The sequence below is a fragment of the Coffea arabica genome, chromosome 4c (assembly GCF_036785885.1).
Source record: "Coffea arabica cultivar ET-39 chromosome 4c, Coffea Arabica ET-39 HiFi, whole genome shotgun sequence".
Lineage (NCBI taxonomy): Eukaryota > Viridiplantae > Streptophyta > Magnoliopsida > Gentianales > Rubiaceae > Coffea > Coffea arabica.
The window spans coordinates 39,799,091-39,870,514 of NC_092316.1; the positions used below are offsets into that span (position 1 = coordinate 39,799,091).

General features: G+C 39.5%; 3 protein-coding genes across 5 annotated transcripts; 2 read left to right on the forward strand and 1 right to left on the reverse strand.

Annotated features, from left to right (window-relative positions):
- Positions 1–9,037: 9,037 nt before the first annotated feature.
- LOC113692230 (putative B3 domain-containing protein Os03g0621600) lies at positions 9,038–13,894 on the forward strand. The gene is made up of 5 exons (XM_072046216.1): positions 9,038–9,171; positions 12,054–12,168; positions 12,795–12,981; positions 13,068–13,231; positions 13,586–13,894. Exons 2-5 carry the CDS (start codon positions 12,082–12,084, stop codon positions 13,844–13,846), a joined length of 699 nt encoding a protein of 232 aa, XP_071902317.1. The 5' UTR covers positions 9,038–9,171; positions 12,054–12,081; the 3' UTR covers positions 13,847–13,894.
- Positions 13,895–17,559: 3,665 nt separating this feature from the next.
- LOC113691788 (DNAJ protein JJJ1 homolog) lies at positions 17,560–20,491 on the forward strand. The gene is made up of 4 exons (XM_027210084.2): positions 17,560–18,156; positions 18,377–19,600; positions 20,033–20,091; positions 20,190–20,491. The coding sequence occupies exons 1-4, from the start codon at positions 17,665–17,667 to the stop codon at positions 20,245–20,247; spliced, it is 1,833 nt and encodes a 610-aa protein (XP_027065885.1). The 5' UTR covers positions 17,560–17,664; the 3' UTR covers positions 20,248–20,491.
- An 11,056-nt stretch (positions 20,492–31,547) lies between these two features.
- LOC113693845 (histone deacetylase 5-like) lies at positions 31,548–40,826 on the reverse strand. Of its 3 annotated transcripts, XM_027212582.2 has the most exons (14): positions 40,509–40,825; positions 39,563–39,764; positions 38,920–39,066; positions 38,680–38,792; positions 37,799–38,010; positions 37,139–37,203; positions 36,835–37,005; positions 36,612–36,698; positions 34,839–35,067; positions 34,638–34,759; positions 33,648–33,841; positions 33,343–33,469; positions 32,051–32,115; positions 31,548–31,927 (listed from the first exon to the last, which is right to left on the reverse strand). In XM_027212582.2, the coding sequence occupies exons 1-14, from the start codon at positions 40,679–40,681 to the stop codon at positions 31,762–31,764; spliced, it is 2,073 nt and encodes a 690-aa protein (XP_027068383.1). In that variant the 5' UTR covers positions 40,682–40,825; the 3' UTR covers positions 31,548–31,761. The 3 variants fall into 3 exon arrangements, with proteins under 3 accessions (XP_027068383.1, XP_071902319.1, XP_071902318.1); XM_072046218.1 differs by lacking the exon at positions 32,051–32,115 and having other exon boundaries at positions 31,688–31,927; XM_072046217.1 differs by lacking the exons at positions 31,548–31,927; positions 32,051–32,115 and adding an exon at positions 32,975–33,254 and having other exon boundaries at positions 40,509–40,826.
- Between the last annotated feature and the right edge of the window lie 30,598 nt (positions 40,827–71,424).

Sequence of the window (71,424 nt, forward strand, 5' to 3'; positions counted from 1 at the left end):
TCCCGAACCTTTTTCTTTGGTTTACGTGGACTAGGAGTCGTTTAAAAGGGGTTTTTTACTACTTTTTCCTATTTTTTCTTTAAAAATTCATTTTAGGTGACTTGGTACACCTTAACTCATTACCAAGTGGCGACTCCGATTTTTTTTATTTTAAAAAAACCCTTTTTAAACTATAAATTTTGGGTCAAATCGTCGCATTCTCAAACCTCCATTTAGACCCATTTTTTCTTTTAAATCACAATTCATTTTCCAATCACAAATTGAATCAAAAATACATTTTTTAAACCATTTATTTATTTATCAAAAAATGGGGCGCGACACCAACCTCATAGGTGAGTCGGTTGTGTCGAGCCAGCAAGGGCTTGGTCGAGAAGGCCGATAAACCTTGAGGACTGTTTATTGTTCACTGGAAATTGAATCTTGCTTGGAGGTTCCTGGTGAAGCATAGCCGTTGTGCTTGTTTGTTGTGTTGTCCAGCACCACCAGTGATAAAATCCTCGGCTTGATACTGTTTCATTGGAATCCTTGAGCATTGGAACTCGGATTTCTGGTATACTCGAGTATTACCAAACTACTGTTTATGGAGTGCGGGCCCGGTGGGGGGTAGATTGGTGGACGGAAACTGGTGAAAGTGGTGTTCTACGGACCCTTTTATACTGTGCATACAAATGTTGACGGAGTGTCAACAGGAGGCAATTATGATCAAGCTCAAGTGGATCTTTGGCTTTTGAAAGCCACCCGTGTCCTTTAATTGAACTGTGATTAAACTGTTATCCTACTGTGTGATATTTATTATTTCTGTGCTCTTATTTGGTTATGTGCTTACTTGTTTTACTTGGAACCTCATTGAGCTTTAGCTCATCCCATTCCCTTTGTTTTCCTTAACAGATCTGGGATGGATTTGATCAAGAGCTTTCTTAGCTTTACATTGTTTTGGACTGGTATTTGATATTATAACATTTTGCTTAAGTAGACCTTACTTTTGACTCCTGTAAGCTTAAACCTATAAGTTCGACTCATGTTATGTAAGTTTATGTGTGGAGTGGTAAGTTGACATTTGGTTATATGTATACTAAGCTTTTCGATTGTTAGTGAAGTGATTATGTTTTATTTAGGGTTACGCTCCAAAGCATGGAAGATATTTCCTCTGCTTCATTTGAGTTATTAGTACTTTGATCGACTGAGCCCCGGCGAGAGTTGGGCAGGCAGTCCGCTGATACCCTAGGGTTCGCCCTAGGGAGAGGTGGAGCTGTCACACCTTCTCTAATATCTCTTTTTTTTTCCATCTATGTGTAATTAAGATTGTTTATTATTTTGAAATTTTTAGCTCACAATTTTTATTAAAACTTTATTTGTTATATTAAAACTTTAGAATATGAAATTTTAGTTTTTTGGATATTTTTTTTACTAACATAAGATTTTTTTTTTTGGATTTCTACGAAAAAATAATGTTCAAAAACTAAAAAGTTTATTAAACATATGTTTATGATTCAAAAAATCTTTTCATACAAATATCTTTGGTATCAATTTAACAATTTTATCAATTATGTACGAATTGTGGTCTGACAATACCTAACAATTAGTTTAGTTGATCAAATAACCAAAATAGTTTTTTAATACATGCATGAAACACTAAATGTATTTGGTACAAGTACCGATTCATAGGCCATAACTAATTTGACTATTGTAATTAATAATAAACTCTAGTCATGCAATTGTAAGGATTTTACTTAATTTCGTATTAAATTTTACTATTCTTTGCCATCATTTTCATACTATGCTAATCACCAATTTTCCATGTGTTGTTAAGAGAACTAGATAGGAAATCCATAATATTTTTGCCTTCATAACAAGTTATTAACTAATTTTGGAACAATTATAAAATATGTATACATTTTTTATTACAATACCTTCCTCATTTTACTAATGAAAAACATAGGCTAAATTATAAAGTATAGGGTGCCATAATATAATTAATGAAATTGATTTATCATATATGAGGCTAAATTGCAAACGATAAGGTTATGGTAGAGTTAATGAAATTAGTTTATCACATACAGGGCTAAAATGTAAAAGTTTGAGTGCCATAATAGAATTAATAAAATTTATTTACAATATTTGGGGCCATATTGAAAAAATAAGGGTGGCATAGTAGAATTAATGAAAGTGAGTTAGGAACAAGTACTTAGACAGTGACGACTAATTGTTGTCACTAATTCTGAACCGGTAATCACATTGTGACAATATAATAAGTAATCACTGTAGGACCCATTTTAGTGACAATGTTTTTGCAAGTCGTCACAATGGTGATTTCCCACCACACCAATCAGTTGCGTGCCACTCATATTGTGACGACTAATCCTGTGTTGTCACTGATGATGAGTCTACCCTCGATCAACTATGACGACATCAAAAGTCGTCACTGAATTTGCTCAATTGTGACAAGTTTTTCTGTTGTCGTTGAGAATGTTGTCACAAAAGGCCAAATTTCTTGTAGTGACATCAATCTTCATTTGATTCCACACCTATTTCAATAAGCAAACTCCGCCTCCTTTGATGTTTCTTCACCCTCCAAAATATATTTATTGTGTAAATGTGAGCAATAGTACTCTCGATCAGTTTCATCTCCATTGTCATGACAAGTATTTTATCCATTGTTTTGTGGATTGCTCTAGACTATATGCATTACATGTGTGAAAATGCTATCTCATATGTTCTTACATAATCATACAACCTCATTTTGAATTTCAAAAAATCCTTCAGATATGCATTCATACTTTTACACATTTGCGTACTCTTCATCCCTGCAAAAAATTCTTCCTTAAAATAAGCCTCTACCTATATACTTCACTGCCTAAACATCTTGTTTACCCATGCATTCCTCTCCATCCCATGCTCCTCAACCAAACTTCTCTATCTGAATTTAAACGCATTAGTACTACATTTCATACCCATCAGACGGATAAATCTGCTGTGAACGTGATCGTCTTGACATTGCTGCTACAATTTTTATCTAGATGCCATAAGCATAGTCTATGATAGTTCTCGGGAATAAATTTCTTTATTGCTCTCTATATTGACCTGTACTTATCCATCCATTGTCTAAAGAAATGTTTTTAACACCCACACATAATTTCTTACGTCTTCATGTGCCATCAGTGCACACCCAAATACGGTGTTGCAATAGTGTTTATGTGAGGCCCCAGTCCGTTCGCAAATCGATATTAGGGTTATTTGATATTCGGTATAGAAAAAAATCAGGGTTTTATGACTAGGAAGGAAACCCTAATTCGGTTGAGCTTGAAAATCCTAGTTTACGTATTATGATTATAAGGTTCAAGCTATAATTTATACTCGGTATTCCAGTGTGTGCCTTGACATAGGTAAATATAGGATTTGTTTTAATTGCAAAGGTTTAGTAAGTTTGAATGATTAGCAAACCTCTAGTGTTACAATATTAGAAAGTTTAAGTGGAAGATTATTTATCGTCCGCCTTTTCTACATTTTCTTTATTAGAAAAGTTCCCCAGATAATTTTTATGAGTAAATATGGGTTTTAGATGATTTTTTTAGTATCGGTTAGTTTTTGAGAAATTAAGAACGTATATCGGACGTGGGACCCACTAGTGCGATAAGTTCGGAAAAATTCGGCCAAATAGGTTAAATTCCGGATACTGTGTGAAATTTATCAGGTGTTAAGAGATAAGTAGAGGATGTGAAGTGGTTGATGTGAGAGGAAAAGAAAGGATAGAAATGCATTTAATGGAGTGACAAGTGTCACATTTCCATTGGTTGAAACCTAAGACAACTATTCACCTTTTTGACTTTTCTTACCCATGAAATAAATATCTCAAAAATTGACCAAAATTCACCATTTCTTCTCCTTCTTGTGGCCGACCAACATCAAGCAAAAGGAAAGGAAAAGCTCTCCAAATTTCATGCTCCAATCTTACACAAATCAACAAACTAACCGATTAAACTTGAAACCTCTCCATAAAATCCCTTAAGTGAGTGGTAGTGAGTGGTGTGGTGAAGTTTTTGGAAGAGCTAAGGTGGTCTACAACTCCTCTTCTCTTGTATACTAGGTAAGTGATGATTGAACATACTCCTACATCTAATGATGCTTAAGTTATGCTTAGTAGTGGCTAAAGTGATGATATTTGTGATTTATTTCTTGATTTGAAGTGATTTGGTGAAGTTTTTATATTTTTGAGGAATTTTTTGGTTTAATATGAATGTGATGTTGTGGTCATCTATGATGGTTGATGATGAGGGGGAAAGACTCTAGTAGGTGTGAATTAGTGATAATTGCAACCAATTTTGGACTTGGATTGAATTGTGGAAAGTTAGGGTTTTATCACCCCTTATTCTGTCCGGTTTTGGATCATAGGGTTAGAGGCCGAATTGGACTTTGCTTAAAACATGAAAGTTGTAGGTATTGATGTGGTGGAGGTACCTGTAAGATTTCAGATCATTTGGATTAGTGTAGAGTGAGATATGTCGATTTTACTGTGGCTGTTCTGGGTTGATCAGGATGGCAGAACTGCGTTTGTATTTGGCTATTTTGACTGGAATTGCTTTGGTTTTAGATGTTGGTGTCTTCTGATGAAATATAGAGGAATGTCTTAGCTACCATATGCCTTTGGAATCAATGCATTTGGACTTGTATAGACTGAGTTGGACTCATTACAGTATTATGTGATTTGCAAACCTGTTTTGGTAATTCTGGTTTCGTATTTTGCATATTTGACCTAGTTGTGCTAGGATTTGGACTGAGTGGCCTTCTACATTATTGTAGCCCTGTTTCTTAGCTTCGAAACGGTGGGTCTTACACCCCCATCTGATAACTGTAGTGAATTTGGTGCCATTACCGCATATTGAGGTCAAATACGGTTTGTGATCCTGTTTTGCGATTCTGGTATAGTGTCTTGCATTTTTGACCTTGTTACATTCAAAATTGGACAAAGTTTCCTTCTTCAACATTGTAGCCCCTTAAGTCATGGATTTTCCTGTAAATTTTCAGGTTAAACGGATTAGTATATCCTGAGCTATAAACGAAATACTCAGACCTGTTTTGACCGTCAAATTCTGTTACGTTTTTGGAAAGTTTACGACTGGAACTTTGGCTTCACATTTGACTGGGTTACAAGCTGTTTGGGCTTGCGACCAAAACACCAAACTTATAGCCTTATATCAGAGCTTTCTAACGCCCTTGGAATTTCATGAATCGGATTTATAAAAACTGAGATATAGCCGAGCAAATAAGGCCTGGCCGTGAAGATGACCATTTTCTGGTCAGATCTGTTTTGGTCCTGATGACCAATTTCCGTTCCGAATTTGGATTGCCGACCTTCATGAAAGTTGTTCCATTTGGAATAAACTATCTAACTGCCAATTTTCAGCTCTTTTGACCATGTGTAGCATAGAAAACAGTTTGCACTCAAAACTGACCATTTGTGCATTGGCCAGATTTCGTAAGTGATTGTGTTTGGTTCATTTGGGACTGAAACCTCCTATTTCAGTTCTGAATGTCTTCATAACAGTTTTTGTTCATCCTTTAAGCTTCGATATGGCATCCCATACGCCTTAATCCGATATTCGTAGCTCAACTTATGAGTAAACTAGAAATGAGTGTCAAATCTGCCGTTTCCGCTAACGGCCGTTTCCGTTTCCGTTCGTCATATTTACGTGCGCGCGTGTCGTTTTGCCGTTTTGCTTGTTTTAGGCACGATAGTAGCCGTTTGCGATATTATGTGACACAATCTTCTATTTCAGACGGTGGTGAGTTGGGCGGAACTGGTGGGGCCCACTACTAGCTGTTCATTTCGATCCGACTTCGTACTTTTGCTATTTCAGTTTCTGGGTAAGTATTCAGGCCAGTTTGGTGTGTTTTCTTTGCTATGTGTTTGAGATATGTGAAAAGGGTACTTAGGCGAGGGTGTACTTTATCGCACTCGACCTAATCCCTAATTTGAATGTATAATTGTACTTGGCATATGTATATGAACCTTTTGGAACCAAAACCCTTAGCTTGTGGCTCGGGGCGACTTTCGAGTAAAGTTTGTGAAGTTTGCAAAGTTTGTGAGTTCGTGGGCCCGATCTAAGACCTGTTTGGACTATTCGAGCCGGTTAGGGCTTGGTCGAAGTCAGTCCAACTTAGTCTGAGGTCACCAAGTTTGTAGGTTCATGTTATGAACCAATTTTGTGAACCCGGTTCACCGAGAAGGTGATCAAGTTTGTGACCCGAGCTTGTGACTCAAGCTCAAGTTTGTGATTTCGTTCGCCCGGGCAAGTTTGTGAGGTGACTGGCCAGTGAGGGTGATAAGGTGTCGGTGGGTGTACAAGTGAAGTTCTACGGACCATTGAGTGTGGTCGACGGAGTGTCGGCAGGAGATCACGCGTGGCATATGAATTGGCTTTGAAGCCACCTGTATCCTTATTATGTGATGTTACTTTTCTGCTTTTGCTTTACTCTTATTGTGTGATGGTTGCTACGTGAAATTTATGCTTTCGCCCCTGTTTACTTACTAAGCATATAACTTACCCCTTTCCTTTTGTTTTCCTTAGCAGGGGCCGACGCGGGGACTTTTGGCTCGTATACTAGTATAGTTAGCTTGGTTTGTAATAGTTGATCAGTTAGAATATTTGTTTTTGTTTTGGTGGTTTGTATAAGAACCCTTCTTAGGGTCTATCTTCTGTTGGTTGTGGTTATAGTGTATTAGAGTGGTTTGACTCGAGACTTTTGAAGATGTAAATATAACTTTTGGGATTGTACGTATTGTATATAGTGCTCTTTCGATTTATCTAGTTTTATTGCTTTAAGTTTTGAGTCCTGGCGCGAGCTAGGCAGGCGGCCCGCCGATACCCTTGGGTTCGCCCTTGGGAGAAGTGGGGTCGTCACAGTTTATTCATCTTGGCAAATACAACCAACAAGCTCCCTTAACCATTCATTTGGTATGTGCTATCGAAAACTAGAACATCTCCAAAATGATTGTAATCTATTTTTGATCTTGAGTCTACCCAAAAGTGAGCTTAACCTACCTTTATCATCTTGCAGATATTTGAAATAAAACATCTTGTCTTTATCTTGTAAGCATGACATATAGCCTAGTGTTCTTTCTGCATAGCCCAAGTCAATCACCTTCTTCTTTTCCTCATTAATTTTATTATATAGGTCTTTAGCCATGAATCCAACATTATTACAACCACCAGATTGCATAGCAAGATACTTCACTATTTGGGACATTTTAATTCTACTATTTTCATTATCTTCACTTATGCATAATCTACTCTATCCACCTTCCAGTGTGACCTCAAGGACTTAATACTGGTTTCAAGTGTCAGATCATGATTGTGCTCTGTTACAAATTTTGTCACGACATACTCACTTCTACCTCCATCATACTTCACCCCAAAGCATACTTTATAGCCACATCTAGTTTCACCTTCGAGTTCCCTCATCCTATTATACATATTATTCTATTTTTCTTCTTTGTACCCCTATTAGGGGCATATCCACAATTTATAAAGAATTGTGCTCTTTTTTCATATGTACAATTATATTTTCTGATGTTGAACAACATGCCTTCAATACCCATTGTAGAATTCTTCTACACCCTCTAGACTCTGAAACACCATGCTTATGACTTGTGTCCTTAGTTTCGCATCTCCATTGCCATACTTCCCACTATTATAGCTTTTTTGCTTAGGATGTTCTTCTTTCCTTTCATTGTCGTTCCAGTCTTTATATCTCGAAAATTCTTCTTCATCCCCTATATACTCATCATTAAGGTCAATGTGAATACCCTTTCTTTGTTTCACCATCATTCTCCTGCCAAAGACCCACAAATGTACAACAAATTTTAAAACCTAAAGGCGAAAATCCTTACTCAACAAGTTACATTCCTATATTTCTTGCCTTCTTCATTTCCTCTTTTAGCATTGTTCACTAAAACACAACACATCTGCTAGTTAATTGAACACATATTCTATAGCGTATTATGACCATTTTATTTCTATTTTCATTACCAGAAAATAAACATGTTTCATTACTAGAAAATGACACTAACCTCTTCCAATTAGAATTGCATTTCAACTTCACTAGTGTGTTTCTTTCCATTTGACTGCCCTTTCTTTTATGTTGCTATTTCCCCAACTCTTGTGCCTTTCCATGTTTACAATTTCCTTGTCCTAATGCCTTTTACCTTTCACTACATTTATTTCAGTATTAGGTTAACCATCTGTCATATTCATGTATTCGCCAATCATCTCATCTACCAAATCATTACTAGGTTATGTAGTCACAATCAAGTCTCCACCAGTAACCAGGCCTATCAACTTTTATGGCATCAACTACTCGTCCCAAAGGTTCATATGCCTGTAGTTGATTAACTTTGCATTTTATTTACACATGTGGTGGCCCTTATAATAGCACTCCTACTATCATGTATGCACAATTTTTTTTTTTATGCATCATTGGTTGATATATTAAACACTTAAAACAATTGTTACATTTATCTTACATAATTTTTTGACCAAAATATTGTATTTACACTTTTTACTGTTTGTAAAATTTTATGTATTCTTTATCTTTTCCTCGATCTTTTGTGTCGATCATGTTTATTTGCAATGCTACTATTACGTTGTAACAGTTACTTAACAAATTTTTCTAATATGTTTTACATTTCCATTTCAATTCGCACATCTTCTTTAAATTCTTTATACTGCATTAATTCATGCATCACGTCCTACTCAAATTGCAATCTTTATTTGCCAGAAATTCCAAGCCCAATACCTGTTTTAAATTACTAAGTCTATTTATTGGACTAATACCACTTAAACTTCTATTAAAATGGGTCCCACTAATTTGAAAACCATTATAAACTGGTGGGCACGTGCTCCCATTCTATCCCTTCCACGTTACTGATGCATACACGCGTCAACCACTGTACCAATGTTTAGCCTATATTTTCAAAATCAATACACCTGCGTTGATTTTCATTAACGCACTATAGAATATCTGTCTTTTCATAGTCAGAATTTTCTTTTCTCCACTCCTCCACTCTTCGTACAATCTCTCAGTTGAAACAAAGAAAGAAGGAGAAATTACAGAGAAGATCACCAATTTATCTCCATCATCTGTGGTACCTCCAAAATATAGTCACAAACTCAGGTATTCTCTTCCCCATCTTTCATGTTCCATTTCTTTTCTGGTCATTTTTATCTATGATTTTTTTTGTCTCTACAACTAGTAACTTCATATATATATATATATATATATATATACACACACACACACATATATATAACACCAAGGGAAGAGGGTCTTTTACAAAAAAGACTAGAGAAACTTGTATGTGGAGTTTTTATCTAATTTAAAGGTTTCATTCTTTCCTTTTTATATTGATTTTTTTGTTATTTTAATTTTGAAATTGTTAGTTAATTTTGCTAATTTATTAGATTGCTTCAACTTGATCTATGGGTGAATTTTAGTTAGTCCCTACAAAGTAGACCAAAGTGTTAATTCAAGCCCTAAAAGTGAATTAGTCCTAATTAAACCCTCTAAATGGGAAACTTTGTTCTGGATGAGCCCTTTCATCAACTCAGATATGGTCAATAGCTTTATACAATTTTTAATGGTAATCTGAAAGACTAATAATTATTTATGGGCTTTCGAAGCAATTAATTTTTTACCTCAATGAGATTTTAATTTTGAGGGCTTAATTAGCACTTTTTTTTTCAAGCGCTATATTTCCATTTTAATCTATTTTGAATAGCCTAATTGAAATTATTAATAATTTGAAATATTGTTGTTTCTATGGGTGAATTGGGACTTAAATTATTAGTTTATGTTGGTCAAATGATGTAATTTATGTTTTTTTATTGTTGTGGATATAATTATTTTAGCTTTAAAAGTCTATAGCTATTTATAATTACATAACTGCTTTTATTGGAAGAGTTGATATTGTAGGACATGTTTGGAACTAAATAAAATAGAAAAAGAAATAAAACTAACCAATGTACAAAATTATACCCAATCCAAACATTATTTTGGCATGCTGAATTAATTGCATTTATTAGGAGTTGGATATGGGGTGACACGTTTGGAACAAAGTAAATCAAGGAACTAATTAAACTAATAATTCTATAAATATTATGCCCAAACCAGAAAAAGGACATGAATCAATTTTTGGGAAAAATTAATTTAAAAATATAAGAAAAAATGATGGAGAGTTGGGAGCTCTCTAAAGGGGTTTACACTAAAAATCCCCTCTGCAATGTATGTGTGTGTATATATATATTTTATCCAAATTACGTATAAAAGCTGTTTAGCTACGGCTCACAAGTCAGAAGCATGCCACAGGCTTCAACCACTAGTTTTATTCATAAAAAGAACAATCCAGTTTTGTCCAAACTTATGGAACATAACCCCAGAGTGCAAATCAGCCACTAGAACTAGATGTAGTCAAGTCCAGTTGCTGTGGACTTTTCTTTCACATGTTATATCCCTAAATTATTGAGATGGATTTCAACAAAATCCTCAGTTCTTCCCTCTGTAGTACGTAACATATATTTTCTCTTGTCCTCTCACCTTTTTTCTTTTACTCTTTATTTTTAGATTAATCTTTTCTACACTGATAGTATATATTGGATGAATGACAATCATGCTAAATTTAAAATTGAAATTCAATTTTTGTACATGTATTATAGATCCAACTGTAATAATATATACTCCGTCAGAACATATAAGATTTATTCTATTTTTTCCTACTTCTCTTCTTATCACATATACACTTAATTTCGCTTACCCTACTAGTCTAGTTGACACTTTTCCAAGAAAATAGTTGATTTTCTTAGAAACAAATAAGATAAACAAGCATATGACTGCTACAATTGTCAATCACAATTATATCCTACCACGAATATATAAACACAAAATATTCATTAGAAAAATCAATTTATGAATTGAAACAATAAGTGTGAAATAACAATCAAATTTAGCATATAAAAATATATGAGAAACTGTTATTGTGCAATGCAGGTTGAAGTTCATACAACTTTTTCTTTTTTTGTATTATTGTGTTCATTTAAAGGGTTGGTGCATATATGTTGGATTACAATTTTCATTTTCCGGAAACGTCAGATATTTGTATTAACAAAAGTGTATTACACTGTACAGTGAGCAAAGGGCCAAATGTGAACTTTACAAAAGTGTACTATAACACTTGAGGATTCCTCATCTTGGATTATGCTAAGAGCATGCTTGCTGATCATCATACTAATATTTCTACTTTCATTATCTGCTAAACAAAAAGAGCATTTCAAAAACAGTAGCCTTAGGCTCTGAATGTCCTCAAGTTGTCCAAAAATCCTAGTATCTTTTGCTTTCTTGCGTCTCAAAAGTTAGAGAAGTTCTTCGGATGTCACTTCCACTGATATTCTTCTCCACTGTTGCAAGCTAGCTTTGCTAAGCGCAAGTTTCAGAGCTTCTGTTTGATCCAACATGCTCTCTCCAGAGCGCCTTTCCTTAAGTGCCCAGCCTGTAATTGGATTACACTTGTTACTGACCATTGTTACGGCGCGAGAAGGATCAGAGTCATCAGACAAGGAATCCTATGCAGCATCTATTAGTGGCCCTCCTTCTGTGACGAATCAAGTACTAGACATGACTCGTTAATCCAATGCTTCAATCTGTTGGCCACTGGGTAAAGACCACTGGATAAAGACCAAGCATTAAATCTTCATCAAAATCTAAAAATGAACCTGATAGATACATGCTGGTACATACATAAAAAGAAGGAATTCTCCTTTATGTAATTAAGCAGGTCTCATTCTGTCAGTGTCGATGTTCTTCGCCTCTTCGGTCAAGAACTTCTGTAATTGAATCTGGAGAAGAAAACTCCTTTTGATTGTATGCTTGAATTCTTGCTTCTGATGGTGGTTCTAGTAACTTTTGCTACTGTGCTTTGCACCTGATTTTGTTGCCGCTACTAAAGTTCATAGCTATTCGATCGTTGTTGTACTGTCTATAGCTAATTACCCCTCTGTTTCCAGGTATAAAGTTGCAGGAAACACTAAATACATGAAGCAAAATAGCAAAGTTCTTTACTCTGATGAGTCCCCTATGTTCTTCAAAGTGTATACGGACCAACTATGCTCTTCACAATTGGTAAGATCCCTCCTTGAACATACGAAGTTAAAGTTTCCCTTCTTTTCCTCACTTGCATTTTGTTATATAACCTCAAATATTGATTTATATAACTAGACCTAACAGTTAATAACCATATAAATCAGTGATATGTCCTCTTTGACTACTACCAGATTTACTTTGTGGTTTTCTTAGTCAAGGTGAGATCAGTTGTATGCTTGTAATATTACGTTGTTGATTGTTTGTGAAAATACTCACTTGTTTATAGGTTTATGTCTAGTAATAAAGACAAGTTGTGTTTGTACTACTTTAGAAAAATACCCACTTTGGGGTTGACCCGGATATAGGGTACAAGTGCTCAAATCAACATAATATCCCCGTTTCGCAAGTTAATAACAAAGCAGATTTTAGGTATTGTATATTCAAGCATCCAAGAAGAAAGTAGGTTGCTTTTTGGTTGTATGTGCCCTACAGTTCTCTGGCAATTTGTTGATTGACAATTGGAGTTCTTGTTGTTTTAGAAAATTCCACCAGAATTTGTCAAGAAATTCAATGGAGATGTACCTCAGACATTCACACTTGAGGGTCCTCAGGGAAGATCTTGGCAGATTGTAGCTGGCAAAGTTGACGAATACTTCTATTTCCAGGAAGGTTGGCAAAATTTTGTGGAAGATAACTCCTTGGAGAATGACGATTTTCTCACTTTCAGCTATGGTGGTTGCTCAAGATTTTACGTTGAAATATTTGGCAAACACGGGTGTATAAAAGAAGGTGCTTTCACTATTTGGAATGATGCAATGCATAGGAATGAAAGCACATTGGAACAGCTCCATGGTGATGATTGAACAGTCTGAAATCATATAATCCTATTTTGAGAAAAATGTTATCACATCTTAATTCATGTGTTGAATATTATGCAGGCAAGTTGAACAATACTACTCAGCCAATGGGAAGATCGTTACGTTCCCGGACAAGGGGTTCATGTTCAGAGATTGGTCTAGCTGGTAAAGTGCAGGACAACATGAGACACCGTTCTGGTCCATTTAGAGTTCAACTGACAAAAACTTATACTAACAGATATGTGGTAAGTATATTGAACCTATGTTCTCAACGTAATTATAGCACATTGAAAACTATTGGTGGTGAAGGTGCTTAAGTTCCTTTCGTTGACTAGTTTTAAGAAAAAGCCAGTTGTATAATCAGATGACTTTTCTCGGAAATTTCAGCAACAACAGAGATGTCAGTCGACAATCACCTGATTACTTGACGCTTCACTTTCTTAACTTTTTAGTAAATGAAATTTGTCAATCTTGTTTGCTTTGGGAGCATAGTTGATATTAAAGCCCAAAAATCTCTGTTACTTTTCAATAGGGTTACTGGTGACTATAATTGAACAATGTTCAGATATGTCATGGTTATTTGTCTGATCATGTTGCAGAAGTTTCCTCGAGATTTTGGAAATGTTAAAAAGCATTGGAAGAATGGAAAAGGTGCCCTTTTGCGGGTTCAGGCAAGAGAATGGAAGGTGAGCATAGCGAAAAGCGGGAGATATTTTCATCTTTGTACAGGCTGGTCCTCTTTTGTGAAAGAGAATTCTCTGAAAATAGGAGATGAGTGCAATTTTGAGGTGATAGACAACAACGATGACGGCATTGTGCTCGAAGTTACTATGTCGAGATGCCCAGATAAGATAGAATGAGCTTCTGTGCCCTTTCCTAAGACTAGTAGCAAGTTCTCCAGAAGGAAATGGTTTTCTTTTTTTTCTCTTTTCTTTATCTGTTTTTGGGTAATGGAGGATTAAAGAAAGGCAAAGCTTCAGATAACTATTGGAATTATTTTGATTGCATTTGTTAGTATTGTGTATTGACTAACTTTTCTCTTCATTAATGAACCTGTGGCATCCTTAGTTACAGGGTCAGGAGACTGTACTGTGGTTATCAGAATTGGTATGGAATGGTGTTTCATATTTGCATTTGTAGCTACCTGTAGAGCTTCTCCCAGTATCCTCATTAGTGTTGCCTTTTACCCTTGCATGGTGGAGAGTGCAGACCTGTTTCTTTTTCTTTCCTTCAACTTCAATCGAACCATTTTAACTTGTTTTTAACTAGCTTTTTAAAATTTCAAGATAGTCTATGAAATTTTTTATCTTACAGTTTTTAAGAACATTTTTTATCAAGTTTAAGCAGCTGAGCCACAAGACAGCATCATAGAAAATGCATCTGGTTAACACAAATTTCTAGCCTCTTTGAACTTAGATTTGATATCCCTTTAGTCCTTGATTTCAAAGTTCAAATGAGTTTCTTCTATTGATGGGTTGTATGCATAGAACATGGTGGATTATATTTATAACTTTCCATCATTTTCAAACTTCTCTAGTCCTTTGATGATTATCGGTTTTGGGGAGTATCCTTTTCCCAAAAAAAAAAAAAAATGAATTTTGTGATATACACTGGCCGAGTAGATGTCACAACAACAATCCTCTTGGCCTTCCAGATGTTTTTGTTGAGCGAGAGCAACACCAACATTAACTATGGAAAAAAAAAATTTTTTTTTGGGATTCTAAAATACACTGTCTTCTATTATGTTTTTGTCCTTTTATCCTTTTTTATAAATTTCCGTGTTGCTAAATAATGCGAGAAAAAATTGCTAGATTCTTTTATGGTAAATTTGAGATGTGAAATTTATCAAGGGGAATAAAGAAAAGGCCGCTCTATTAATTACTTTTTTATTTTATATATATCATATAAAAAAAAATTGGCACAGTAATAAGACTTTTCCTTTTCCGAATAGTCTTCAATCCAAAAGGACAAGCATTTTCACTTTCTTGGCTGGTGTAACTTGCAACATGTGGAGAGCTACAGCAAAACGAAATCCATTAAATAAAGTGATAAATTCGCTAATAATTAATATTATCTATAATCGTTCTATCATTTATCCTATCAAAATGTAAAAATCAATTAAGTTGACAATAATTCATCTTGCTATGTTCAATTATACTAGACATTCAATAGAATCAATACCCCTGAAATCGGTAAAGTGTTCTTGTAAAGTGGTCCTTAAAAAAAAGATCATTATACAAAAGCTCTTTACCAATTTTCCATTTCTCTAATTAAAAGAAAGGCAAATACTTGGGTGGACCTTGTCCACGGGCCAGCTGTGAACCGCATGGTGTTCATTTGGTCACGTCACTTTCTTGACTTGTTAATGAGAAAAAATAATTTTTTGTTTGTGAGCTCCCCAACCATGGTTACCTTTCATTGCTGCACTCAAGAAGCATCACGATGGAAGATTCATTGATTCATTCTATTCTCCAAAACAAAAGTTTCGTTCTTCCTGCTAGTATCCAGGAAGACCACATAATTTTTTTTGCAAAAAATAGTTCAATATCGATGATGAACTAAATCAATATCTCAACACAAAATTGTACACATCTAGTTTATTAACTCCCAAATACAAAACCAAATATACAGATAAAATTACATTGATCTCTAATAAAAAAATCTTTAGAATCTTCTTTTTTTTTTTTTTTTGTCACACAATGATTCCGGAAACCTTTTACTTATACTAAAAAAAAAAACTCTAGAATCTCCAACTCCATTGAACCAAAATTCTCCAAAGCCTTTTACAACTGATTCTTCAGAGTGATTTCTGTCCACTGTCTGTCTTCATTCAAACCCGATTTCCTATTTCTTCATTTTCTTCATCTTCACTAACATCAGTTGAAAAAAAAAAAACACAAGTGTGCCAACTATTTATGGATTTAATGGAGCTAGCATAAGTATTTTCTTTAGATTTCACAGAAAAACCAAAACCAAAAAATTAATTACTTGATGCGATGCACCATTACTAGATTTGTTCAAATGACCTTTCAATTTCTAATTTAAAAATGATGCTGCAAGTGTGTTTGGATAGAATATTATTTAAAATATTATTTAGAATAATTACTGTAGTTTGGAAAAAAATTTTGCAAGACTTACTTGGAAAGATCTCTTGAATGTGGGAATTGAAGTTTCCAGCTATCTTGTTAGGTAAATTTTGATTTTTTTTTATCATGATTCAATCTTCTCCCTCTGTTCATCTCTTTGTCATATTTTCCGAAAATTCAGTAGAATAGAAATGGATCAAATTTGTGTAGTTCTACTTGCCCAAAACTCTCTCTCTTCAACTTCTTCAGAGAGAGAGAGAGAGAGAGAGAGAGAGAGAGAGAGAGAGAGAGAGAGAGAGAGAGAGAGAGAGAGAGCTTGGGGAGAGACATTAGATTCGAAGAATATCGAGATTCCTTCTTCCAAAAGCTATGTGTGTTTCTTGTCTCTCCCATTTTAGTTAATGTTTGTCTGCCAGGAAAAGGGAAGGAAAGTGAAGGAAAATAACTTTCTTATAAGTTTTAAATGTTTGTTTGTCAAGAAACTTATGGCACCCACCACATAAATTTTTCTACTTAAATTGATAGGAAAGTGAATTACAGGAAAGTTTCAACTAATTGAATTTCTTTTACAACTCCTTTCTTTCTAAACTATTTCCTCCATTCTCAACTTCTATATAAATTAGGATACATTAGGATTTATCATTCAAATAACCGAGTTGCATGGGGAGGGATTGATTGAGTTGTATAAGGGAAGAAAGTGTAAATAAGAGATACTCGAGACCTCTCATCTATACTAAAAAATATAGGTTTGCTGTTAGACATTTTATTCTTATTTTAACAATTAATGAATTAGTAATTTATTGAATTTATATGACATTAGTATTTTTTTCTTTTACATTTTGTGCTCTTTTTTATGTCTATATATTTTTTAAATAACTTTCACACACATAATATATATATAGTTAAAGAATGTGATTAATTTTCAAGTAAACAACTCTTCCAATATGCAAAATGTTATACCAAAAATGAAGAAATTCAATATTAAATATTTTTTATTGACAAACACACTACCCAATTTTTCACTAACTTTTCAACTAAACAAACACAAGAATTTGAATCTTCTTGCATCATTTTCTTGTTAACCAAATACATTGAAAAAGTTAATTTCCTTTTTCTTTACTGCACTTCACTTTTCTCAAAACACACTCTCGCACACGACTTTCCCGTCAAACAATCAGAGCATTATAATTTTCAACCAAAAGTGAATTACGGCAAACAAAAAAAAGTGTTAAACCCGGTTGAATAGGGTGGCATGGCTTGTTGAGAACCATAGGGTTTAAAAGTGGGGTCGCAGACCGAGTTCAGCCAAGTTTTTGCAAGATTGAAAAACAAAAATGGGTCTACAGCGCTTTACTGATCCCGTCCGTACGACATCGTTTCGCCTTCTTTTTTTGAATTCTACCAAATTCCACGGGTCGGTTCTTCCCGAAACGGTCTTTTTACTATAAACCCCTCAAGTTTTTAAATCACCTTAATCAAACCCACGAAAACTATCTCTCTTTCAGTTTAACCCCTAACTGCAAGCCAATTTATACCCCGCCTTTCCCAATCCAAACCCTAGTTTCCAACCGATCGTCCGAACTGAAACTAAAATGGCGTCGTCGGAGGAACCAAAACGATGCCTATACGAAGTCCTCGGCTTAAGCCGCGCTTGCTCCGTCGACGAAATTCGGTCAGCTTACAAGAAGCTTGCTCTTCAGCGCCATCCGGACAAGCTCGTAAAATCCGGCTTATCAGAAGCCGAAGCCACAGCTCAATTCCAAGAGCTCGTAAACGCCTACGAAGTCCTCTCCGACCCGCGGGAGCGCGCGTGGTACGACTCGCACCGCTCTCAAATTCTGTTTTCCAGTTCCTCCCCGGCCACTGGCAATTCGTCTAATTCCGTCTATGTTCCGAACTTGTTTTCGTATTTCTCCAATTCCGTTTATTCTGGATATTCGGATTCCGGCAAGGGTTTTTATAAGGTTTATGGAGATGTTTTTGATAAAATTTATCAAAATGAGTTAAATTTTGCCAAGAGGTTGGGCTTGGGATTCCCGAAGGAAGCTCCAGTCATGGGAAATTTGGATTCCTATTATACTCAGGCATGATTCCTTTTTCAATTATTCCGAAACTTTATGCTTGTATTCTTCATTTTAAGATGATGTTTCTATAGTTGCTCGTTGGACATATGTTTGATTCCGTTTTTTAATCCAATTTACTAAAATGTTGGAAATTTTGTTAAGTTTTTTTTTAATTAGAGGTTAGAAATTGTAGTTTGGCAAGATTGAGGTTTTGTTGATTTAGTGATTGATTCTTATGCAGGTTACGGCGTTTTATAATTATTGGTTAGGGTTTGTGACATTGATGGACTTTTGTTGGGTAGATCAGTATGATGTAATGGCAGGGCCGAATAGGAAGTCAAGAAGGGTAATGGAGGAGGAAAACAAAAAGTTGAGGAAAAAAGCACGGAGGGAGTATAATGACACAGTTAGGGGATTGGCTGAGTTTGTGAAAAAAAGGGATAAGAGGGTCATAGATATGCAGATGAAAAGGGCCGAGGAGGTGGAGAGGAGGAAGGAGGAAGAGAGGGAGAGGAAAAAGGAGTTGGAGAGACAAAAGGCTGAGAGAGCGAAGAAGTACGAGGAGCCTGAGTGGGCTAAAGTTGAAGACATTGAGGATGAAGATACTGAGGAGATAGTTGATGACGATAAGAAGAAGAAAGGGGATGGGAAGGAGTTGTATTGTGTTGCATGTGGAAAGAAATTCAAGAGTGATAAACAATGGAAAAATCACGAGCAGTCGAAAAAACACAAGGAAAAGGTGGCAGAATTGCGGAATACATTTATTGAGGAAGATGAAGAATATGAAGAGGGGAAGACGGAGGAAGTGGGTGAGGAATATGACGAGGAAGATGAGGTTGGCGCAGAAGAGAGTGGCTTTTTATCAGCAGATGATGAGGTGGATGAACTAATGGATCATTTTAATAGCACCATGGAAATTCGAGAAGAAGGCAATGATGAAGCGCAATCTAGTGAACAAGATGGTTTGGTTGATAGGGATAGTGGGATTTGCTTGAAGGAACTACAATCTGACATGCGATCAGATGATGACGAAGCTAGTAATCTTGAAGCTATGGTTTCTGGGCAGAAGAATCGGAAAAATGGAAGCTTGGATCAGAAGCCTAAGCGTGCTTCAAATAAAATCCCAGTCAAGGTTGATAGTAATGAGATGGACTTCATGGCGTATAACAATATGAAGGGTTCAAGAAGGAATAGGGGAGGTAGGAAACAAAGGGGACGAACTCTAGAGGAAGCAGCGCAAACTGAGATAGCTGAAGCGCATGTTGAAGCTGAGAATAATGGGTATCATGACACCATGAAGGAGGCGTCATCAGATTCTTTCCTTGAAACTCAATCTAGAGGCAAAGAAGATGATGAATCAGAAACGAGTCATAAGCTTTCAAGACAAGCTGTTAACAAGAAAGGGACAGCAAAGTCAGACAGCAATTTCAAGTCAAAAGAGGCACCCAAAGGAAGGAAAAAGAAGGTACTATGACGTTTTCATTTGTTTCTAGTCTAATTTTGTACTGCTTATTTTCTAGTTTGTGTTAGACATTGTTAGGTGAACAACCGTTCAGTGTGAGGAAAGTCATACTCATACTCAATCCTTCTTGAATGGTGAATGAAGTGCATTTGGGGTTACCCTCCTTCACCAATAGTCCAAGTCGCAGTGACTAAAGTAATCTCTTGGCAGGATTTCCCACAGGATCCTTAGCTAGAGTGGAGACATTAGTGTGAATGCTTGTGTGGCTAATAGTTCAATCTATTGTAGTTACAGATGAAATTATTTGATTTTTTTTCAGTATCCCAGGAAGTAACATTAGTCAGAAGATGCATTTTGTGTAATATTGATTGTGATTATTTTCAAAAACCTTTTTTTTGACTGATTATGTATTGTTTTTCTTATGCTTTTTCTCAGGCTAATACCAAAGTTATTAGCAACCGGTGTGAGAAATGTGGAGAAGAATTTGAATCAAGGTGACTATACATGTTGCCAAATTTTATTCTTCATTCAAAAGCTTTCTTACTTGATTGGACTATGTTTGAGTTAACCTAATTTCAAATTTTCTTGACAGAAATAAACTACATAGGCATTTAGGGGATACGGGTCATGCTACATTAAAGTCCAGATGAAAGTTCTGGAGCATCTTCTGTGTTGAGTGTGTCAAGCTACCGGCTTGGCGTCATTTTTGGCTTCATATTTGTCATTATTTTGGTAATTATAAAATAATTACCGTTGTTATATCCTAGATGATTGTATCCGAGTAATATAAGATACCACTGGAAATTACAGAGTCGGCAGAAAGACCTTGATAGCTAGAAATGTAGCAATTCTTGTTTGTTCTTCATGATGGAATGATGCTCGTCACTTTGGAAATTGATTGCGAAGCTATTCAGCTTATTCTTTCATTAAATGTTATTCAATGTCACTTGGGGTCAATTTTCAACAGATGGATGCCTGTAATGTGAGCAAATGGATAAGTTAAGCTCGTCATTGTTCATCATGATGGTATGATACTTTGGAAATTGATTGCCTTGTTAATTCGCCTTGTCTTCCAGGATGTCTATTTAACCTCAATGATTTGCGGTTAATCAGGACTGATGCTTATCAGTGTATTAGCAAATGAATAAAACTGAAAGCATTACACTCATCACTAGAATTTGGACAGTGAAGAAGCGCTGAGCTTCCCTGGACCGAGCTGACCTGATGAGCTCGGCGTGCTGATGAAAGGAACGTATCCCAGCCCTGCAAAACAAACAAGAAATAGTCTCTAGGGTGACTAACAGGGGAGCCCCGAGGTGGTCCCCGGGGGCACTTCGACGGTCAAATTAGTTTTCCGGTGAGTGAGATTCACGGGAAGTAAAACAGTCGGGAGTAATTGACGAATAGTGAGCGTATCCTGTGTAGTTGGTTTGCGTTATCATTTATGCCTGCTCGAGAGTCTGACCTCCGTACGCCTCGAGACTTACCCGGTATAGCCTCAATCCCGCGCCGAGGGGGATTCTCCCCGCTCTCTGCGAGATTGTTCCCTGGAGCCTTTCGGTGCCCTAGTGGCGGTGTGCCCCAGGATGGCTGTCAGGGGCCTGGGGTCCAAGTCCAGCTCTGCCATTCCTGGGCTGCCACGTGTCCAGACCTAGGACGGAGCCTCTGCACTAGTCCCCTAGATTAGGTAGGGCTTCCAAGCTGATCTAATCTATACCCCATCCACGTGGGAGACCAGCGTCGCACACTGCTCTGACAGGGTCACCTCCGGTACAGCGCTGTTACTGAAAAGCCGCGCTCATGTCCTTTCAGTTGTCACGTCTCTTCGGTCTCCGTACCGCTTTTAAATGCGTTCACATGGGACGGTTCAAATTCAAACAGCCGTTTCCCCCCATTTTATTCCCTATAAATAGGGGCTTCCGGATTTCCTCTAACTCTATTTGCCATTTTTCTTTTCTCGTGCATTTTCCATTTCCGGCAGCAAGACTTCCGGCTCTCAGTGCCCAGACTCCGACGATTCCTTCATTTTTTCCATTCTACTCACCAGTAAGTCCTTTTCCTTCCTCCTTCACTCTCTTTTTCCTTTGCCACCTTCTGCATTTTATGTCGGATCGGTTCGGCGTCACTTTCACTGCCTCTCGGATTCCTGCCCACCGTAGAGCCCTTAGGATTCTCATTTCTTCTTCATTTTCGTCTTCATCTTCATCTCCATCTCCTCCTCTTTTTTTCTCTTCTGCTTCTAATTCTAGCTTCCACATTCCTGATTTGCTTGAGCCCATAGTCATCATGAGTTCTCCATCTGCCCACTCTCCTTCTGCCCGAATCCTGGAGGAGGTTGCCGAGCTCGATGCCCTCATCGGGCAGCAGGCCACTTCTGTTCCCTCCCCCAAGTCTCCTCACGACTCTCCTGGTGGAGCTCAGGGAGGAGCTGAGGAGGACAGGGACCCCTCCGAGGGGACCCCTGCTTCCGAGCAGGGGGATGATCTTGGATTCAACTTCGGTCATCCTAACCAACACGAGATCACCCTCGCACCAGAGGTAGTGGTCGAGCTGGCCGGATTTTTTTCTATTCCTCCGGCCTTCGAGGCAAGGGCTGCTTGGCCCAACGACCGAGCCAGCCGACCTCCCCCTGGCTTCGTAGCCATTTATAAGGAGTAGCTGGTCGCGGGACTCCGGCTCCCCATTCCTCCAGCCTTAGCCGAGATCCTAAGCTATTGGGGGCTCATGATCACCCAAATCCATCCCAACTCGATCAGGATCATCATTGGATTCCTGATCTAGTGTCAGATCTGCTCCATCCCCTATTCTCTCTCTCTCTTCCGAACTTCCTACACTCTCAAACTCTCCCTCCCTGGATGGTACTACTTCTCCCGCCGAACTATGAGCAAAGTTCGGAGGGGGAAGGGCACCCAGGATCTGCTCTTTGGGGTCCCCTCTTCCATAAAGAACTGGAAAGGGGACTTTTTCTTTGTTAAATCCACATATTTCCCTCATAAAGTGTGGAAGGTCGGGGAGGTTGATTCCGACCCCTTTCTAGGGGATTTGGATTCCGAAACCCTCAGCCAGCTGGTGAGCTCCAGGGTGAAGTTCTACGCGGCCAAATTCTCCACCGAGCAGATTTCTGCGGCCGGACTGATGGGGACGATGTCCGGGTCCCCTGGAGAGGTGGTGCCCTCCCCGACAGACTATGACACTTGTAATGCCGATTCTGTCCCCCTGTTGTTTGTTGCTTCCTTCATCCGTTTACTGACATGTATGTACTAATTTAGTGGTGTTTGCTGTAGTGAGGAGGTTTTCCAAACTGTTGGGCACGCCTTTCGAGCAGATCACCCCCACTCCACAGCCGGAGGCCGCCAAGAAGGCCTCTCCGACTCCTGGGGGCAGCTCGGGCCCTCAGAAGGAAGCATCGTCCCCCTCCAAATAGGTCGCCAGCAAGAAGAAGGCGGCCGGACAGAAGAGGGACCGAGGGGACGAAGCTCCCCAGCCCGAGAAGAGGCTCGCGCCCACCCCAGCTCAGTCCCCTCTCCTGCTGACGTCGGGGGGAGCTCCTCATGCGGGTCCGGTCCACTTGGGGGTTGGCTCTGCGGAGGAGCACGCGCGGGAGATGCCGCCCCCCAGTCTGTGGCACTTCCGCCACGTCGCCCCCGTGAAGCCGGGCCAGGCCCCCTCCATGCACGACCCCTGCCACTTCTGTCCATCCTGGGGGCTATTCATCACCGACCGAGTCCAGTTCCCCGAGGTGGCTCGCGAGTTAGTCACGGGCTCGGTCCTCCCGCGTGACAGGAGGTGGATGGAGCTGACGAGCTCGTCCGAGTTTCAGGACATGTACTTCACTGCCCAGACTCAAGTAAGTTCTCCACCTTTTAGGCCACTTGTGCCTCCTCTTTTCAGCTCGGTTGCGTAGTATGCTGACTTCCTTCTCCCCTCCTTAGGTCAATGCCGCTGGGGCTGCCCTGGGAAACCCGCTTCTCCGAACTGTTTTCCGACTTGAAAAAATTGCAGAAAAAGAATCGGGAGACAGAGCAAAGGCTTGCCCATGCCCTCAAGGAGGCGGACTCTCTTAAGGTCAAGTTGGGCAAGACCGAAAAGGAGTTAGAAACGGCTCAGGGCCAGCTAGCCTCCACCAAGTCAAAGCTAGACCAGGAGAAGGCGGGCGTGGAGAAGTTAAGGGCGGACCACACCATCGAGCGCTCCGGCACCGTCAACCGGGAGTGCAAGAAGGCCGTTCGGGAGTTCATCTCTTCCGAACGATTTGCTGAGGACGTGGCCCTCCTCAACCAGCCCATCCTCCAGGTCGGCTTCACGCGAGCTCTGGACCAGGTGAAGGGCCTCAACTTGCCTGGCTTCGACTTGGCCGCGTTCAAGGATTACAACCCTGCCGCCGAGGAGAAGCTAGATTGATTCTTCGACGGGTACTGCAAGGGGCATGCCCTGAAGGACCTGGTGGGCCGGAGCGACGTGGGAGCCGAGCTGGCAGAGGTTCCCCTGTAGGAGGACGAGGCCCCCGGCAGGGTTTCCGGGAAGGAGCGGGTGGCTTAGGGGTGTTTAAGGGGGGCCAAGCTGTACATAGCCAGGTTTTCATATCTGAAGAGGCGCTGAGCTCTCCATTTGGAGTAGAGAGAAAGCATATCTTCCCCAGTATGAAGGGTGCGGATATCTAGCATCACCAACTCTCCCAGTATATGAAACCTGCTGCCGTGTTTTTCTCATGTCAGTAGTCACCTGCAAGAGGTTTGTCCGCCTAAGGGTAGCGACCACTCCAGAAACCCTTTCTATTTTCCTTTTATAGCTCGGTAGGCTTTGTAATAGATAAGTTGTATACACGTAATTTGAATGAAATTATCTAATCTCGATTTGCAATTCTCGCCTGCGCCAACTCTAACAATCAAGGCCATATGCCGACCTCCCGGGTCGAGCACCAAATAAATCCATCAAGGCGGCGTGCCGGCCTCTTGGGCCGAGCATCTATCACATTTTAATCTAAGAACTAAATTGTCAAGGACAATCAGACTGGGGAATCAACAAATTTCATCAAACTAATTCCCGTCGTGCCGACCTCCTGGGCCGAGCATCAAACTTTAAAGGCAGCCATGCCGACCTCCTGGGTCGAGCGTCAAGATTTTAAAGACAAGATTTTAATGATAGTCCTGCCGACCTCCTGGCCGAGCATTAAACGTTAAAGGCATTCCATCCGTTATCATTCATCCTCAGCCCCCCACTAGGACACTTAGCATTGTCTGAGTGTGCTAGTATATGATCTAAACTTAAAAGTTAAATGGTGTTGATAAAAGGAAGGTTCAAAGTCAAGCGTTTATTTAATGATGAACTTGTATGCGAATTCTGAAGAGTAGACAGTAAGATACCCTGACCCAATCTAACCTACGAACAACCGCAAGTTCGAGAAGTGCCAAGTACGGGGTATTTCCGCTCCATCTAGTTTCGCAAGCCTGCAATACCCAGCTCGGTTCGCCTCCAGGATCTTGTACGGTCCCTCCCAGTTCGGGTCGAGTTTGTTGGAACTATGGGCTCGGCTGACGGAGTTCCTTCTTAAGACGAGATCTCCTGACTGGTACTGCGTGTTTCTCACTTTTGCGTTATGATAGCGGGCGAGTTGGCTTTTGTACTTAGCCATCCGTATCGCCGCTTCCTCGCGCTTGGCCTCCAGCATGTCCAAGTTACACCTCAGCTCTTCTTCGTTGGCTAACGCAACGAAGTTCTGTGTCCGAGACGAGGGGAGGCCGATCTCCGCGGGAACCACCGTTTCTGCCCATAAGTCAGGGAAAACGGGGTCTCCTGAGTGGCCGTCCTCGGAGTGGTGCGGTAGGCCCAGAGGACACTACGAAGCTCATCTAGCCAGTTAGACTGGGACAGCTCTAACCTAGTCTTCAGTCCTAGCAGAATGGTTCGGTTAACGTCCTCTACCTGGCCATTTGCCTGGGGATGATCGACCGACGTGAAGTGTTGGCTGATCCCGAAATCGGTGCACCAGCTCCGGAAGGGGTTTTCGGCGAACTGCCGCCCATTGTCAGATATTAAGACATGTGGAATCCCGAAGCGGCAGACTATGTTCTTCCAAAAGAATTTCTGAACTGCCTTTCCAGAGATAATGGCCAGGGGCTCGACCTCCATGCATTTTGTGAAATAGTCGATGGCCCAAAAGGTCTATTCCCCACTGGGCAAAGGGCCAAGGACTGTAGATGGGGACCATCTCCCGAGTGGGCTGGTGACGCAGCGGGGCGTGCACCTAGCAAGCTCGGCATTTCTGAACTAGAGTCACGGCATCTCGAAACACTGTGGGCTAATAGTAGCCTAAGAGCAGGCACTTTTTGGCCAACACCCGGGATCCCACATGTGTCGCACATAAGCTTTCGTGAACTTCACCGAGGATGTAATTGCCCTCCTCAGGAGTCACGCATTTTAGTCAGGGAGACAGATACGACCTCCTGTAGAGGGTTCCTCCGGCGTAGGCGTACTTAGCAGCTCTGAGTTGGAGTCGACGAGCTTCAGTTCTATCCTCGGGAAGGACACCCGAGCCGAGGAAGTCCATGAGGGGAGTCATCCAGGAGGCCGAACTGGCTATAGCCAAGATCCGGACCTGGTCAATGCTTTTTTGCCTGACCACCTCTACCAAGACTTCCTTGCTCAAGTGAGCAAACGAGGAGGACGCTAGTTTTGACAGGGCGTCCACGCGCTTGTTCTGTGATCTCGGCACCCGCTCGATTTCAAAGGCATCAAACAGGGTTATCGCCTCTCGTGCCTTAACTAAATATTTTTTCATGACGTCCTCCTTGGTCTCATACTCCCCGTGGATTTAGTGGACTACGAGCTGAGAGTCGCTCCGGATTTTGATCGCAGTTATACCCATCTGGTGGACTATCCGCAACCCTGTCAATAGGGCCTCGTACTCAGTCTCATTGTTGGATGCCGGGAAGTCGAACTTGAGCGCGTAGGTCAGTTCTTCCTCGGTGGGCGAGGTGAGCAACAGGCCGGCCCCGCTCCCTTTCTTATTCGAGGCCCCGTCTACGGATAGTACCCACGGCTCTTCCAGCCGTGCCTCTTCGGGCGGAGAGTTCGGCTCAGCCATGGACAAACTTGCCCCCTCAGCAAGGAAGTCTGCCAAAGCCTGAACTTTGATAGTAGTGCGGGGCTGATAGTCGATGTTGTGCTCGGCCAATTCGACGGCCCACTTGGTCATCCTGTCTGAGACCTCGGGTTTCGTGAGTATCTGGCGCAAGGGCTGATCGGTCATGACTACAATGCTGTGGGATTGGAAATAGGGTCGGAGTTTTCGGGCGGCGTGTACCAGAGCGAGGACCAATTTTTCTGCCGGTGTGTACCGCGCCTCCGGCCCCTGTAAAGCTCGGCTGACATAATATATTGGCTTCTGGGACCCCTATCTTTCCGCACCAAAATCGCGCTAACGGCCTCGTTGCAAGGGGGACAAGTATAGAAACAGGGTTTTCCCCTGCTCCGGGGCGGTCAGGGTGGGCATTTCGGCCAGATATGCTTTCAGGTCAGCGAAGGTTTTTTGGCATTGCTCAGTCCATTGAAAGTCCTTAGGTTCTTTCAAGATCCGAAAGAAGGGTATCCCCCGCACCGCGGAGCGCGAGAGGAATCTATTCAGGGCGGCCATCCTTCCCGTGAGCCGCTAGACCTCCTTTATGCTCCTCGGAGGGGCCATGCCCATGATGGCCTGGAGCTTATTCGGGTTGGCCCGGATCCCCTCTCAGGACACCAAGAATCCTAAGAACCTGCCCGACCTAACTCCGAAGGTACATTTCTTCGGATTCAATCGCATCCGGCTCTCCCATAGGATATCCAAGATCTCCTTCAGATCGGGGATGAGCTGTTGGTCAGCTCGGCTTTTGACGATCATGTCGTCCACGTAGACTTCCATGCTCCTGTCGATCTGATTTTGGAATAGTTTGTTGATCAGACGCTGGTAGGTAGCTCCAGCGTTTTTCAGCCCAAATGGCATGGTCCGGTAGCAGTAAGTTCCTTCCTCAGTGATGAAGGAGATCTTCTCCCGATCTTCTTCGGCCATCTCTATCTGGTGGTATCCCTTGAAGGCATCCAGGAAACACAAAACGTCAAAACCCACAATAGAGTCTACTAACCTATCGATCTTCGGCAAGGGGACGCAATCTTTCGGGCAGGCCTTAGTGAAATCTGTAAAGTCCACGCACATCCTCCAGGACTGGTCCTCCTTCTTGACCAGGACGGGATTGGCTAACCAAATCGGGTAATACACTTCTAGAATGATCTTGGATTCCAGCAGCTTGCCGACCTCCATCTTGATCACCTCGTTCCTTTTTGGGGCGAAACTCCTCTTCTTCTGCTTCACCGGCTTGAAGCGAGGATCCACGTTGAGGTGGTGGACAGCCAGACCAGTCGGAATTCCAGGCATGTCTTCAACCGTCCATGCGAAGATCCGGGAATACTCCCTCAGCAGGACCTTCAAACCCTCCTTCTCCTCAGAGGGTAGCTGTGCACCGATGCGGAGGACCTGGTCGAACCGATCTTCCCTCAAGGGGAACTCCTCGATCTCGTCCTGGGTGCCCAGCTGTCGGGCCTTCTCCCCCGGGATGTAAGGCTCCAAGTTGGTCGTCTGGGCAACCACCTTCTCCTGTCCCCGAAGCATGGCCAGGTAGCAAGTTTTGGCCACTTCCGGGTCTCCATGCACCTCAGCTATCCCTTCGGGGGTGGGGAATTTGACGCTGAGGTGGAACGAGGAAGGAATAGCTCGGAGAGCGTTCAGATCGGGTCTTCCCAAGAACACATTGTACGGGGATGGCTGTTTGACCACCACAAAGTTGACAGGGATGGTCCGGCATTTGGGGCCTGCCCTACCGTAACCATCAGTGTGATCATTCCTTCCGGGTTGATGGGTGGTCCGGTGAAGCCTACTAGGAATGTCCGAACCGGAGTCAACTGTCCATCCTTCAAGTCGAGCTCTTTAAACACCCGGTAAAACAGGATGTCCACCGCACTCCCTTGGTCAACATACACCTTCTTCACCCGATAGTTGTTGGTGACGACGACTATCACGATGGTCTCGTGGTTCCCGGACGCCAGGGGAACCGCATCCCTTGGATCGAAGGTGATCTCTTTGTCCATGCGCAAGCGCTTCAGGGAATCATCCCCCTCGTGGGGAGGTCGCCTGTTCTTCCGAGCTGCATGGCTGTCCCCTCCCATGGGGCCCCCAGCGATGGTGTTTATCACCCCCACTAAGTTCTGGACGTCCTGGTCAGGGGAGTTGCCCCGAGGAACGTCGCGACCGCCCTGCCGTTCAGGGTGGTCGCGACGCTGGCCCTCGCCCCTGTCTCCGCGGTAGGTGCGTCCTGACTCCTGACTCGGTCGACCTTGCCGCACGAATCGTCCCAAGAAGCCGCGCTAGATCAGATCCTCGATCTCCTTCCGCAGGGTCCAGCACCCCTCCGTGTCATGCCCAACGTCTCGGTGGAAGGCACAGTACCGGTCTTGGTTCCTCTTGTTCCGGGGTGTCCCCATCTTAGGCGGTCGTTCCCCCAGACCCTCCGCCTCCATGACAGCTAGGATCTGGGCTCTGGGGCGAGTCAGGGGGTGTACCCTTTTTCCGGAAGCGGCGGCTGAGAGGGGGTTTTCTCCTTTGAGAGTCGGTCAAAGACGTTCTTCTTGGCCGGGCCGTCCTTGTTTTTGGGAGGATTTCCCCGTCCTCTCCGATTGCCGAGCTCTCGATCCAACTCCCTCTTCAGGCGTGCCGCCTCCTCTGCGTTAGTGGCTACGTGCGCCCTGGTCAAGAGCTCCTCCAGATCTCCAGGAGGCTTTTCGGCCAACTTGTAGAATAGCTCCTCTGCCTTGAGGCCGTTCATGAAGGCGGCCATCACCACTTTTTCATCCTTGTCCCTGATCTGCAAGGTCTCCGTGTTGAAGCGGGCCATGAATTCCTTAGGGACTCGTCCGGCTTTTGCCTGATTGCCATCAGGTGAGCCGCGTTCTTCGAATAAGTCTTCGAAGAGACGAACTGCCTGGCCAGCTCGAAAAAACTTCGGATGGACCCCGGTGCCAGACCCTGGAACCAGAGCCGGGCCCTCCCTTTCAGGAACATCGGGAAGGTCTTGCAACGGATTTCATTCGCAGCTGTCTGCAAACGCATGTGCGTGAGGAAGACCGAGAGGTGGTCTTCCGGGTCAGTTGAAGCATCGTACAACTCGATGTGCGGGATCTTGAATCTCCGAGGTGGCGGGTAGTCCTCTATCCCTCGAGTAAAGAGCGAGGCCGTGTAATTGTTCTCGTACAATTGCGGCCGCAAGATCTGCTCGAATTCGTCCCGGACAGGTTTCCACTGGGGAAGGTCGCGCGGGCGACTCTTGACAGATCGGTCGGAGGAGCGTTCGGGCTCATTCCGCGCAGACTTCCATGGGGAGGGGTTTCTCGGTCGGCCCCCGGCGGACCGGTCGCGGGAGTACCTCTCGCTATCCCCGACCACCGAGGCCCGTGGACGAGGGGGAGTCCGCGGCCGTTTCCTCCTGGGGGGCTGGTCTCGGGACTCATTCTCCGAGGGATCGGGGGGTGATTCCTTCTCCTTCCCCTTCGCCTTGGAGATCTGCGCGCCTCCGGTTTCGCCTTCCTCATTCGCCTATCGGATTATGTCTTCCAGCATGGGGAGTTCTCCGACACGAACTGAAGGATCTGCTGTCTCCGTTCCCCTGAAAGGGTTGAGCCCCCGGCGTCCCGTGCAGCTTCGGTCTCCCTTCGCCGAGATCCCTTGCCGGCTCTGGGATCGGTGGTCTCCATAGTTCGTTTGGAACGCGTTCTCGCCATCAATACAACTACACTTTACCTTTCGTTTCCCACAGACGGCGCCAACTGAAAAAGCGCTGAGCTTCTCCGGACCGAACTGACCTGATGAGTTCGGTGTGCTGATGAGAGGAACGTTTCCCAGCCCTGCAAAACAAACAAGAAGTAGTCTTTAGGGTGACTAACAGGGGAGCCCCGAGGTGGTCCCCGGGGACACTCCGACGGTCAAGTTAGTTTTCCGGCGAGTAAGATTCACGGGAAGTAAAACAGTCGGAAGTAATTGATGAATAGTGAGCGTACCCTGTGTAGTTGGTCTGCGTTACCATTGATACCTGCTCGAGAGTCCGACCTCCGTACGTCTCGGGACTTACCCGGTATAGTCTCAATCCCGTGCCGAGGGGGATTCTCCCCGTCCTCTACGGGATTGTTCCCTGCAGCCTTTCGGTGCCCTAGTGGCGGTGTGCCCCAGGATAGCTGTTAGGGGCCTGGAGTCCAAGCCCAACTCTATCATTCCTGGGTTGCCACGTGTCCAGGCCCAGGACGGGGCCTCTGCAGACAAGCTTGTAATTTTCAATGACTTTGTTTAAATCCATCAAGGACTTATGATAACAATTAAAAGAATCTACCAAACTTATGGATCTTAGTTGAAAGAGCAAATTTGATTTTGAACATATCTTGAGATATTCCAATATCAAAATTTATTTAAAACAGGTCTTGCTCTAGTATCTTATTAACGCTTTAACTGGTTTATTAACATCGCTTTTGTAATCATTCTTTGATTCCTTCCTTGCACTTCTCTCTCACATTCTTTGATTCCTTCCATAAGGTTTCAAATCCATTCTTCTTAACACTTTTCTCTCACAGAAATGCACCAACTCAAATTTCCACCTTGTTGGATGGATTTTTGAAATCTTCACTTGGCGTATTATATCAGCATGATGCGAACTAATGAGATAATTATGTGTGGTATGATAGTACAAGTACTCAGCCAGAACAAGATATGTAATAAAACGAAAAATTGCTGGAATAGAGAAACCAAATGTGATACAAATACTATCCAAGTGAGATTTTGTGCTATTTAAAACTCTTAGCCAGAAGCAAATCTGCTGCGAGAAGAGAATGCAAGAACACAAATCAAAGGAGAGCATGCCTCAGAGAGATGAGAGAGAGATTAAGAAAGTTTTCTTCGAGCACAGAATTTGTCATTCAAACTTGCATCTACAGAACAGCCGTATAAACATGATTAACTGCTCCCAAGCATAAAAATGGTACATGGCTTAATTTGCCTGGTTCCATTGTGAACAATAATCATTGGAAGCCATGGGGCGTCGCTTCGCATGCAAAATAGCCGTAAGACTGTACAAACAAAAACAAAGATGTAGAATTCACAATTTCTTGGTAGATGCTTCCTCTATGTAAGCCACAGCTTCCTCATTAGAGAGCCTGTTTCCTTCTACAAGTCCCATAATCAAGGTGTTGGCATAGCCTCTGCCTGGAGCACACATCGGAAACTTCCCAGATTTGAAATTGTCTACACTATAGAGGGTGCACCTGAATGGAAAGCAATGATGTGAGGTTGCCGATCAAACTCTGGTCAGTTGAATAGAAATACGTTGGGAAGAACAGCAAATAGGTTGAAAGAACAATATAATTTTAAGATGCAAATGAACTTACGTCATTGTTATAACTGGTAAGTTGTCCTCCTTACCCAAGTAAAGGACATTATGATACCAGCCTCTCTATATGATGAAAAACACCACAAAGTTAGAGAAACAAGTTGATACCTTCAATTGATTCATGCGCACAAGGGAAGAGTTCATAAACCTAGAATTTTAGCCATGAGAGGATAAATTATTTATATGCAAGACTTTCAAATTGCTTTGTTCGCTAGGATATTCTGAAGGTAATTAGTCCCATTTTTAGTGTTATATTCATGTTGTCACATGATTGACTTAATTACCAAAAGAGAAAGGAATTTATAGCTATAAAGGGTATATGTAGATAATGGAACTGCTTGTTAGTCCCCGCACCAGAAGATAGGAAACAGCATCACTAAAATCTAAAATACAAGGAAAAATAAAACAAATTACAGAAAAAGAAAAAATGCACACTCTTCAAGTTAAAAATTACTCAAAACAACTAAACCAAATTAAAAAGGCAACTTAGCAATTTTTTATACAGGAAAATAATTTAAAGCTAAGGTTTGATGATCTGGCTATAATGCAGTTTCCAAAACCTACCCTTGTTCGACAAGTCACATTGGGTCAATCAAACACCATAATCAACTTGACTACTTCTGGAACCGTCTTGGTCAAAACAAGAATGAAAATATTTTTACTTTTCTGACATCTAATAGACACAAAGTAAAATGAGCTTGGATACCTTCAAATGAGCTATTTCACACAATAGAATTACTGTCTGCTTTCTGCTGTTTCAGGACACAAGAAACTGAGAAAGAAATAATTAGGCAAGTTTCCCTTTGTCTCCCCAATACACAGGCTCTGTTCCTTTTTATTTGGCTCTTGTGCCCCAACACATTAGCTCAGTCCTCCTTTTTTCAATGCTCCCTTTACTTTTCTCCTCCTCTCTTGCCCTACCCTTCTGGTTTGATGGTGGACAGCTGCCTTAATGGCATTATGGTGGGGGTGATGACCGAGGAGCCATCTCATTCATGTGGTGAAAGAGGAAAAAAAGAGAAGAGAGAGGAAAACAGACACATTGTTTGAACGTGGTTAATTCAAAATCTCATGTGAAATTATGTGTGCAGTCTAGCAGGACTCAGAATCATACAACCGTGCAAATGATCAATATCTTCATCTTCATGTAATCTCAAATTCATCTTTTTCAAAACCTCAAGCACCAAGTGCACGTCAAGCAGCTAATAAAAGCAAAGTAGTACTCAGATGCTATTATTTATTGTCTGTTGTACAAATTGTATTTAGGAACATAAAATCATGCAGATTTACCTTAATAGCCTCTATAGATATGCACTTTTTGTCTTCAATAGATTGTAGGTCTTTCAAACCAAACAATGGACCTGTTCTGGAGCTTAGGATATTCTCCTGAACCAAGACGTCATTGAACTGCTCAAGTCTGAAACACATTGGAATAAAAAATATTGTCAAAACAGCTTCCCACAAATGGATGCTAAAGCCAAAACAGAGTTTTATGGAAAGTTGGCATCTGTTCTCTTAATATTAACAAACTTAATGCTCTGCAGCTTGAAGGACATAAAAAAAAATGATTATAGGACATGAAGAGGCACACATACGTTATCCTGTACAAGCGCAGGTAAGCTTTATCTTCACTGTTACTTTCAGGATGAAGAAAAGCAACCCCTCCAGGACCCCAAGTAGCAGTATAGTCACGAGCAAAGAACAAACGATGAGGGAAAGTCCTCCAACAACTCTCTTTGGGTGGGCTTTTGTCCACTGAACCAACACATTGCTTCTGCATTCCTTCCACCTGGAAGTCATGGAACCAATAGGGAGTCCAAAGTGAAAGGTAAGAAGCTAAATTCAAAGAAAGACTCTGCAAATAGAACAAGGCAGACTACACAGAGTTACAAGATTGGCAATAAGCCACAATAATTAATTTCAATGTGGAATACTCTTTGCATTCATTTGTTTCCTCTTTACAAAATTGATGAAATCTGAAATTACAAAATAATTTCACTCAGAAGCTTCAGCCTGCACGTCATCTAAAAAGCATACATAATGCCACAAATGCTCAGATTTTGGATAGATATGGAGACAATTCAACAAGAAGTCATGGAACCAATAGGGAGTCCAAAGTGAAAGGTAAGAAGCTAAATTCAAAGAAAGACTCTGCAAATAGAACAAGGCAGACTACACAGAGTTACAAGATTGGCAATAAGCCACAATAATTAATTTCAATGTGGAATATTCTTTGCATTCATTTGTTTCCTCTTTACAAAATTGATGAAATCTGAAATTACAAAATAATTTCACTCAGAAGCTTCAGCCTGCACGTCATCTAAAAAGCATACATAATGCCACAAATGCTCAGATTTTGGATAGATATGGAGACAATTCAACAAGACTACTATGCCATGGGTTGAACAGTGTAGGTCCAGAAAAAAAAAAGAATGACAAAGTGCAAACTAGAAGGTAAACAAATTTATATCAGTTACACAAGATTCAATGCACGTTTTCATGAGAAAACTACCAAGACGACTACCTAATACAAAAGCAAAAAGTTGCAGCAAAGAAATATAGAAGCTTATGACAAAGTACTCCACCTGTCCACCTTCAATATAGCAAAGGAACCTTGATTCTCTCATATTTGATCCATAAGTAGCATACCAGATATCTATCTTAGAAAGTTCTGATCTCCAGCTGGAAGAAAAAGCTATAGCTTGATCTGCATTCAGTAAATTTCAGTGACAAGGATCTGGTAGAAAGGTACTTAGAAAACGAAGATTTGATTGTAAGTTCAGTACCATGACCATTTTCAACTTTCAAATTCTGAAGTGGTTCTATAACATGCTCAATTGCTACCTCATAATCTTCTGATGTTGTATTAGGACCATTTGTAAGTTCAGTACCATGACCATCATCAACTTCCAAATTCTGGAGTGGTCCTATAACATGCTCAATAGCTGCCTCATAATCTTCTGATGTTGTATTAGGACCATTGTCATATTCATCTTCAGAATCAGAACAAGGGATCTGGAACAGGATATCATTGATATCATAAATATGCTGGAAAAAGAAAATACAAAAGAGATATAGTAGTTTCCAATGCCATTGTAGCAGCATTGCATATTAACAATATGGACAAGGAAACCTGGCCAAACAAGTCAACCTCATATGCTATATTCTGTTTCCTTGTTTGTTTTAATTTAGAACATGTTTATTCCTTTTAGAATATTTCTTTTCCTTCTTCCCTTCGCAGTTTCACTTTGTAGTCCATCAACAACCTTAGGATTCATGTAATAAGCACATATTTGAGCATTGTGCATATTATTTTCATTTTAGAGACTTAATAGTTAACAGCATGAGGCATCTCACATAAAGTTCTTCAAGAAAACTTTCAGGCTCTACGCAATTGTAATTATATTTCTGTTTCATTAAGCTTTTGTCCATGATGCCAATTCAAAGGAATACCTTGAGGTGATCTAGTTATTGGATGACTACTCTAAATATGTAATGCCTACCAAACAACAGCATCAAGGGAATATATGTATTTCATAGACTACAGTCAGTCTCCTCCCAATTTATGATGACTATTCAAATTACAGCAATATTAGTTACTATACTTTTTACGTAGATTTTGACTTAAGTTCATCAAGGTTCTTGTGGTCCCTCAGAGTTTGAGAAACATTCTGCAATGATGGGTGTCGAGAAATACCAAATGGACAACCATTTCTATGTTTATGAGATCATAGTGGTAGCAAATTTCAGTAAGGGGAAAGATCTTACTATGGAAATTTACTAATTTACGTAATATTTGCATGTCAAGGTTTTAACAAGTGTACATTTCAAGAAAACAAAGGTACAATATCTGATTATCTATGGTCTCATTTTCACAAAAAAGCACAAAACAAATATGTGACTAACAAGTAGATATCCCAAAGAAAGCAAATCCACTTGCACATGCTAATGTTTATTCTTGTTCTCAACGAGCTTGCTTTAATAATCATGTAGAGGCGGCTTGTCAACTGTACGTGGAGAATAAAGTTGAAACAGAACTTAAGAAAATCACGGCTAACATTGTGTGCCCACGTTATTGCTAATTGAAAGTCAAAGGAAAATTAGGGCTATGCTGTAATGGATTTATCTTTTCCTCCAGACCCCTACGGTTAATAACATCATTCTTATGCTTTGAGGAATTTTACTTTTTTAGACCACTTTTACGACTTTACATCAGGGTTTCCTTAAGAACCTAAGCTTCAACAGAATTATACACAAGATTCTTTATTTCCACACTGTTTCCAGCACTGCAAAGCAAGATGATGGAGAGAAATTCCTTGCAAGAAAGTTGACTGAAAAAAGAAAGAGTATGCTAAATATAGGCCCTCATGGAATCAAAGACAAACAAAAGACGAGAACATTTTTCATGCCACATTGTTTAGCACAAGATTATGAAACCATAGGAGTGCATAATGGATTTAAGGGCAATAGAACCATAAGCTTTTTAATCTCTAGGATGAAAGGAAAAACCGTATTTTAAAAATATGTTATAAGAATGGAACAAAGGAATGATATCTCACCAGGATTAGAGATGTCCTCTTACTGGTTAATTCCTCAGGTAACCTCTTAGCGAAGATCGGCCAAAATGCACTTAATGCTTCACGAACCTGGAAACCACATAATCATGCCTTATGCAGTGCAAAACTTAGAAAATCAAAGGACAAGTCAGATTTCACTTGAGTTAGTAAATTTTAATGCAGTGAAATTATGGACCAATAAAATAGCACTAAAAGACTGCGGTACCGCTTCTAGCACTCGCCATGTTGATTCAAATGGATCTGCCTGCAAAGATCTGACAATTGGCTTGTCACCTAGCAACACTTGGACACAAGCTAGAGCTGAATTTGCTAAAGATTTAAGGTTGTATCCTCCTTCCAGTGCCATGACAATCTTACCCTCAGCAAACTCCATTAACTACATATAGCAATCAAGAAAAAAATTCAACATTCTACACCGTAAAGATGAACTGTATCGACTAAGGGAAAATTCAAGCGAAAAGGGCAGGTAAGATTTTGTATGCATCCAAAACAACAATTTCAAATCTAACCTTGCTCAACATGATGGAATACCCATATGGACTAACGCAGCAGCCGCCTAGAGGATCATTAACGGCTGTTCAATTAGAACAAACATATATTTAGGATCATCAATGAGCCTGATGGAACATGTTTGTTAGAGGATTATATGGAAATTAACTCACCATATAAAGTTAAACTAAGAAAGATGACTTTTTTTTTGTTTTTTTTTTGTTTTTTTTTGTGGGTGGGGCTGAGAGAGCTTGAATTTTCTTAAAAAGTTAAGATGACCAGCAATAATCACATGTGCTCATGCAATTGCCAGTCACAGAAACTATAATAGATGTAACAGTGACTACTGTTGGACTATTTCTATGGACAAACAGTACAGCCTTCACTAAATCTTCTAAGAAAAAATGTCCATTTATAGATCTGGAAAACAAATTTTCAATCGAGTGCAACATGTGCATGCTTGGAAGTAAATAGTGGCTGTACTATGCGATCCATAGCCATAGTGTATGACCATCCTTCAGCTAACCTCAACAAGACAAACAGTTGATTCGTATAAACAAGAACTATCTATAGACAATTCCTTCATTCAGGAAGGAAAAAGATAAGAAAGCATATGTTTAAACAAAATCACAGGGGTCAAAGCATCCAAAAGAAATTTGCTTGGCACTTTCTTAGCTAACCTGCATCAAAACCAGCAGAAATAATAACCATGTCAGGGTCAAATGCCTTGGCAACAGGAATTAGTATATGGTCCCAAACAGCAAGATAGTCTGCATCACCACAGCTGCGATTCTCCCAAGGAACATTTATATTATATCCAGCACCTGGTCCCTCCCCAATCATTACATATGATCCGTCATCACCACCAGGATAGAAACACCCAAATTCATGCCTAATCGAGTCAAAGTTCCAAGCAACCAATTCAATAAGACAACCAACTCAAAGATGATGTCAGATCAACTGTAAACTTCGTACAACTCAATATTTCAGAGTCCAAGTATTATACTTCAAAACTACAAAGACAAAGCTTATTTCTGTGTTCATACGCATGAAAAGGAAAGAACAATAATGGTTGAGCACTTAACGCCAGAAATTAGTGGATTTATATCTGTTGACTGTTTTTGACCCAAATTACTATCTGTACTGACATCGCCTGGAAATAATTACTAGTTAAAAAATCTCTTATTGGTGCTAGTTATTCTAAAAATCTCTTACTGGTACAAGTTATTCTAAGAATTTTAGGTAAAAGAGTAGACAATTAGCAGTGGTGATCTAGATCTGTGTTCTTAGTGGTCCATCCCAGACGCCAATGTTTTGTATCATGCAGCATCTTATGAGCATAAAGCTAATACTAACACAGATATTTTACTCCTAAAGTCTTCCTTCCTTATGTTTATAGGAACTAAAATTGAACTCAAAAGGAAAGAACATTCACTGATTTAACAATCTAATCATGGACGGTTCTTAGTCACATATTTGGATAATTAAAAAGTTGATTGTGATTACGTATGTTTCATAGGAATGAAATATTAAAACCATTAGGAGTTAAATTTCCACATACCTGTGCACAGAAAAGAATAGTACTCGAGAATCCTTATAGAACATCTTTTGAGTACCATTTCCATGATGAACATCCCAATCAACAACCAGAATTTTTTTGATGCCCAGCTCTGTCTGATATGGCACCATTAACAGATAAGAGCAAGAGAAAAATGAATACATGACTATTTCAAAAATTAAAATCCGCAATGCTCTGATATATGACTAGATATAGAGGCCTTTAACAAAAACTAGTTCTCACTCTTTCATTCAAGAGAAAACTAGTTGCAATAGCAACATTGTTGTACAGACAAAATCCCATCGGTTCATTTGCTTCTGCATGATGCCCAGGAGGCCTAACAATAGCAAATGCAGAATCTAGTTCTCCTTTGGCAACTTTCTCAGCCACCTATCAGCAAAAAGCAGAAGTAAGCCAAGCAACTACTTTCACCGACTAAGTCCTTGATGGTGTAATAATAACTGCAAAACTTTAGAAGTTTTATTGACTATAAATTTACAATATTAGAACTGGAAGGAAACACAACATTCTCAAAATAATCATAGCATAAAAGGTTTATGAAATAGAAAAAAAAAAAAAGAATTGCTTGAAACAACTCAAAATGAACTGTTAAATAAATACCCAGAGCAATCAAAGGACAATTATTTACTTAATTAGGGGGTGATAATATTAATTTTCTACCAAAATTTTCCTACATGAATGATATGCAAGGCAAAATAAGAATACAACCACATGGGTAGAGATTTGATTTGTGTTGCCTAGTCTGAGCATTCATTTTAATTTACATTTTTTTTCAGTGTGTCAGGCTTCTTCAAAAAGTTTAAGCTAAATGACAGCCATCATATTGTGAAACATACATGAGTAGTTTTCAGACAATTGATCTTACCTCTACAACAGAGCCAGCAGCAAGATAGGCAGCTTCAGATGATCCCTCATTGAAATAAATAGAATTGAATCTTGCAGCAATCCTATCCCATTTTGAACCGAACTTTTGATAACTTATATTCTTAATGAAATCAACGTGACTTCTGGTGTGAACCAAAGCTATATGTTTATCGTCTGCTTCCTTTGCATTCAAAATAACACATCTGAAAATAACCAACAGACAAAAATACTCAGACAGCTTTCCAACCAAGAAAAGTTAATCTTCTAAAGATCCCTAAAAAATTTCAAGCAAGCTTCTTCACCAAGTAAATAACCAAATAAAAAAATAAATCTTAAAAAATGAAAAAGAGAATTAAAGGTGAACTATAAAGTAAAAGCATGGTCTTTCTTGGTCCCCATTTGAAAAAGAAACGGTATTCAAATTCAAACTTGTTTTCAATCTTGAAGAGGTAAAAAGGCAGGGGAGGTCGGTGGTGTAAACGTTTCCCATCAAAACCCCTGCCTCCTTTTCATCAAGACCCAATTTTATATTTCTCCCTGCAAGAACCCCGATTATTATTTCAACAAATTCTATAGCAACCATAGCTACTACCCCCTCTTTTTTTAAAAAATTTTTTTGGCAAGTACCATAGCTTCTACTCTATGCCCAGTTGGATCATTACCTGCAACCAAAGCCCATATCAATTATAATATTCACTTGGGTGCCCCAAAAAAAAAAAGGAAACTAATTTCTCCTAATTTTCTACCTACATTCAAATACCTCACATAGCTGAAACCCTCTCCGTAATTTATAAACGTAAAAAAGACTTTAAAAAAAAATCACAGATTATACACAAACAAAAACATAAATCCTGCACAAAAAATGGAAAAAAAAAAAGAAAGAAAAGAAAAACACATACACCGTAAACACATATCAATATACAGTAGCATGCATGATAAAGAAGGACCTTTGATGGATGCCAAAGGATTCGAGCTTGTTCCAAATGGCAAGGATGCGATTGGGGTTCTCAGGATGGTCTGTGGCGTCAAAGTGCTTGCACATTCTCTCGTCGTACAACAACCCCACACGGCGTCGTTCAGGCAAGAGAACACCGTCGCTCGCAGTTTTGGAAGAGTCCATGGTGGAAAATTGGAAGCTGAAGAGGAGAGTCTCTCAAGAGTCAAGACTGATTGCTCCCTACAGCTACTCAGTCCCCAGAGCGCTCTCTCTCTCTCTCTCTCTGTTTTTTGACTATAATAAGGTGGAAAGGGAGGTTCTGAATAAAAAGACAACAGGAGACTGGAAACTTTTCAGATTCAGAATCTATTGGAGGGTTAATTGCAGCAAATGAACCTAAAAGTTTAGGCATTTTCTATTTTGCCCCCTTTTTTCTGTTTTTCTTTTTTTTTTTTTTGCACTTAAAAATAATTTTTTTGTACTTGGAAAAGAACCTTTGATAATTAATTAACAACTAGAGTGGTGCCAAAATTGGAGAGGAATGGGCTGAATGGTTTCGGAATACAAGTAAAAGATTTCAGTTCGAACCCTTCTATATACATTTAAAAAAAAAAAAAAAACTGGTGTCAAACTTGGTGAAAGGACAAATATATAGTAACATAAAAGATGGCCGGATATGACGTTTACCCAATATATTTGTCAATGACAACTCAACCACTTTTGCCTTTGATTTCATAATCGATGATTCATTAATCTTGTATCGGTGGTATTATTCTCTTTTTTTCTTAGCTTGTTCTAATTCTTCCCAAGTACCTCAAGGAATTCCATCTTCGATAACTGAGTTAGGAATTAAGAAGATAAAAGAAATGGTGACAGTCCCTATCAGACACTAAATTAAACAAATAACATATTTTTGCCCCATGCAACTATTTTTTGTTCTAAATTGTCCGCACTCTATAATTAGTAGTCATTCCACTTGATTATACCATTAATACAAGCAAAATATGCACCATTGCAATGCACATAACAAAACCCATGCGTAAAGCTGTCCAAGCATATAATACAATGTTTCATTTGGTTTGCAACTTTTAAAAAATTTTCTAGAAAAATATATTGTAGCGATATAATATATACAAGATAAGAAGGAAATTGAAAATAGGGGAATTTCCGAAACTTCCCTTGAGGTTTTTGACAATTTCACGTAAATATTAGAAATTATACTGCCCTCCCCGTGATTGACAAACTTGATAACAATTTCAACCTTTAGAAATAAAGGCCTTAAAAAATGAAAAAAATGTACTGACACACTTTTTTCTTCCAAATTTACCCTTTTGTATGTAGGAGAAAACGTTTATCACTTGTTTGTGAAAATGACAAAAAAAAAAAGGACAAAGATGGACACAACATTGATCCTCTTAGGACAACAAAGAATACATATAGAAAACTGAACTAACTTGATTGTTAAAGTCAAGTATAACTATTAATAGTTAAGAGGAACAGTTGGATTAGGTGGTGAGGTAGGAGGGATGGGACCTCCAACTTACTAGAACAAAGAAACTTATTAAAAGAAAAAGACTGTTGATAGTGCAATGGATCTATGTTGCCAACATATAAAGGCTGGAAAAAGTGTCTTGAAAATGCATGCCTTTTGTGAAGTGTTCCATGACCTTGAAGAAGCATTAGAGGGGAAAGTTGACCAGCAAAGCATTTGAAGAACAAGCACACCTTTAGCAAGTTATCATAGGAACTCAATTCATGGTTAGTATTGTATTTAATGATTAACTCCAGCATAATCATGCATTTTGTCCATTATAAAGCTAGGGAATGAAAATTTTCTCGCATGAACAGAAACTAAAGCTTATTAATTACAAGTGTCACAACATAGTTTTATGAATGGTATCGAAATCTAATCATTCAAAGCCATATTGATATGGATGCGGAGCGAGCAAAATTAGTTGAAGTGTTTGTTCAAGGAGTGGGTAGAAGATTTCATACTATAAGCCATGGGCATGTCTTGTAATTGAACACAAAAATATTGTGACCAGAAGACTTGTGTCAGATAAGATGTGGACACATCAGAGTAGGTGTTTGCTAATCCGCAAATTTCGCGGATTGTATCATGATTTTTAAGATTTTTCCTATTTTATCCGTTTTAATTAGTTATTGTTTGACTTTAAACTAAGTTATTTATTTAGTTATTTTTTAATCAATGAAAAGGCCAATGTGTGTTAAACCTTTGAGTTTAATGGGCCAATTATTGAGTTAAGTTTGTTTAGTTATTAGGGTCCAATCCATAGGGTTTAGTCTAGAAAGTTATCTATTTTAAATAACGTTGTATGTAACATGGTTATTCAGTTGAGACTTTATGACATTGAGCATTTGAAGTTTTCCTCTAAGTTTGAGTGGATTCTCTTACTTAACTCCAAATCTTGATTCACTTTGAGTGTGTTCTTGAGTGGATTGAGTGTCATATCAATTTGGAATTCACCCAAATTGTGGTTGGTCTACCCAAATTTCATCCAAACTTGTCTCCTTATAGACTGAGGTTTTTCTATGGGATTGCGGATTTTTCTCGTTCTAGGGGAATTTGTAGCACATACAGTTTGGAAAATGTAAACATCTAGATTTGATACATGATGATGCTAACCTTTTTAAGTAAACATACAAGTTCCACTCTCTCAGCCCTCAAACCTACCTCATTAATTGGTTTCCTAAAGTCATGTATATGAGACCATCTTTTTTCAAGTTTACCTTTCTTCTCATCTTGTTCTAGAATCTCGTTAAAGTCGCCAATACATATCCATGAAAGCAATGCCCAAGCCTTGACAGAAGCTCCCCGAAAAATTTTCTTTTTGCAACATCAGGATTTCCGTAAAAACTAGTTAATTGCCACTTCACACCCCTTTCCTCCTCTGTAATTATGGCATCAATGTGTCCCCTTCAATTTTGAATGTTCAAATCAACATCATCATTCCAAATTAGTCCTAGACCACCACTCGGTCCCACTTTGTCTACAAAAAAACCAAAATTGAACCCTATATTTCTTCGCACCCTTTTCATATCTTTACTTAGCATTTTTGTTTCACACAAGAAAATTATTTTGGGGATATCAGCCTTAATCAAAATGAGTAAAGCTCAAATTGGCTAAGATTTCCCCAAGCCTCAGCAATTCCATGCTAAAAGACTCATGGCTGTCGGCGGGGTTGCCATGCAACCTCCGCCGTTTGCTCTGAAAGTTCCAACGACCCAACCATTTTCTTCTTCTTAGCATAACAAATGATCTCGCCGTTATCATCATCTTTCCTTGATCTTCAACGAACACCTTCAGTTTTGTAACACCCCGAAAAAATAATAATAATAATAATAAGGAGGTTGTTGGTAAAGAAGATACTAAAGTGTATTTCTTTGGGTTTGATTAAAACCTTATTTTGTTTTAAAAGACTAGAAACCCTAAAATTTTAGTCAAAAACCCTAGTTTACTTGTGACTAACCGGTTTTCTTAAATCTCTCACATTTTAATTGAAACCCTAATTTTAATCACTGGAATTGGAAAATTCCTCACGTTTTCTTAAAAATTTCCTTTTATTTGGAAATTATTATTTATTAAATCCCTACTATCCAATTATTCCATAATAAGTGTAAATGAGCCTAAAAAGTAGGGTTTCATTCTTCGTTTTCAAGATTGGGGCAAATTAGGGTTTTCACGATTTTTCGCCGGATGAATTTTCGGTACTGACCAAGGATCAATTTGGTGATTAAAAGTGACTTTTAAGTGAGAAATAATATGTGATTAGGAGCAATGAGATAAGGTTAGTGAATAGGAAGTAAAAACCCTAGTACGTGTGTTTTTAAGAAAAACGGCGCGAACCGGGAACGCACCAATTGACCACCACTTTCTTACCATACAAGTTTATTGATATTTGAGCAAAATATCCTCTTAATTGTCAGCTTGTTTGACCGAAAATTAGAGGCTAGAAATAGCAAGGAAAGAAAGAGAAAAATGAAAGGTGGAGGTGGCGACACTTGTCGCCATCCTAGAGTTTCTTGGCCAAGTGAGCAACTAACCTTCTTAAACCAATTTTCTGCACTTTCCCTTCATTATTTCTGCTGCTGGCCGACCAAAAGAGAGAGAGAAAGGGAGAGCAAAAGAAAAATTCTTTCTTCTTGAATCTTAGCCAAACCAAGTGAGAAAATCAAATTTCCAAACCGATTAAAGTGCTAATTGTGAGTTGGAAAACTAGGGGAACCAGAAATTTTCCAAGGGGGTTGATTATCACTCATCCAAGCTTGTCTTTGAGGTATGAAATCTGATCATGGTCTTTGATCTTTTGAATCTTGTGTAAATTAGCTTAGCAACTCAAATTTGGTGGTGAATAATGGATGCTATCATGTTTTGGGGGTTTTCCCCTTTTGGTTATATGAACTAGGGTTTGATGATTTGCTGCCCAACTTGGTGTATGGTTAATATATGGTGTAATTAAGGTTATATAAGGGCTTTTGGTAGTGTTGGAAGTAAGAAATCAAGAAAGGTTGCATTGAAAATTGAAAATTCCAGAATCTGGAAAATTTTTCCCTCTTTTCTGTCCAGTTTTGTAGCCCTATGTTAGAGGCCGAATTGGCCTTAGGTCAAAACATGAAAGTTGTATATAATGGTATTTTATAGGTGCCTACAAAATTTCAGCTCAATCGGAGCAACGTAGCCTGTGAAAAGACCGAAATACCCTGCTGCCCTGTTTCTACCCGAACTTGAGTATTGCTTCTGTAATTGGCTAATTTGACCAGGAATACTTCTGATTTGGTTATTTATGTCTTCTGATGAATTGTAGCCTTGTATCTTAGCTTTCGGATGGTTTTGGAATCACTTGATTTGGACTTAGGTAGCCTAACTTATGATGTTTGAACCAGAATACGGTTTGTAAACCTATTTTTGCGATTCTGGTGTAGTCTATGGTATTTTTGACCTTGTTACACTCGAAACTGTGTGAAGTGACCTTCTGTAATATTGTAGCCCCTTAAGTTCTGAATATTCCTGTAAAATTTCAGGTCAAACGGATTAGGGTATCATGAGTTATAGATGAAATACTCAAGCCTGTTTTGAACATCAGGTTCTGTGTTTTTAGTTTAGCTTCTGCCCGTGACTTTTTCGGTTTTGATACCGTACGATCTGGGTGGTAACTCCTTCATAATAAATGTAGATCTTGGTTTTGGCTTCGAAACGGTGTAAAGTGCGTCGAAATCCGAGTTTCGTAGCTTCCGTTATGACCCAAACAAGATTAATCGTCAGAACTGCCTTTGAATCTGGACAGTTCTGACGGGTACTTTGACACTCAAATTTCGTTCTGTTCTGAGTGGATTCAGGTCTTGGCTCAAAGTTTTAGCCTTATGTCTCAGCTTTCTAATGCCTTTGGAATTTCCTGATTTGGATTTGTGAGCTGGGAGTTATAGTCCAGCAAACATACCCTGTCTGTTACTTTGGAGTGCGAATTCCTGGAACGGTTTTCTGCACTTTCAACCCATCTCTGTTCAGATCCGGAGTTAGGAGTCTTCATGAAAGTTATAGACTTTTCTCTTAGCTTCGCAACGGTACCTCATGTACCTTGATCCGACACTCATAGCTTCGATTAGGCTCAAAACAGTTTTGACGGCAAAATGGCTAGGCCGCCATTCCCGTTTCCGTGTGCCGTTTCCGCACTCGTGTGTGCCGATTTTATTGTTTTGCTTGTTTTAAGTATGTTAGTAGCTGGTTGTGATATATTATGACACAATCTTCTATTTCAGACGTTGGTGAGCTAGGTGGAGCCGGTGGGGCCTACTAGCTACTCCTCGCGGCACGAATTTCGTATTTTGCTCTTTTGTTCGTTGAGTAAGTATTTAGGCCGCTCTTGGGTGTTAGTTGCTTATGTGTTTTGATATGCATGAAGAGGGTACCTAGGCGAGGGTGTACTTTATCGCACTCGACCTAACCCCTAACTTGCGCACATATTTGTCCATGACTTGTGTATATGAGCAATTTTGGAACTAAAACCCTTGAGCTTGTGGCTCGGGGTGACTTTTGAATAATTTCGTGAAGTTTGTGAGTTTAGGGCCCGATCTCATGACCTAGATGGACTATTCGAGCCGGTTAGGGCTTGCTCGAAGTCAGTCCAACTTGGTTTGAGGTCACCAAGTTTGTAAATCCGGTTCACCGAGTATGTGGACCAAGTTTGTGACCCGAGCTTGTGACTCAAGCTCAAGTTTGTGATTTCGTTCGCCCGGGCAAGTTTGTGAGGTGACTGGCCAGTGAGGGTGATAAGGTGTTCGGTGGGTGTACAAGTGGAGTTCTACGGACCTTAATTGTGGTCGACGGAGTGTCGACAGGAGGTCACGCATGGCATATGAATTGGCTTTGGAGCCACCCGTATCCTTATTATCGAATGTTATTTTTCTGCTTTTGCTTTACTCTTACTGTGTAACTGTGGTTACGTGAAATTAACGCTTTTGCCCCTGTTTACTTACTAAGCATATAACTTACCCCTTTCCTTTTGTTTTCCTTAGCAGGGGCCGACGCGGGGACTTTTGGCACATACACTAGTATAGTTAGATTTGCTTGTAATAGTTGGACAATTAGGATGTTTGTTTTTGTTGTGGTGGTTTGTACAAGGACCCTCCTTAGGGTCTACATTTTGGTTTTGGATTGTAATTACAAGGATGTAATAGTATGAGCAGGCACTTTTGGGGAATGCAATTATAACTCTTTTGGGATTGTATTTAGTATGTATAGTACACTTTTGGATTTTCTAACTTTTATTGTGCAGACACCAAATTTTTGGTGTAATTTCATTTACTGTTTATTTTTAGTTTTATTTGATTTTTAGTTTTAGTTTCTAGTTTTATTTTTTATTTTTAAGTTTTTAGCATAGAACTTCTTAGAAAAAAAGAAAAAAAAGAAAAAGAGAAAAAAAAGGAAAAAACAATGAAAAATGGAAAATGAAAAAAAAGGAAAATGGAAATTGCATTTTGTTGTTTCTAGTTTATTTATTTTTATCCAATTATTATTATTATTATTATTATCAATTTTGTTTAATTAATTAATTAGTTGAAAAGATTAAAAAAAAAAAAGTGTCGCTGCATGCTGCATTTTTTTGCAGCTTTGCAAGGAAGGACTAGGCGGCTCCTTGGTTGCAAATATAGCAGGAACGGCTGGGTTTAGGTTTTGGTTGGGGCTCCCATATAAATAGCAAAAAGAAAAGCAGCCGGCAGGAGGAGAGGGGAGCATACAGAGAAGGGAATACGAGTTGACGGCTGAGTAAAAAGCTGAGGAAAAGAAAACAGAGGGGCGGACGGCTGAAAGGAGGTTTTTAGCAGAGAGTTTTGGGGGGATGACGGTTGGTTGAGAGAGGGAAGCGACTAGGGTTTTAGAGAGAAAAGAACGCAGCTTTGTTGGGTTTGAAAAGGGGAAAGAGGAGAGAAAGAGAGCTCGGTGGCTGGAAAAAACAAAGAGGCAGAAAAGAGAGAAAAGGGAGAGACGAAAACAGAGAGAAACGGAGGAAAGGCTGAGCGAGGCAGAGAGAGACCGAATCTCAGCAAAAGAAAAGGAAAAGCAGCAAACGGAAGGAAGAAACACCGCCTCTACCATCGGCTTCAATCATCGCTGAAAGGCACGGTTCTACGGCAAATCACCTGCTGTGATTTTTTTCTGGGCTTTCATCTAAGGTCCAAATTGATTCCTTTGTTTTTTACTTGTTTGGTTTGTTTCTTTGATTTTCCATGTTTTTGATGTTTGCTTTTGGATGGTTTCACGTAGAATTTGTTTGTTCCTAGATCCCTGTTTCGACCCCCCTCAACCATAAATTTCCACTGCTGCGTATTTAGTCGTGTGTTTATGTGGGTTCTATGGAGTCAGATGAGCATCGAGCTGACTTGGGTTTAGGAATAGCAGTTTGGGGTTTGCCTATGGGGGGTATACGATGAATCTGTAGTTTTATTTGATGGTCAAGGCTGATCTTCATGCATAGAGAAATTTCAGAAAATTGGAAAAGGTTTCGGGCAAATCTGTTCTAATGTTTCATTGGTCGCCGTTCTTCTTGTTCTTGTTGCTTGTTTGGATGTCGGGTTTTAGTGTAGATGAAGCAAGTCGCGAGTTTTGACTAGGGTTTGGTTTGCACAGTTATACGTTTTGATAAAAAACCCAGAAAATCATCGAAAGTTCTTGCCAAGATTTTGCACGCCTGGATGATTGAAATTATGTGATCAAGGTTTGATGTCTAAATCAGATTTTAGTTATGTGGAACTTGCACACTTACACTAAAAACCAGGGAATAAAGAAAAGCTGATTGTTTTAGACGGGAAGGGAGAATGGACCACATGTTTTGGTACTCTTTTGCTTGTTTAAGTCGTTGCTTTGAGAAGCTGAAATATTTATTTGGGGTCTATTTGGTTAGTTTCAAGTGTTCACGTTGTGTTAAGAGGTGTAGAGCAATGGTTCTAATTGGATTTGTTTCAAAGCTATTATGTGAATTTTTGTTTGCCGAGAGTCTACATGTTATAGCAGAAAATTGCGGCAGAGAGTCGTAGCAAGAAACCAGAAACTTTGAGTAACATCTAAAAGTTTTGATGCTTCCTGATTTTCTGCTTGTTATTATTTTCCCATCTCACACTTCCAAGTTGTTGGGGCTGCCTTTTGTTATCCGACTCCTATATGCTGTTCTTTTGCTTGAATTCTTTCTTATTCTACACTTTCCTATCTCAAAGACTTGTTGAAAAATCTGGGCAGAATAGTTGATGCTTGGGTCATTATACAAGAGGGTGGGGATTGTTTCCTTTTGAAAATGGCATGTGATGGTTTCAACCCTCCCTTTTGTTATGCAAAGAGACATGAGCATGGAGTAGCCTAGCTCGCGGAAAACTTGAGAAAAATGGGATTGCAGATTTTTTCTTTCGGTTGCAGAAACCTGTGGACTTTAGTTGCAGAAATTTCTTGTTTTTTTTTTGTTGTTGCATGAAACTTGCATGAAAGTCTTCCAAGAATCTCATTGTTATTAAGTTGTAGCCATGTTTAATTGGCAATGGATCAAAGTGCTGCATGAATCTTGTCTGCCAAAAGTTGCGTGGAGTTGCAAAAACTTGTGCATGAAAATGGTAGCAGAAACGGCTGAAAGAAATGGTTTCAGTTTTGGCCGCAATTTGCTGATTGCATGCATGTAAATGTTTTCCAAAAATTACACTTTGGCCCCCCAAGTCTCTCCTTGTTCCACTAGGGCCCAATCAATTAAATAATTTCATCAATTTGATCCTTGGTAATTTTAATTTGTGCAACTTCATTGCTTGTTTGCTTCAATTAACTACCATGCTTTGTTTCAATTGCGCTTAAGTCATGACTTTAGGGACTTTATGATCAAGTAAGCTTTGTTTTGCATATTTCTTTTAATTTTCTTAAATAAAGTGGTACTTTAACCTTTTTATTGTTTTGAAGCCATTTTTACTTCATTTGATTACCATCGCGAGGGAGGTATAACTTTTCTTTTATCCTTTTGTCTTTCCACTATGTGATCCAACGTGCTAAGTGAAAATTGCATGTCTACTTGCTTCCCTTGTCTTTCCTTAATTTCTTTTATTTATTTCATTTTTACTTTTGCTTTTTATTTAAGTTATTCTTTATGGGGTATGTGTACACCTCTTGGCTTGTAATAGATAGGGCTTGGAGAGCTTGATGAAGACCTATTGAAGACATGTGCTTAGCTAGCAAATGTAATAGGTTCATTAGTTTGTTTGCATGCTTATGTGTTATGTGTTACTTGCTTTATTAGGTTCTTGCATCTAGTCGAGCATGCTAAGTGTTATGTGCTATGTGTTTATGAGCGTTTGGCATGTCTACTTGCTTTCTATAGCCATGGATGAATGTGATGGATGAATGTACGTCACCACACTAGTCCAACGCTAGTTGTGGCTCATTTATAGAAAGGGCTAGTCCAATGCTAGACCCAATAGGCCATTCCCCTTTCGTAGGGGCATATTTGCGTGCTTCACTTCATTTCACGTATTTTTCCTAGTTTTTCTATCATTTGGCATGCCCCTCTAATCCCTTCCCTCTCACTTTAGGTTTTGCATATTCATGCTAGTTATAGGATACATTTGCTTGAGAGTCCCCTTTCGATAAGGGAAACGAGCGAGTTTGGCTACAAAATAGCCTTAGCACGCTACCTTGTAAATACATTTGCACACCTTACCTTGTAAATACATTTGCACACCTCCACTTACATCCTATTATTTTTATTACTTTTCTCACTTCACACAAACTCACATTTTCACATGGCATGCATTCCACTCATTTTTACGTCATTTAGAATTATGTGTGACCTCTCCAAAGGATCATTATTGGGCTTCACAATTAATGTGATTGGCACCACTCAACCTTTGAAGAGAAATTTCCCCCATGTCCCTCTAGGTCTAGGTTTTTGCATTCATATAGTCATATCCAACACGCGATACATACTTTGGGTAGAAAAATTAGGAATCGTGAGGCTAAGTCACGCAACTAGCTTTGGCTAGGGTTAGGGAGTGCCTTAGGCTTTGCCTTTGCCTTCTCCCTTATCAAATGTGACCCCCGATCCCTTTCTTTGGTTACGTAGACCTAAAAGTTTTAAAAGGGTTTGTTTACTTTTTCGTTCAAAAAACAAAAACCATTTTTGGGTGACTTGGTACACCCTAACTCTATACCAAGTGGCGACTCCATTTTTTATACAAAAAAAACCCTTTTGAACTTTACTTGACCAAAACCGTCGTATTTCACAATCCCACGGTCTTTTTTTTTCATTTCTACACACGTTCACACACACTACACACACTACTCACACACCACTAATTTCAAAAGTGGGGCGCGACAACTTGGCGACTCCACTGGGGAAATCCTAAGTGGATCCGAGCATTTGATTTAGCCATTCTTTTCCTTTTTCTACCCCTTTTATGCATTGCATTTTGGATATTAGGGTTGCATTTTCCCTTTTAGGACCCCTTGGCCTCGCACACATCTCAAACTACTCCCTCGCTCACGAATGTATGATTGGTTGATTGGATGTATGTTTACTTGTTTATCTCGCGCTTGCATTGCATTTTGGGTGGGGGACATCACCTTAGAGCCTCGCGTTGGTTCTCCACCCCTCCCCTCCAAACGAGCACTAGCATACGTGCATACGCTTTATTTTTTATCCCTTCATTTATTTTTCTTTTAGTGGCTTGTCACGCCACTCCACCCTACTAGGATTAGGCGACCCACTTGGACATGTGATCACGACACGATGTGTGTGTAGCATGATCCAATGGGTCACTCAATCTTCCGCTTTAAGCTATGGGTTGATAAACCTTTAGCTTTTAGTCGAAGGTTGAGGATTTTGATAGATTCACTCAAACACGTAGCCGTGACACGATGTGTGCGCAGCGGTGTTTGGGGAATCGCTCGAGCCACCGACAAAGAACCTTGGGATTGATGACCCTTGGTTTCCAAGTCTGAAGGCTCGGGGACCTATTGAGCTTATCGAGTCTAGATGCATTAGCGAACCCCAACCTCATGCATCCATATTAGAATTGCCTAGGGTAGAGTCGACCTTACCCTAAATTAGGAAACGCTATTCACGAGGGGAGGGGTCCCATCCCTTTTTCCTTATCTGTCTTTGTTGTTTTATTATCTAATTGTCCAATGTGTTATGTGATTATGTGCTGAACTAACGTTTCTTTGTTTCTTATCTTTTGCATTCACAAACATTAGGCAAATAAGAGGGCTGGCATGACCTTCTTTTAGAATCTACCCTTGTAGATAGGTTATTGAACGTTTAAAGATTTTGGTATATTGCATTCATAGATTAATAATTGCATAGCATTCTAAGCCTACCTTGGCGTATAAAAGGTCCCTTTAGATCATAATATCATGTTTTATCGCTTAAATAAACTGGCATCATGCATAAACCCTAAAAAGGAAATGCCATTTTGGCGATCCCGTGTCAGGAATAAACCACCTTGTGTCTCGGATACTTAATCCGAAAAGACTTGCACGTTTACATTTTGTACCATCCAAAGGGGTAGTGCACAAGGTAAGGTAGGATCCGATCGTCTTCATAAGAGCAATTTTTGGAATATGAGCGTCTAATAATCACTTTTTGGCCATTTTATTAAAGTTGGTAAAAATCCCTTGCGTAAAAGGACATTAATTTGAAGAAATTCACAAATGATTCCTCCTATTGAAACGATAAAATTGGGGCCAAAATTTGATTTTAGAAGGCTCATAGGCTAATGCATCGTAATAAATTTTTGAAACTACCAGTGAATAGCTTGATTTTGTTTATATAAGCTCCCAATTCCATTCAATCCATTGGGCCGCCATTTTATTCATCAATTTCATCCAGCCCATTTTATCAATTTGCTCATTTTTAGGGTAATCTAGTCGATTTTTGAAGAAATCACCAATTTCATTCAATTCATTTGATTAGTTAGGGCAATTTTGTTGATTTTCGATAAATCATCAATTTCGTCCGATTCATTTGACCAATTTACCCTTTTTAGGGCGATCTGGTCAATTTTGAATAAATTCCCGATTTCGTTCAATTCATTTGATCAATTTCAATTTTTAGGATAATCCGGTCCATTTTGAATAAAATTCTCAATTTTGAGTAAATTTTTAAATTTCACTCAATTCATTTGACTAGTTTCCCTTTTTAGGGTAATCTGGTTAATTTTAAATAAATTGTCAATTTCATTCAACCCGTTTGACCAATTAGGGTTTCGATATCGAATTCCAAATTGGGAAATCTAGTCGATTTTTGAGAAAACCATCCATTGTATCCAACTATTTGATCAGTTGGGGTTTTGACTCATGCTTCACTGAGAAAATTTGTCAACGAATTCCAATCTCTTCGATAGAAGGTTCGTCAAGGTCAAACCCGTGCGTTTTGCAAATCAAAGGTGATCAATCTATTCGAACGTTGTCCTCATTTTGACAAATCTCTCGTCACTCCAATTGACCAAATTCTTTCAAAATTATTTTTCACTCAATGAGTTGATCAGATCCATCAGGTATGGTATAGTGCCTACCTCAGAGGATTGCATCCTCATTCTAGGCCTACCCTTGGCACAAAAAGGGTTCCCCCATAGGACATGCATCCGAATTTTCTGGATATCTACTAACTCTTGCCTTTTTCTTTTCTTTTTCTTTATTTTATTGGAATAACTAAGCGAGGGTTGAATCTAAAGGCAATCTTTTCAAAAATTCTCAGGTAATATTTAAACATAACTTCTCGTCGAAGCCCCATCATAACACGATCCCGTAGTCAAGCTCAGAGGAGTCGTGTAAACATGAGTTCACAACCGGAACAAGCAGATAGGTCTACTGCTACCGCTCAACCTGAAACGGCGAGTTTGGGGGTTCAGTTGACTGAAATGCTTACTAAGTTCGGTGAGATGGCTACTGAGATGGCAACCCAAAGGAAGTTGATTGATGAGTTAATTAGCAGCGGAGTTCAACCTGAACCTGTACCTGACAGGCAGCCTAAGCCAGAGCCATTTGTCATCCCTCCGACTCAAACCACCGTTACTCCACCTTTCCTTATTCCACCCGAAGGAACTTTCATTTATCCATACACTTACCTTCCTAATCCTTCATTTTTTCCTACTCACATACAAGACCCACAACCCCAAGTTACTTCAAACATACCACCAGAGCTACATACTTTTTATCACACTGCTGCTGAGCCATTCCTACCAGACCATATTGTTCAAACCAAGCCAGAAATGGGAGAATCTTCCACTCCCGTTGATATAAAGCTGCTCAAACGCCTTGACCGTTTTGATGAGTTTATGAGGAGGAGTCAGGGTTTGAACAAACAAGGAGTGTTGGACTATGATGAGCTTTGCCTTTTCCCAAATGTGCAATTGCCTGAGGGGTTCAAAACTCCGAAATTTAATAAATACGATGGCACGGGCAATCACAAGACACACCTCCGATTGTTCGCCAACAAGTTGGGTAGGCCAACAGATGATGAAAATCTGCCTTTGAGGCTATTCCCAGAAAGTCTGGAGGGGGATGCACTCGACTGGTATTCCAAGCTGAAACCCAAAGAAGCAAAGACCTGACTGGACCTGTCCAATGCGTTTGTAAGGCAATACGAGTATAATTGCGAGCTGGCTCCAACACGAACCACGTTGGAAGGGACAAAAAGGAAGCCATCTGAAGATCACAAGACTTATGCCAAAAGGTGGAGGAAAATAGCTGCAAAAGTCGAGCCACCAATGACTGAGGACGAAATCATACGAACTTTCATTAAGGCACATGATCTGCCGTACTTTGAAGAAATTTTTCGCATGACTGGATGCTCATTTGCCGCAATTGTTAATAAGCTTGAGGAATTTGATGATTTCGTGAAGGCTGGAAAGATTGTTAATGTGTCTGCCCTCAAATCGCAATTGGATGCTTTGCAAAGCCAAGGTAGTAATGGGAAGAAGCAACAATTCAAAAAGCAAGAGGGGGAAACTGCTTTTGTCTGGGATCGAAACCCTATCTCAAAGCCCAGACCTCGACAATACCTTACCTACTCAAACCCTTACCATTACTATTCAAACCCTCATCCTGTTTATCATACCAATATCACTCATCCTCGACCTCGCCCTAATTACACTAGTCCGCCTACAGTCCCTTTCCATTTATCTCAACCCAACTTCCAACAAGTTCGACCCCGACCTCTCTACAATCAACAATTTCCCCGACCAAACAGACCCATCTACAACTACCCCCAACATACTGAAACCCACGATCAAAATCGTTCTCGCACCTTCACTAACCTTGGCAGGCCTCTGGACCAATTGTATGAACAATTAAAAGCCGCTGGTAGAATCGGCGTAATTCCTCCTCCAGCTCACCCTCATGGTGTTCCTGCCGAATACAATCCACAGTCCACTTGTGTCTATCATTCGGGAGCACCTGGACACTCAACCGCCGATTGCAGAGCCCTTAAGCACAGAGTTCAAGACATGATTGAGGCAGGAGAAATAGTGTTAAGGGGAAAAGGTGAACAAGGACCAAGTATAAATACAAACCCCTTTCCCAAACACAATGACACCTTTGAGGCATCCACCTCCGGTGACGAAATTTGAAAATCATAAAGGAGCTCTGCACAATTTGGATGGCTAACTATCCTCCCTCTCAAAGGGAATTTCGATAAATCTAAGGGTTGTCATTTACTAAGGTTCACGAAAACTTTTTCTTGCATATGTGAATAGCTTAATGAAAGCGTCTTTTGCATTTGAGTTGTGTCTTGTTTCCGCTTTGATTTGGAGTTTTCTGACATGCACAATTTGTTTATTTGTTTATTTGATTATTGTCCTGAATTTTTTTAATTCTTTGAGATGGCCAAGGATGGAATTATTTGACCCTTTGAATATCATTGTTCTGGAATCCGATGATCCCTTCATTGAAAATCCCTTCATTGAAAAATCCCTTCATTTGAAAAATCTCTTTATCGAGAAATCCCTTCTTTGAGAAAGCCTTCATTGAGAAAACCCTTCATTAAGAACCCCCTCATTGAGAAATCCTTTCTTTGAGGAAGCCATACATTGGAAAATCCCTCCGTTTGAAAAATCCCTTCATTTGAAAAAATCCCTTCATTTGAGAAATCCCTTCATTGAAAAATCCCTTTACTTGAAAAATCCCTTCATTTGAGAAATTCCTTCACTTAAGAAAATCCCTTTCTGATCAGGTTGAAAGTTGATTGGTTAAAGCAGTGTCATCAACGATTGATTCTGATTGATGAAAAGCAGTTGAATGCTATGTGCCATGACCAATGTTGTCAAAACGCATGACCTGAGTTCATAACAAAAGGGTCCGCCACCGATCTTCTGAAGAAGGGAACAAAGTGCTAAAGTGAAGAAAGATGAAGTCGAAGGCAAATTTGCTTCAAATTGGCAAAGCCCATTGGGTGTTCAAAAGGTATTACCTGGCGGGGCATTTATGGATGGACAGACATTCTCTCAATCTATCAACTCAGACATGTGTAAAGAATTTTTTATTTGATTATGCAAATTCCTTCTAGGAAATTATGCAAGAGACGAGGCAAGAGTCAGACCATCTTCTTTTCCAATCAAAACATTTCATCCCTAGTCATCCTTTTTGAGCTATCAGAACAATAATTTTCGTTTGGCAGCCCCTGAGGATTGCAAACCCTACACTGGGGCAAATTCATTTTGAAAAAGAGATGATCAGAAAGAAAAGGCAAACCCCACACTGGGGCAAATTTAGTTTTTGAAGAAAAATGCAATGAAAAGCACAAAGAGAAGAATTCAATCGAACTGGGCAAATTTTTCCTCAGTTTTGTTCAAAATCGGAGATGATCTCAAAATGATGCAATCTCAGGTTATTTCACATATTTCACACCTCTCATCAAATTTGCTTTCAAGTCTCAACTTTTCTTGAAAACACCCTACCTGACCTTATTACAAAAGCCCAAAGTCCTGACTTTCATCACTTGTTGAATATCTATTGGGAAGTTTGCTAATCAACTGGCAAATGATGTCCATAATGCCTTCGCTTAAATTTATAAGGGAAGCGCATTTTACTGATGCCAGCAATTTTCAACTTACACTTCTGAGTCGATTATGGTCGAGTTCTTCCATTGTTTTCTTAAGTGAAAACCCACAAGGGCACCTCAAGAGAGAAGGAGAAAAAGAAGAAAAGAGAAAAGAAAAAAACAAGAAAATAAAACAAAACCAAAGGGGGTGGGGCAACCTTGGTGAAAACCCGAAAGGGCGCCAAGGTAGGTTTCTGCAATGAGCAAGCACAAGGAGGAACAACTGGTGGTTTGGTCCATTTGGATTTCTCTTCATTTTTGTAATACTTCTGCCAATGCTGAATTCCAGAACAAGGATGTCTAGAGATTTGAATATGACATCTGATTAGCCAAAACTGTGTCGCTTTGTAAAAATATTCTTTTCCAAATACATTCTTATGAAACTCATCTTTCCTCATTTGCTTGTATTAATAGTATTTTTATAGTTGTTTATGTTTTGCATTCTTTTGTATATTCATTCCTGCATGACATGTGAAGTCATCTTGCATGCATCATTTTTGGGTCATTGAATCTTGGTAAATGACAATTCCGTGGTTTATTCGAAGCATATTTGGGTTCAGTCATCTTTTGAAAATGGTTAAGGTTTAGCAAAACCAGTTATGCAGGCGTCACAATATGACCAGATACATACCCGGTCAGTCTGGGAAAAGCAAAAATGCTTGGAAGTGACAAAATTCAACTAAGTCAGATGCCACAGCAAAAGTTGACGAAGGCATCAAAAGACTCATGTCTGCATGACTCTCAAAGGCAAACGGATCAAGTGGTGGTGGCAATTTCTTTATTTTTTCTCTTTTACAGGAAAATTGCATGCACAGATGAAAGTAATCACGCCTCGCACCGAAATCGGTATCGGAAAGAGTCCTCCGTTGAACAAAGACAGATTTGAAAATGTTGCAAGCAAATTTGATCAAAAGGTGCAACAACATACAGAATCAACTATGGACTCAAATTGCAAAAATTCATCATACTGGGGCAAGTTAATTTTTTGAAAAGATTCTCAAAAGTCAGAAAAAAAAGCGAAAAGGAAAAGAAAAGTCATCAATCAAAAATCAAAAACCAAATCGAATTTCATCACGGCAGCCTCAGGTTTAATCCCACTATCCGATTGTCAAGGTATTTCATTTTTCATCGCTACTGGAGCGTAGGGTTAGTCCCGCCAGTAAGCATTTTCATTTTGCATTTGCCACTAGCCGTTGGGTTTGTCCCACTAGTGAGCCTTTCATTTTGCATTCGCCACTAGCCGTTGGATTTGTCCCACTAGTGAGCCTTTCATTTTCATTGCCACTAGCCGTTGGGTTTGTCCCTGTAAGTCCCAAAGACAACCAAGAGGGGGGGTGAATTGGGTTGATTAAAATCTTAACCAAATTTATTCAATTTTTCTATAATAAAAATTGACCTTCTTTTCAAGTAATGATCAACCAAGTAGATTAGAAGATAGGAGCAATATTGATCAGAAAAACAAGTATAGATAAGTAATGAGAATTTTAATTAAACAGAAAAGTAAAATAGGGAAACAAACCAAGTGTCTACCAAGCTATACCCAAACTTGAAAACCAAACACTAGGAAGAGCAACTTCTCTTTGATGAACGAAGATCAACTAGATGTACAATGGAGGGAGCACTTCCTCCTTGCCCTAAGCCTCACTTAGTCAAGCTAGAAAGTTTTACAATCACTCAGAAAACTCTCAACAAAGCTACACTAAAGATTCTTTCAACCACAAAAGAAATGCTCAACAGAGATTCATACCACTTTAAAACAAATCTGCTTTGGAGACTATTTTCTAGCTAAAATATCTCTTGAGAACTTGTAAACAAAGTGTGCAAAAGTCCCTGCTTGGTTCTGATCAGTTTGATTTTAAAGGGAACTAGAAATGAGCTTCATCAATGCTTCCAACGGATAGAAGGCAGCTGAAGAGTCAACTAGCCGTTGGAGCTGTCGGACGTCCGACGAACAAAACATCGTCCGAACCAATCGTCCGAAAACAGCCAAGTTTGACGTTCGGACGTCCGATGAGTGTTTATCGTCCGACAGTACAGCGTCCGAGCTTAGGCAGAGAGTTGGCAAGTCAATTTGGAATTTCTCGGACGTCCGATGCGGTTGATGTGCGTCCGAGGTGTGCGTCCGAACCTTCCGGACGTCCGATGGCTCTTTATGAGCGTCCGACATAGCTTCCTTCTTGATGTTCTTTCTTCTTTCGGACGTCCGACAGATTCCTTTCAGCCGTCCGACATGAGTGTCCAGTTTCCTTTTTGATGTTCTTTCTCCTTTCGGACGTCCGACAGTTTTCTTTCGGCCGTCCGACCTGTTTGTCCTGTTTTTACTTCTCCTTTTGGTTGTTTTGCATTTCATGACACATTCGAACCTGATTCTAAACACAAACACTTATATTTGAAGAAAGTTAGATAAACATTTCAAAGTACCAAGAATAACACACTTGACGTACTAACAAGACAGTATCTTTGATTGGAACAAAATAATGACTAAATTCATTCATATTATTTTAATCTTGTTTGCCACATCCAAAGTATCGTAGACTGAAGTCAATTAAACATATGCTTTCTTTGTTTCATCAGGCCTGATCAAAGTGTTCACTTTCTTGGTCTGTATAAACAAACTTTTGTGATCATCAAAACCAAGAATAACATTCTCCCCCTTTTTGATGATGACAAAACAAAAGTTTGAAATGAAGTTTGATGATTGCAATGAAAACTCCCCCTTTCAAAATAGACAAGAACTCCCCCTGTCTCAGTGAATCAAAAAAAATTTGAAAAACTCCCCCTCACTTAGCTAATCATCAATACCAATCCAGTATAGCTAATCATCAATCATCAATCAATACCAACCAATCCAGTACTCTCCCCCTTTTTGTCATCACAAAAGGGCAACCAATCACATCAACACATCCACAACACATACTTCAATGAAAACCAAAATCATTACATTCACATAATCAGAATAGACAAACATTCATCAAAATATTTAGACATCCATCAAAACAGTACTTAAACATCCATCAAAACAAAAAAAAACTTAAAATATCCATTACATTACATAAATGAGACAAACAACATGCAAATGTCCTAAATGATGAACTAAGTGGATCCAGGTGATCTTCGAGAGAGCTGATATTGAGATAGATCCTCCTCATCAGTTTCTTCATCATCTTCAGAAGCTTCTTCAATTGGTGCCTTGCCTTTGTCTGATGTGGAGGGGCCATGAGGAGTCACAGGAGTGGATGATTTCGGATCTGAAATTGCTGCACTTGGATCAGTGGTGCGAGGCTCTTTGCCATGGGAAACATCCTCAGCCACAGAAGGGGGAAACAGGAGGTTCTTTTTGTCTATGAAGGCAGTTTGTTGCTCAGAGGACATAGTGAGCATTAGGCCATGTTCTAGAAGAAGAACATGCTGTTTGAGGTCACGAAAGATCTCAATTACTTCATCATTGGAAGATGAAGATGCTTTAGTGGCAGACCTCCTAGGGTGAATAGGAGTGAGTGAAATGGGAGAAGGATCATGTACAGTCTTAGACCTCTGTTCACTAGATTGTGCCCCCTTATATGCCCACAAATTATCCTTATAAATAAGATTTTTCCTTTCAAAATATGCCTTGGTAAAAACATAAGAAGATGTTTCTTTTGGACAAACACCTAGAGTTGGAACTTTGTAAAACTCAAAAATCTTTTGAAGAAACTTGCCATAAGACAATTTTCTGCGAGAATCAGTGGTGTAACGAAGTAAAAACTTGCACATGACAAACCCAAAATCAATGCGAATTTTTTCTCGAAAACAATAAAACAGATACAACTCCATTTTATTTGCATCAGTTCTGTGTCCATCAGTGGGTACAAGTAGGTTTGAAATGATTGAAAAGGCAATTAGATTCACCGGAACAAGATCATTTAGTTTAGCATCAGTGGGTGAGGAAAAACTTCTTTTGAAATAAGTTAACATTTTTGTCCCATCAAAATGATTAGCAGTGGTAGGGAGCTCTTCATATGAAAAGAAATTAGTAACTTTATCTTTGCATAAACGTTCAATGGTAGTATTTAAAATTGAATTCACAGTATCAGAATCAAAGAGTATGTCTACCCCATTTACCCTGGAAATGATCTCAGTTTGATCCGTGCCTTTCCTAAGATTTGCAAAAAATTGATGCAGCATTTCAGGATAGTAGACATTGGGCATAGAGATCAGATGAGACCATTTTTGAAAAGCAAATAGACTCAGAATGGAATCTAAACCTATGGAGCGAAATTCAGAGGGGTTTACAGTTCGTTGAGGAATGATACCCTTCTGGGATATCCAGGAGTATTTTTCTTTCGCCGCATCATCAAAGAAAGTAGGGAGAGTGGCTGATTTTGGAGGCGGTTGAGAAGATGTTCCCTGACCAGATTCAGGCTGAGATGAGGGTTGTGGTGTAGGCCGTGACATTTGACCCTTGATAGCTCCCCTTTTGACGCGTTTGGATGTCCGTTTGACAGTAGGAAGATCCTCATCCTCATCCCTGAGTGGATGCTTGCGTCCGGCAGTAACTTTTCCTCCTCTAAGATTCACCATTGTGTAAAATGTATGGAATGCAGGATGCAAATGATGCACACAGTAGTAAGGAAGTGAATCGCACAGAAATTTTTGGACAAAAAAGGCCTTGAACAAGATTTGTCAGAGCGGTTATAAGAAGGTAGGGTTTTGAGGAAAATTTGGGAATTTGTGAAATGATAGATGATTCTGTGAAATGATCAGGAAAAATGACTCGCAATTGATCAGGAACTGTTTTGGTTGAGTCAATTTTGAAATGAGGGTCTCAGAATGATGTGAATTTGAGAGTGAGAGATGAGAGGGTTTTCGTCCGAGAGGAAATAGAATAGGAAAAGTCTGAAGCAAATGAGGAAGAAAGTTGTTTTTAAAAAATGAGCCGTTGCACTGTCGGACGGCAGAACGAAGTTGTGCGTCCGACAACTGCGTCCGAACAGGCGCAATCTGGAAAATGGCTGAAGAACATCATCGGACGTCCGTTCATCCTCTTTCGGACGTCCGAAGGCAATGAAAAATTTATGATGATTTTTCGAACATTCCTAATTTTGATCTTAGATGAATGAATTGATCTAATGGCAAAGCTTTTGTAAAAATATCAGCAAATTGATCTTTAGAACAAACATAAATTACACAAATTTCACCTTTTTGAACAAGATCACCAATAAAGTGGTGCTTTATTTCAATATGCTTTGTCCTAGAATGCTGAATAGGATTTTTGGTCAAATTTATAGCACTAGTATTATCACAGAATACAGGCATGCAGTCATACAACAATCCATAGTCATTCAGGGTATGCTTCATCCATAAAAGTTGAGCACAACATGCACTAGCGGCAATATATTCCGCTTCGGTTGTAGACAATGAGATTGCATTTTGTTTCTTGCTAAACCAAGAGACTAAATAATTTCCAAGAAAGTGACAAGATCCACTAGTACTCTTTCTATCTACACGACACCCTCCAAAATCAGCATCCGAATAACCATATAGTGCAAACTCACTGGATTTAGCATACCAAAGACCATAGTCTAATGTACCTTTCAAATACCTAAAAATTCTTTTTACAGCATTCAAATGTGATTCTTTTGGACACGATTGAAATCTAGCACACAAGCAAACAGCAAACATAATATCAGGTCTACTTGCAGTTAAATAGAGTAAGCTTCCGATCATACCTCTATAATGCTTTTCATCCACATGATTACCTTCTTCATCTTTGTCAAGCTTTGTAGAAGTGCACATTGGAGTTCCAACTTGCTTTGAGTCCTCCATGCCAAACCTTTTCAGTAATTCCTTGGTATACTTTGCTTGATTTATAAAAATTCCCTCAAGAGCTTGATGTTTTTGAAGTCCAAGGAAGAAATTCAATTCTCCCATCATACTCATTTCAAATTCATTTTGCATAGTGGTGGAAAACTCCTTACATAGATACTCATTAGTAGCACCAAAAATAATATCATCAACATATATTTGCACAATAAGAAGGTCATTCAACACATGTTTAGTAAAAAGTGTGGAGTCCACAATACCTCTTTTGAAACCTTTTTCAATCAAGAACCCACTTAATCTTTCATACCAAGCTCTTGGAGCCTGTTTTAAACCATATAAAGCTTTAGAAAGTTTAAACACATGACTTGGAAATTTTGTATTTTCAAAACCGGGGGGTTGATCCACATACATTTCTTGATCAATAAAATCATTTAAAAAGGCACTTTTAACATCCATTTGAAACAATTTGAAACCTTTGAAGCAAGCAAAAGCAAGAAGCATTCTAATAGATTCTAATCTTGCTACGGGAGCAAATGTTTCATCAAAATCAATTCTTTCTTCTTGTGCATATCCTTTAGCAACTAATCTGGCTTTATTTCTTACAACAACACCTTTATCATCCAACTTATTTCTAAAAATTCACTTTGTGCCAATGATAGGTTGATTTTGAGGTCTATCAACAAGTGTCCAAACTTCATTTCTCTCAAATTGATTAAGTTCCTCTTGCATAGCCAAAATCCAGTTTTCATCCTTTAAAGCATCATTGATATTTTTGGTTTCAAAAAGAGAAACTAAAGCAAAATTATCAATCAATTTTCAAGATGAGGAACGAGTGTTTACCTTCTCGGATGGATCACCAATTATAAGCTCTTTTGGATGATTTTGGCTGAATTTCCAAGCCTTGGGAAGATCTTTGAGTGGATCATCATTTTTGTCTTCATCTTCCTCTTCTTGATCATTATGAACTTCATTTTCCATTTCAGTTGCTGCTGGTTTAGAACTTCCTTCATTTCAATTGATAGCTTTTCCATTCCTTCTCGAACACCTACATCATCATCCTCACACAAACTTTTGGAATTATCATCATTGGCTTCATCAAATGTTATATGTATAGCTTCTTCAATCACAAGTGTCCTTCTATTAAAAACTCTATATCCTCTTTTATTTTCACAATACCCCAAAAATATTCCTTCATCAGATTTTTTGTCAAACTTACCAAGATGTTCCTTTAGATTCAAAATAAAACATTTACAACCAAATACTTTGAAATAACCAACCGTAGGTTTCTTATCAAAAATCAGCTCATAAGGAGTTTTCTTTAAAATAGGTCTCAAGAGTATTCTATTCATCACATAACATGCAGTGTTTACCGCTTCAGCCCAAAGATATTTAGGCAACCTACATTCATTCAACATAGTTCTAGCAGCCTCTTGGAGAGTCCTGTTTTTCCTTTCTACAACACCATTTTGCTGTGGAGTCCTTGCAATAGAAAACTCATGTGTTATACCATTATGATCACAAAATTCTGGAAAATCACAATACTTGAATTCCGTCCTATTATCACTTCTAATCCTAACAATTTTTAACCCAAGCAGATTTTGCACTTTAGCAAACATTGAAGTAAAATTCTTGAAGGCATCATCTTTATGAGCAAGAAATATCACCCAAGTGTATCTTGAATAATCATCAACAATTACAAAACAATATTTCTTACCTCCCAAGCTAGTGATTTGAGTGGGACCAAATAAATCAAGATGCAAGAGTTCCAAAGGTTTTGAAGTAGATACACACATTTTTGGTTTAAAAGAAATTTTTGTTTGTTTCCCAAATTGACATGCATCACATATTTTGTCCTTATCAAAACTGATTTTTGGCAAGCCTCTAACCAACTCCTTTTTCGAAATTTCCTTTAGTAAATCCATGTTCAAATGACAAAGTCTTCTATGCCATAACCAAGGATCTTCATTTGAAGCTTTAAGACATTTTAAGTTAGAAGAATCAACTTTATCAAGAATCACAATATATATGTCATTAAACCTCTTCCCTTTGAACACAACATTATATTTGGAATCAAGTACAATGCATTCATGCTTTTTAAACAACACATACAAGTCTTTATCACACAATTGACTAACACTAAGCAAGTTATAACCTAAGTTATCAACCAAGAGCACATTATGAACAAAAGTTTCACCATCCTTACCAACATCACCTATTCCAATTGTCTTAGCTTTCACATCATCACCAAATGTTACCTTTCCACTTGATTTTGATTTCAGCTTTATGAACAAGGAAGGATCACCGGTCATGTGCCTTGAGCAGCCGCTATCAATAAACCATTTTGACTTGTTTGATCCTTTAACCTGAAAAGATAACGTGTTTGGTACCCTTTTTAATTTTTGGATCCATAATAGTTAGCATTGTATCTAACTAACCACATGCACTTCATCCCTTTGTTCAGATTTTTTTTCACATAGCAATTACCTTTCAAATGCCCTCTTTGACAACAAAAACCACACATAATGGAAAAGTCCTTAACATGTACTGGTTTGACATATCTCAATCCACCTCTTCTATATGTTGTGAAACCATGTGCAATTTTGTTGTGTGCAAATGTTCTTTGAAAAGTAGTAGGATGTGTAGATAACATGTTCCTTTTGCTAAACTCCTGCTTTCTTGCTTTCAAAGTCTCATCCAAGTTGTCCATTCTTTTTTTCAAATCACCATGTCTTTCCTTCAGCATTTCACAAATATTTGTCTTTCTATCAAGCTCATCTTGAACATTACATCCGGCTCTTACTAGACTTTCATTGTCGGTCTTTAGTTGTTTATTTTGTTGAAAAAGACTTGCATTTTCTTGAATGAGAAAAGTCATTTTCTGTTTTAACTGCTTGTTTTTATCATAAGATTCCTTCAAGGCATTATGCAGTTTTTCAACAAAAGATTCAAGATCATCATCTTCATCATTATCACTTTCAGATTGAGAGTGTGTGGAAGTTACCTCATTATTTCCAATAGCCATGAAGGCCATTTGAGCATATTCTTCTTCTTCTTCAACTTCCCCTTCGGAATTGCATTCATTCCAAGTAATCTGAAAATTGTTGAATCTTGGCTTTCGATCAGCTTTTCCATCTTTCATCTTCTTCATGGGGCATTCGTTTGCATAATGTCCAATCTGTCCACATTCGAAGCATTTGTCCAACTGTTTCTTGTTGAAATCTTGTTTACCTTTATACTTTGCGATAGATGGCTGATTTTGGAATTGATTGCTAGGTCCTCCCCTTCTAAACTTTCTTTTATTCAAGATTCTTTTGAAGCCTCTGGTGATGAGAGTAAGATCATTATCATCACCATCCGAGTCTTCATCATCCAGGTGAGCAGTATCATCTTCACCTTGAGTAGTCTTTAGAGCAATGTTTCTCTTTGCTCTAGCATCCTCTTCCTCCTGCACTTTAGATTTCAGTTTCAACTCATAAGAGGTTAGTGAGTTAATGATAGATTCAATAGGCACAGAACTTAAATCCTTGGCCTCCTCTATTGCAGTCACTTTATTTTCCCATTCTTTGCCCAACGCATTGAGAATTTTCATGTTCTTCTCTCCCAAGGTGTACTCTTTGCCCAACGCCTCGAGATCTTTGATCAAGTCAGTGAACCTGCAATACATTTTGTCAATATCCTCAAGAGGTTCAATTTTAAATGATTCATATTTGGTGACCAAGATAGCCTTTTTCTGTTCTTTCACGTTGTCACCACCCTCATGAATTTCTCTTAGCTTATCCCACATTTCTTTGGCAGATTTGTAGCCTTTTACTCTAATTGATTCATTTGAATCTAGAGCACTATAAAGAACATTCATGGCCTTGGCATTCAATGTGAGGTTAGTCTTATCTTGAGCATTCATTTCAGCTCTTGTTTTTGGCCGAAGCAACCCTGTATCTGCATCAAGAAAGTTAGCTTCATGCGGTCCTTCACTCACAATAAACCATAGCTCAATATCAATCGATTGCAAAAAGATAATCATCCGTTCTTTCCAACTAACATAGTTAGAACCGCTGAACATGGGAGGCCTAGTAACAGATTGCCCCTCAACAAACATAGCATGACTGGTTGTCATCTTTACTCCAAGCCGTTAGAGCTTAATCTCAAGGAGACCAAACTCTGATACCAATTGTAAGTCCCAAAGACAACCAAAAGGGGGGGTGAATTGGGTTGATTAAAATCTTAACCAAATTTATTCAATTTTTCTATAATAAAAATTGACCTTCTTTTCAAGTAATGATCAACCAAATAGATTAGAAGATATGAGCAATATTGATCAGAAAAACAAGTATAGATAAGCAATGAGAATTTTAATTAAACAGAAAAGTAAAATAGGGAAACAAACCAAGTGTCTACCAAGCTATACCCAAACTTGAAGACCAAACACTAGGAAGAGCAACTTCTCTTTGATGAACGAAGATCAACTAGATGTACAATGGAGGGAGCACTTCCTCCTTGCCCTAAGCCTCACTTAGTCAAGCTAGGAAGTTTTACAATCACTCAAAAAACCTTCAACAAAGCTGCACTAAAGATCCTTTCAACCACAAAAGAAATGCTCAACAGAGATTCACAACACTTTAAAACAAATCTGCTTTGGAGACTATTTTCTAGCTAAAATATCTCTTGAGAACTTGTAAACAAAGTGTGCAAAAGTCCCTGCTTGGTTCTGACCAGTTTGATTTTAAAGGGAACCAGAAATGGGCTTCATCAATGCTTCCAACGGATAGAAGGCAGCTAAAGAGTCAACTAGCCGTTGGAGCTGTCGGACGTCCGACGAACAAATCATCGTCTGAACCAATCGTCCGAAAACAGCCAAGTTTGACGTTCGGACGTCCGATGAGTGTTTATCGTCCGACAGTACAGCGTCCGAGCTTAGGCAGAGAGTTGGCAAGTCAATTTGGAATTTCTCGGACGTCCGATGCGGTTGATGTGCGTCCGAGATGTGCGTCCGAACCTTCCGGACGTCCGATGGCTCTTTATGAGCGTCCGACATAGCTTCCTTCTTGATGTTCTTTCTTCTTTCGGACGTCCGACAGATTCCTTTCGGCCGTCCGACATGAGTGTCCGGTTTCCTTTTTGATGTTCTTTCTCCTTTCGGACGTCCGACAGTTTCCTTTCGGCCGTCCGACCTGTTTGTCCTGTTTTTACTTCTCCTTTTGGTTGTTTTACATTTCATGACACATTCGAACCTGATTCTAAACACAAACACTTATATTTGAAGAAAGTTAGATAAACATTTCAAAGTACCAAGAATAACACACTTGACGTACTAACAAGACAGTATCTTTGATTGGAACAAAAAAATGACTAAATTCATTCATATTATTTCAATCTTGTTTGCCACATCCAAAGCATCGTAGACTGAAGTCAATTAAACATATGCTTTCTTTGTTTCATCAGGCCTGATCAAAGTGTTCACTTTCTTGGTCTGTATAAACAAACTTTTGTGATCATCAAAACCAAGAATAACAGTCCCACTAGTGAGTCTTTCATTTTCATTGCCACTAGCCATTGGGTTTGTCCCACTAGTGAGCCTTTCATTTTGCATTCGCCACTAGCCGATGGGTTTGTCCCACTAGTGAGCCTTTCATTTGCATTCGCCACTAGCCGTTGGGTTTGTCCCACTAGTGAGCCTTTCATTTTCATTGCCACTAGCCGTTGGGTTTGTCCCACTAGTGAGCCTTTCATTTTGCATTCGCCACTAGCCGTTGGGTTTGTCCCACTAGTGAGCCTTTCATTTGCATTCGCCACTAGTCGTTGGGTTTGTCCCACTAGTGAACCTTTCATTTTGCACTACCACTAGCCGTTGGGTCAGTCCCACTAGTGTGCTTTTCATTTTCATTACCACTGAACATGGGTCAATCCCACCAGTGAGCACTTCATTTGCATTGCCGCTAAACATGGGCCAGTCCTGTTGTACATTTCAGTCGGGGTCTATCCCGTGGGTCTATCCCATTTACATTTCTGTTCGGATCTATCCCGTGGGTCTATCCCATTTACATTTCTGTCCGAGTCTATCCCGTTTACATTTCTGTCCGGGTCTATCCCGTGGGTCTATCCTATTTACATTTCTGTCCGGGTCTATCCCGTGGGTCTATCCCATTTACATTTCTGTCCGGGTCTATCCCGTTTACATTTCTGTCCGGATCTATCCCGTTTACATTTCTGTCCGGGTCTATCCCGTGAGTCTATCCCATTTACATTTCTGTCCGGGTCTATCCCGTTTTAAATTTCCTGTTCGGATTAGTCCCGTTTTTACATTTCTGTTCGGGTCAGTCCCGTTTAAATTTCTGTTCGGGTCAGTCCCGTTTAAATTCCGTTTGGGTCTATCTCATTTTACATTTTTGTTTGGGTCAGTCCCGTTTACATTGTTGTTCGGGTCAGTCCCGTTTAAATTTCTGTTCGGGTTAGTCCCGTTCTAGAATTCTTATTTGTTGGAAGCATTTTGCAGCCGAATAATGCAGGTAAGTATTTGGTGTCTACTTCTTTGTCTCAAATTTTTTCAAAACTCAGACAAAGAGGGGCAAACTGTAGACACCAAATTTTTGGTGTAATTTCATTTACTGTTTATTTTTAGTTTTATTCGATTTTTAGTTTTAGTTTCTAGTTTTATTTTTTATTTTTAAGTTTTTAGCATAGAACTTCTTAGAAAAAAAGAAAAAAAGAAAAAGAGAAAAAAAAGGAAAAAATAATGAAAAATGGAAAATCAAAAAAAAAGGAAAATGGAAATTGCATTTTGTTGTTTCTAGTTTATTTATTTTTATCCAATTATTATTATTATTATTATTATTATCAATTTTGTTTAATTAATTAATTAGTTGAAAAGATTAAAAAAAAAAGTGTCGCATGCATGCTGCATTTTTTTGCAGCTTTGCAAGGAAGGACTAGGCGGCTCCTTGGTTGCAAATATAGCAGGAACGGCTGGGTTTAGATTTTGGTTGGGACTCCCATATAAATAGCAAAAAGAAAAGCAGCCGGCAGGAGGAGAGGGGAGCATACAGAGAAGGGGATACGAGTTGACGGCTGAGTAAAAAGCTGAGGAAAAGAAAACAGAGGGGCGGACGGCTGAAAGGAGGTTTTTAGCAGAGTTTTGGGGGGATGACGGTTGGTTGAGAGAGGGAAGCGCCTAGGGTTTTAGAGAGAAAAGAACGCAGCTTTGTTGGGTTTGAAAAGGGGAAAGAGGAGAGAAAGAGAGCTCGGCGGCTGGAAAAAACAGAGAGGCAGAAAAGAGAGAAAAGGGAGAGACGAAAACAGAGAGAAACGGAGGAAAGGCTGAGCGAGGCAGAGAGAGACCGAATCTCAGCAAAAGAAAAGGAAAAGCAGCAAATGGAAGGAAGAAACACCGCCTCTACCATCGGCTTCAATCATCGCTGAAAGGCACGGTTCTACGGCAAATCACCTGCTGTGATTTTCTTCTGGGCTTTCATCTAAGGTCCAAATTGATTCCTTTGTTTTTTACTTGTTTGGTTTGTTTCTTTGATTTTCCATGTTATTGATGTTTGCTTTTGGATGGTTTCACGTAGAATTTGTTTGTTCCTAGATCCCTGTTTCGACCCCCCTCAACATAAATTTCCATTGCTGCGTATTTAGTCGTGTGCTTATGTGGGTTCTATGGAGTCAGATGAGCATCGAGCTGACTTGGGTTTAGGAATAGCAGTTTGGGGTTTGCCTATGGGGGGTATACGATGAATCTGTAGTTTTATTTGATGGTCAAGGCTGATCTTCATGCATAGAGAAATTTCAGAAAATTGGAAAAGGTTTCGGGCAAATCTGTTCTAATGTTTCGTTGGTCGCCGTTCTTCTTGTTCTTGTTGCTTGTTTGGATGTCGGGTTTTAGTGTAGATGAAGCAAGTCGCGAGTTTTGACTGGGGTTTGGTTTGCACAGTTATACGTTTTGATAAAAAAACCCAGAAAATCATCGAAAGTTCTTGCCAAGATTTTGCACGCCTGGATGATTGAAATTATGTGATCAAGGTTTGATGTCTAAATCAGATTTTAGTTATGTGGAACTTGCACACTTACACTAAAAACCAGGGAATAAAGAAAAGCTGATTGTTTTAGACGGGAAGGGAGAATGGACCACATGTTTTGGTACTCTTTTGCTTGTTTAAGTCGTTGCTTTGAGAAGCTGAAATATTTATTTGGGGTCTATTTGGTTAGTTTCAAGTGTTCACGTTGTGTTAAGAGGTGTAGAGCAATGGTTCTAATTGGATTTGTTTCAAAGCTGTTATGTGAATTTTTGTTTGCCGAGAGTCTACATGTTACAGCAGAAAATTGCGGCAGAGAGTCGTAGCAAGAAACCAGAAGCTTTGAGTAACATCTAAAAGTTTTGATGCTTCCTGATTTTCTGCTTGTTATTATTTTCGCATCTCACACTTCCAAGTTGTTGGGGCTGCCTTTTGTTATCCGACTCCTATATGCTGTTCTTTTGCTTGAATTCTTTCTTATTCTACACGTTCCTATCTCAAAGACTTGTTGAAAAATCTGGGCAGAATAGTTGAT

What these genes read in the sequence shown, in the direction of transcription:
- LOC113692230 (XM_072046216.1), top strand. Translation starts at nt 12,082, where the DNA reads ATGAAGCAAAATAGCAAAGTTCTTTACTCTGATGAGTCCCCTATGTTC. An exon ending in AACTATGCTCTTCACAATTG is followed by an intron (nt 12,169 to 12,794) that starts GTAAGATCCCTC and finishes TTCTATTTCCAG; the next exon opens with GAAGGTTGGCAAAATTTTGT. An exon ending in CTTATACTAACAGATATGTG is followed by an intron (nt 13,232 to 13,585) that starts GTAAGTATATTG and finishes ATCATGTTGCAG; the next exon opens with AAGTTTCCTCGAGATTTTGG.
- LOC113691788 (XM_027210084.2), top strand. Translation starts at nt 17,665, where the DNA reads ATGGCGTCGTCGGAGGAACCAAAACGATGCCTATACGAAGTCCTCGGC. An exon ending in TGGATTCCTATTATACTCAG is followed by an intron (nt 18,157 to 18,376) that starts GCATGATTCCTT and finishes ATTCTTATGCAG; the next exon opens with GTTACGGCGTTTTATAATTA. An exon ending in GGAGAAGAATTTGAATCAAG is followed by an intron (nt 20,092 to 20,189) that starts GTGACTATACAT and finishes TTTTCTTGACAG; the next exon opens with AAATAAACTACATAGGCATT.
- LOC113693845 (XM_027212582.2), bottom strand. Translation starts at nt 40,681, where the DNA reads ATGGACTCTTCCAAAACTGCGAGCGACGGTGTTCTCTTGCCTGAACGA. An exon ending in CTGCTGGCTCTGTTGTAGAG is followed by an intron (nt 39,067 to 39,562) that starts GTAAGATCAATT and finishes TTTTGCTGATAG; the next exon opens with GTGGCTGAGAAAGTTGCCAA. An exon ending in AGAGGACATCTCTAATCCTG is followed by an intron (nt 35,068 to 36,611) that starts GTGAGATATCAT and finishes ATCCTGTTCCAG; the next exon opens with ATCCCTTGTTCTGATTCTGA.